The 72,089-nt window shown below is 48.1% G+C and overlaps 1 long non-coding RNA gene across 1 annotated transcript; it reads right to left on the minus strand.

Annotated features, from left to right (window-relative positions):
• Positions 1-22,162: 22,162 nt before the first annotated feature.
• LOC147107426 (uncharacterized) lies at positions 22,163-24,035 on the minus strand. The gene is made up of 3 exons (XR_015080919.1): positions 23,961-24,035; positions 23,679-23,787; positions 22,163-22,374 (listed from the first exon to the last, which is right to left on the minus strand). It is a non-coding gene; the product is annotated as an uncharacterized LOC147107426 (long non-coding RNA).
• Positions 24,036-72,089: the final 48,054 nt, after the last annotated feature.

Raw genomic sequence — 72,089 nt, forward strand, 5'->3', positions numbered from 1 at the left:
TTGGTTGGAATAATCCTAGCAGCAAAAATAGTCAGTTGCCATTGTAGGCAGATACTTTTTGAGTGCTGGATACACAAGAGCTGGTTTTCCACACTTGAGCTTCAGAACCTGTCAGATCTGCAAGCATTAATGATGCTGTTATTTTACAAGAACTCTCAAACACTGGGAACTTAATAACCAGTTAAAAAAGATCACAGCACGGTAATCAGCAGTTTCACTTCCCAACTTGGGCAACATGATCTCACAAAGCTACAATGAATATCTTCAGCATTCCCAGTAATTACACCTACATGACTTGCAGTAGCATCTGTGCACTGGTATCTATTTGATGAGTATGTGCTGATGGCAGGGAACCTCACCGATTGCAAGGACACCTCGGACAATCTCATTGGTGCATTGATCCATTGTGTTCTGGAGTTTATGGCCCCGAAATTCCTGGGGATCTGCTCCACTGGTGCAAATGCAGTGGAGTCGAGTCCCCCAACCACCCTAGCCCTGGGCCTGAGACTGGAGGTGACAAAGGCACACATAAGACTTCAGTAGCAGATAGACTGAGGGCAGGGTCAGAGGCAGGCGATGTTATAGAGGTGGAAGTTGGCAGTCTTTGTGATAGAGAGGATATGGGGTCAAAAATTCAGAACAGTGAGGTTGCAAACGATCTGTTTCAGCCCGATACAGTAGTCGTGACGGGGGATGGAATCGGTAGCAAGGATATGGAGTTTATGGTGGTGGCGGCATACAATAGCTTTGGTCTTCCCAATGTTTAACTGAAGAAAATTATTGCTCCTCCAAGATGGGATGTTGGACAATCAGTCTGACAACACAGAGGCAGTGGAGGTTTCAAGGTAGGTGGCGGAGAGGAAGAGCTGGGTGTCGTCAACATACATGTGGGACCTGACCCCATGTCAGTGGATGATGTTGCCAAGGAGCAGTATGTAGACGAGGAAGGGGAGGGGGCCAAGAGTAGGCCCTAGGGGGGACTCCAGATGCAATGGTGCAGAGGTGGGAAGGGAAGCCACTGTTGGAGATTGTAATGTATGTACCTTTAAGGGGGGGAACTACTTTCTACAGCTCATGTATACTGTAGTACCGGCAGTGACCACACCTGTATATAATGCTGAGTAGTAATCTGTTGTTTCAGTTGCAGTTTGAACCACGTTGAGTAAACACCTGTTGAATCGTTCCCTGCAGTCTGTTGTCTGATTATTGAAGGACACAACATTAAGATACACGGACCTAACATTGGCGACGAGGCAGATTCGAACCTACCTGCAACTCTGCATCACCTCCCAGGGATTCGCTCCTGGAGAACAGTGGAAGAAGGTCGAGTCCAGAAGCACGGGCGTCGACCACGGGCAACCGCCCGGTCATCCAGCGGAGATCTGAGCATCGCAGGGGAGGCTGTCGAGAGCCAGGCTTGGCTTTCCAGTCACGGTGGTCCAGCGAAACGGGCTGGCAACAAGTACTGCGCAGACCCTTCCCGGACAGCGGCGGGCTAGAGCCCGACCGAACGGCACAGAAAAAGGCCGAGCAGCGTCGACGGGGGAGAGAGGGCAGAGCACACAGGGCGCAGCCGGTGTTCAGGACCAAACGGCATCAATGGGGGAGAGAGACAAGAGAAGAGCGCAGCCGGTGTTCAAGGGCCGAGCAGCGTCAACGGGGGAGAGAGGCGCGCAGGAAAACGCGAGGCGCAGCCATTGCCACGAGGACCGCAGAGAGCGGCGTTGGCAGCAGCGCAGGGGCAGCGCACGAAACCCACGGGGTGTCGCCATTTGCCACGAGGACCGCCGAGAGCGGCGTTGGCAGCAGCGCAGGAGACGCCATTTTAAGCCGCAGCGGGGAAGAAAGGAAGGCGCGGGAGACGCCATTTTAAGCCAGTCTAACCACACCCAAAAATGCCGAAGAGTGGCAGTATCACAGCATTCGACAATGAAGTCGAAGATTGGACGACATATGTCGAACGCATAGAAGTATACTGCAAGGCGAATGAAGTGCCAGATGACAAGAAAGCGCTGGTATTGTTGAATTCAATGGGTGCAAAAATGTATGGCTTACTACGAAACCTAGTAACCCCAGAGAAGCCAGTAGGAAACGATTTTGAAAACATAGTGTCAATCCTACAGGACCACTTAAACCCCACACCGCTGCTGATAGCAGAAAGATTTAAGTTTCACAAAAGGAACCAGCATAAAGATGAAAGTAATGCTGAGTATTTAACGGAACTGCGCAAGCTATCGAAACACTGCCAGTTTGGAACGGGACTAGCAGATACCTTAAGGGACAAGTTTGTGTGTGGGCTTCAAAGTGATGGAACCCAGAACCGGCTTTTATCTGAAAAGGGCCTTACGCTGGAAAAGGCTTTCAGCATTGCAGTATCATATGAAGCAGCAGCACGGGGCGCTGCAGAGATACAACAGAGACTGCAAGAATATGGCACAAACGAAATGTCATATGGAACAGAGAAGTGCTATCGCTGCGGCAGAACAACACATGACCAGAATGATTGCTGGTTCAAAGACAAAGTGTGCAGACAGTGTGGAAAAGTAGGACACATAGCACGAGCCTGCAGGTCGGGAAAGAAAACCAGCAATAAGAAACCGACCAAAGGGAAGTACAAGAAGGTACATAAGATAACGGAGAATAGTTCAGACGAACAAAAGAGTGATAATGACTCCGAAAGCAGGGAACTGAGTTGTCTGAAACTACATAATGTGATCACAACGGAGGATCACCGAACCATTTGGGTCACTCTCAAGATAGCAGGAGTCCAGGTAAAGATGGAATTGGGCACAGGATCAGCTCTAACAGTCATAAACCGACGGGACTACGAGCGGCTATTCTCACACATACCCTTGAGAGACACAAAAATTATTTTGAAGACGTACACGGGGGGCAAAAAGTCTACCCCAAAGGAAAAATAAGGGTGACCATTATATATAATGGTAAGGAAACACCAAAACTAGACCTGTATGTATTGCAAGATGGAGGACCACCATTACTGGGACGTGAATGGATCCGGAAAATACAACTGGATTGGCATTCCATACAGGCACTGACTGTGGCTGACAAAAAGGATGACGATGTCACACCTGGGCGACTGTCAAAGATCCTAACTGACGTGAAAGAAGTGTTCCAGCAAGGACTCGGAACACTAAAAGGCATGACAGCGACGATTAAAATTGAAGAAAACGCAAGCCCAAAATTTTTTAAGGCCAGACCGGTACCTTATGTGATCCGCCCAGCCGTCGAAGCAGAGCTGGAGGGTCTGGAACATTCAGGTGTACTGTCCAAGGTAGACTGGAGCGAGTGGGCTACACCCATCATCCCTGTGATGAAAAAGTCGTTGAGCAGCACGCCTGGGGAACCAAGGAAGGTTCGCATCTGTGGGGACTTTAAGGTAACAGTGAACCCGGTCCTTCACACCGTACAATATCCACTTCCGCGGATTGAAGATATTTTCACCTTGCTATCTGGAGGGAAACGCTTCACTAAGATTGATCTGGCCCAGGCGTATCTGCAAATGGAGGTAGAAGAAGCATCAAAAAAATACCTCACAATCAACACCCATAAAGGTCTCTACCAATACAACTGGCTGGTATTCGGGGTAGCATCAGCTCCGGCTATTTGGCAGAGGGCAATGGAACAAGTCCTGCAAGGGATCCCAGGGACCCAGTGTTATTTGGACAACATCCTGGTCACGGGCGAAAATGACAGTGATCACCTTGCCAACCTGGAGCAGGTGCTCACTAGATTGCAGGAATATGGGCTCCGAGCTAACCGCCCCAAATGCGAGTTTTTTAGAAAACAGATCTCGTATTGTGGCCACGTTATTGATAAAGAGGGGTTACATAAGTCCCCAGAGAAGATTGAGGCAGTAGTCAAGGCTCCAGCACCGGAAAATGTGTCACAACTGAGGTCGTTCCTCAGGCTGGTAAACTACTACCATAAGTTCTTGCCAAATTTGTCTACAATACTACACCCACTGAACACCCTACTGCAAACTGGGGTGCCATGGAAGTGGAGTGACGAATGTATACGAGCTTTCCAGAAGAGCAAAACACTAATTACATCGAAAGAGGTACTGGCCCATTACAACCCAGCATTACCAATTCAGTTGGCATGTGATGCGTCGCCTTACGGCATTGGAGCGGTGCTGTCGCACAAATTCTCGGACAGCTCAGAGAGGCCAATAGCCTTTGCGTCACGATCACTAACCTCAGCCGAGCGTAACTACGCCCAGATTGACAGGGAGGCCCTCAGCCTAGTGTGGGGAGTGAAAAAGTTCAATCACTATCTGCACGGGCAGAAATTCACCTTGCTGACTGATCACCAGCCTCTTGTCTCCATTTTTAATCCAAAGAAGGGCGTTCCGGTGAGGACTGCGCAACGACTACAAAGATGGTCACTTTTTCTAGGGGCACATCACTATGAGATTGAATATAAGGGCACGAAACAGCATGGAAATGCTGATGGGCTATCTCGCCTGCCACTGCCTACTGCGGAGGAAGCACCAGCAGTGGATCCTGTCGAAATATTCCATTCGACTATAGTTGAATACCTACCGGTAACTAACGCTTGTATCGAAAAGGAAACCCGAAATGACCCGACACTGTCTCGGGTATATGATTTGACGGTGAAGGGATGGCCAGCACATGGTGACTCACTATTGCCAGCATTCTCGACAAGGAGAGAACAGCTGTCAGTGTGCCTGGGGACCTTGATGTGTGGATCCTGAGTGGTAATTCCACCCAAGTTAAGGGATAGAGTGCTCGATGAGCTTCATGAGGGTCATCTGGGAGGGGTAAAAATGAAAAGCCTAGCCAGGGCTTATGTGTGGTGGCCGGGAATCGATAAACAAATCGAGGACTTGACCAAGAGCTGCTCAGGATGCCAGAAAGTCCAAAATGCACCACCACAGGCCCCTCTACACCCATGGGAGTGGCCCTCATCTCCATGGCAACGGGTGCATATTGATTTTGCTGGTCCATTCATGGATTCAATGTTTTTAATAGCCGTGGATGCACACTCGAAATGGCCTGAGGTCATCAAAATGTCCTCCACCACCATGGAAAAAACTATTGCAGTCCTACAGACCATTTTTGCCAGGAATGGCTTGCCAGATCAGATTTGCTCCGACAACGGACCACAGTTTGTGTCCGAAGAGTTCCTGAAAAAGAATGGGGTAAGGCATTACACATCCGCCCCGTATCATCCAGCCACAAATGGATCGGCTGAGAGGTTCGTACAAACCTTTAAGAAGGCAATAAAGGCTATGTACAATGACAACATTCCGCTGCAGCACAAGGTGGACAATTTCCTGTTCGCCTACCGGAATGCGACACATGCAGTCACCAACCAGGCCCCAGCCATGATGTTCTTTAACCGAAGGTTCAGATCTCGCCTGGATTTGCTCAGACCAAACGTACGAAGAGATGTTGAGAGTAAGCAATTCCAGCACATCCATGAGAAGCCAACAAGGAGCTTCAATGTAGGGCAACCAGTCTTGGCCCGCGACTACCGAACAGAAAAATGGCAGCCAGGAACGATACGCACACGGCAGGGCCCAATAATGTACACAGTGGACGTTGGGGAGAGCATCGTGAGACGCCATGCTGACCAGATCCTAGAGTCACAGGAACAAGTCAACCCCATGCCTCGCCCATATGTACCTGGTGATGAACCCGACGTACAGGTCGCATCTACCCCAGAAACAGTGGCATCGGAAGCTGATGAACCAACCGACGACAGGGGGCCAGAATCGCCTCCACACCAAGAGCAAGACACTCGGGAAAGGCGTTATCCAGAAAGGATCAGGAAGCCTCCCCAAAGACTGAATTTATAAATAGATTATTTTCAGCTAATGTTGCATGTTAAAAGTGTTAATTGTAATTAGTTTGATATTTAATTGTTAAATGAGTGTTATGGTACTGTTAATCTAAAAGGGGAGGAATTGTAATGAATGTATGTACCTTTAAGGTGGGGAACTACTTTCTACAGCTCATGTATACTGTAGTACCGGCAGTGACCACACCTGTATATAACGCTGAGTAGTAATCTGTTGTTTCAGTTGCAGTTTGAACCACGTTGAGTAAACACCTGTTGAATCGTTCCCTGCAGTCTGTTGTCTGATTATTGAAGGACACAACATTAAGATACACGGACCTAACAGAGATGCTCTGTCTGTGATAGGTAAGAGTGGAACCGAGTGAGGTCCCACTGAGATGAACAATGGAGGAAAGGCACAGGAGAAGGATGTTAGAGTCAACTAGGTGAAAGGTTGCAAAGTGGTCGAGGAGGATGAGGATGGGTAGTGCACTATGGTCACTCATGGAGGATGCTATTTGTGACTTTGGTTAGAGTCATTCGATTCTGTGGCAGGGGCAGAAACTATTTCTAATGGAAATTAGTCAAATGCCTGCTGTTCACCTTTGGAGGTTTTAAGAGTGTTTTGAAGTTCACTCTCAAATGTCTTGGAAAGGTCAGTTTGTAAGAGCCCAGTATTTTGGTGTGCAAGGCAGGCATCCATCTGGTTCAAGAATAGTCCCATTGTAAAGTAATGAGATCTTCAGGGATGGTAATTGAAGTAATAGTTACGAGATGCTGTAAATCTCCACAGAGCATAATAACACATTATGAGGGAGGATTCTTCCAGCTGTTAGCTTTATTCATTTATCACCTAGTGGGAAACTGGAAATTGGGCAGTATGTGGGATTTCAGTTAAATTTCCATCTGGTTGAACCATTTCCCTTGCATTTGTGCCGAAAAATAATTTTGCAGTGTTCAAATCTTCCAATTGATGAGAATCTGTCTAATCAGGATTTGGATTGATCATTCACCATAATTAAACCTCCTGTAGCGAGCGGAATTTAGATATACCCACACCATGTTAAAAAGAAAGGCAGGAGTGCTGATTGTATTAGTAGAAGAACACTTTATGTTTCTGTATAACTTTCCTCTGATTGCTTTTGTGAAGGAGGCAGTAACCCATTTACGGCGAATGGATTAGCACCTGTGCAATTATAACAATATCTTCCACGGATAGTGAGCCTTATAGAATTGAAAAAGACATTTTTCTCTGAAATATAAGAATATATTCCAGCAGATTACCTGGCCATTCATTTCGCTGCTGTCTGTGCATCCTTGCTGTGCACAAATTGGCACATTGGGATGTCCTACATAGAAACATAGAAGATAGGAACAGGAGTAGGCCATTCGGCCCTTCGAGCCTGCTCCGCCATTCAATGAGATCATGGCTGATCATTCAAATTCAGTACCCTGTCCCTGCCTTCTCCCCATATCCCTTGATCCCTTTAGCCTTAAGAAATATATCCAACTCTTTCTTGAATATATTTAATGAACTGGCCTCCACCGCCCTCTGTGGCAGAGAATTCCACAGGTTCACCACTCTCTGGGTGAAGAAATTCCTCCTCATTTCAGTCCTAAATGTCCTACCCCTTATCCTTAGACTATGACCCCTGGTTCTGGACTCCCCGACCATCGGGAACATCCTTCCAGCATCTAGTCTGTCCAGGCCTGACAGAATTTTATAGGTTTCGATGAGATCCCCTCTCAATCTTCTAAACTCCAGTGAGTATAAGCCCAATCGACACAATCTCTCCTCATACGTCATTCCTGCCATCCCAGGTATCAGCCTGGTGAATCTTCGCTGCACTCCTTCCATGGCAAGAACATCCTTCCTCAGATAAGGCGGCCAAAACTGCACACAATACTCAAGGGCCTAGAAATTCACTAGCCTTAGCGCCGCTTTTGAGGCGCTAGAGGGACTAGCGCCAGAGTTATGGCCAGTTGAAAAATTCCCTGGGGCCCTAAAGCGGCGTTGCACCGGTAGCGCTGTGCCGGCACCGATGACGTCATCGGTGTGCGCAGCGTCCCGGTTGCCATGCCGACGGGCCCCAGCGCCGACATTCAGTTGCGGCCGCCTCGCCCGTGGCAGCCGCAACTAAGACTCTGGCAACAGAGTCCAACATGTGTTTGCGCCGGCGCATTAAAGGCCCCGCGGCAGCCGGCCGCTTTCCCGCCGGCCGCCTGCCCGCAGCTCCCTCCCCGGACTTCTCCCCCCCCCCCACCGGAACAGATGCAAGCCCGGCACTTGTCCGAGGTGCCGGGCTCATTTTTAAACAGATTTGCGCGGGCCGCGGCCGGGTGCAGGCAGCTCCTCCTTAACGGAAGGAGGAGGCCTGCACTTCCCCAGCCTGCCGCACCGCATCGGGTGCCGCAGCGCCGGAATTGCGGCGCTAAACGGCAGTTAGCGCCCTTTTCCAGGCGCTAAGACCCTTCAGTAGCGCCGGCAGCCGTTTGGGCGCGGCGCTACTGAATTTTTGGCGCGCGCAGGGGGACTTAGCGCCGGCACTAACTTCCGGCGCTAAAGCCCTGGCTAAGCCAAAACCCAATTTCTAGGCCAAGATGTGGTCTCACCAAGGCCCTGTACAACTGTAGCAAGACATCCTTGTTCCTGTACTCGAACCCTCTTGCTACGAAGGCCAACATACCATTTGCCTTCTTAACCGCCTGCTGCACCTGCATGCTTACCTTCAGCGACTGGTGCACAAGAACACCCAGGTCTCTTTGCACTTCCCCTTCTCCCAATCTATTGCCATTCAAATAATAATGTGCCTTCCTGTTTTTTCCACCAAAGTGGATAACCTCACATTTATCCACATTATAGTGCATTTGCCATGTTTCTGCCCAATCACCTAACCTGTCCAAATCATACTGGAGTTTCATGACATCCTCCTCACAGCATACCCTCCCACCCAGCTTTGTGTCGTCTGCAAATCTGGAGATATTACATCCAATTCCCTCGTCCAGATCATTAATATATATTGTGAACAGCTGGGGTCCTAGGACCGATCCTTGTGGTACCCCACTTGTCACTGCCTGCCACTTGGAAAACAACCCGTTTATTCCAACTCTTTGCTTTCTGTCCGCCAACCAGTTCTCTATCCAAGTCAATAACTTGCCCCCAATCCCATGTGCCTTAATTTTGCACGCTAATCTCTTATGCGGGACCTTATCGAAAGCCTTCTGAAAGTCCAAATATACCACATCCACTGGTTCTCCCTTATCTATTTTACCAGTTACATCCTCAAAAAATTCCAGTAGATTAGTCAAGCATGGTTTACCTTTTGTAAATCCATGTTGACTTTGTCCGATCCTGTCACTGCTTTCCAAGTGGTCTGCTATTACATCTTTTATAATGGACTCTAGCATTTTCCCCACTACCGATGTCAGGCTTACCGGTCTATAATTCCCCGCTTTTTCTCTGCCACCTCTTTTGAATAGTGGGGTAACATTAGCTACCCTCCAATCCATGGGTGCTGTTCCAGAGTCTATTGAGTTCTGGAAGATGACCAGCAATGCATCTACTATTTCTAGGGCCACTTCCTTAAGTACCCTGGAATGTAGATTATCAGGCCCTGGGGATTTATCGGCCTTCAGTCCCATCAATTTTCCTAACACCATTTCCCTACAAATACTGATTTCTTTCAGTTCCACCCTTTCATCAGACCCTATGTTCCCCGGTATTTCTGGGAGGTTATTTGTGTCCTCCTTTGTGAAGACAGAACCAAAATATGTATTTAGTTGGTCTGCCATTTCTTTGTTCCCCACTATAAATTCCCCCGATTCTGACTGCAAGGGACCTTCGCTTGACTTCACCAATCTTTTTCTCTTCACATATCTATAAAAGCTTTTACAGTCAGTTTTTATGTTCCCTGCAAGCTTACTCTCATATTCTATTTTCCCTTTCTTAATTAATCCCTTTGTCCTCCTTTGTTGAATCCTGAACTGCTCCCAATCCTCAGGATTATTGCTTTTTCTGGCCAATTTGTATGTCCTCTCCTTGGATCTTATGCTATCCCTAATTTCCCTTGTTACCCACGGTTGAGTCACCTTTTTATTTTTATTTTTGTGCCAAACTGGGATGAACAACTTCTGTCGTTCATCCATTCGGTCTTTGAATGTTTGCCATTGCCCATCCACCATCACCCCTTTGAGTGCCATTCCCCAATCAATCCTACCCAACTCGCTCCTCAGACCATCGTAGTTTCCTTTATTTAAATTGAGGATCCTTGTTTCTGAGTCAACCACTTCATTCTCCATCTTAATGAAGAATTCGATCACATTATGATCGCTCCGACCCAAGGGGCCTCGTACAACAAGATTGCTAATTAATCCTTTCTCGTTACAGAATACCCAGTCTAAGATGGCCTGATCTCTGGTTGGTTGCTCGACATATTGGTCCAGGAAACCATCACATAAACACTCCAGGAATTCCTCCACAGTATTGTTACCAATTTGGTTCGCCCAATCTATATGTAGATTAAAGTCACCCATGATGACTGCTGTGCCCTTATTGCACGCTTCTTTAATTTCCCTTTTAATACCATCCCCAACCTCCGCCTTACTGTTTGGAGGGCTATATACCACTCCCACTAATGTTTTTTTCCCCTTAGTATTTCTCAATTCTACCCATACAGATTCCACATCATCAAAGCTAATATCCTTCATTACAATTGTGTTAATCCCTTCTTTAACCAGTAATGCTACCCCACCTCCCTTTCCTTTTTGCCTATCTTTCCTGAATATCGAATAACCCTGGATGTTGAGTTCCCAGTCTTGGCCATCCTTGAGCCACGTTTCCGTAATCCCAACCAAATCATATTCGTTTACCTCTATTTGTGCAGCCAATTCATCCACCTTATTCCGAATGCTCCTCGCATTAAGACACAAAGTCTTCAGGCTTGTTTTTTTAACGCTCTTAGACCTATTAGAATTATTATTTACTGTGGCCATGTTTGATTTAAACCATTGATTTCTCTGACTGCCACATTTATTTTTCTCCTTCCTATCTTTTGCTTTTATCCTTGTTTCCCTTTCCTCTGTCCCCCTGTTCAGGTTCCCAACCCCCTGCCATTTTCGTTTAAACCCTCCCCCACAGCACGAGCAAACACTCCCCCTAGGACATCGGTTCCAGCCCTGCCCAGGTGCAGACCGTCCGGTTTGAACTGGTCCCACCTCCCCCAGGACCGGTTCCAATGTCCCAGGAACTTGAATCCCTCCCCCTGGCACCATTCCTCTAGCCACGTATTCATCTAAAGTATCCTTCTATTTCTACTCTGACTAGCACGTGGCACTGGTAGCAATCCTGAGATTACTACCTTTGAGGTCCTGTTTTTTAATTTACCTCCTAACTCCCTATATTCTGCTTTTAGGACCTCATCCCGCTTTTTACCTATATCGTTGGTGCATATATGCACCATGACAACTGGCTGTTCACCCTCCCCTTCCAAGATGTTCTGCAGCCGCTCGGAGACATCCTGAAGATATGATCAGCAATTATATGAATGGAAGTTTGTTCTTTCCTACGTTAAATCATTTTTCATTACTTTGATAACGGTAAATAAATGAATCTTGCATACGTGGGCGGGTGCTAACATTTGAAAATATATAGGTCAAGAGTGAGCAGCCTTTCAAAGCTCAAGGAGCTGGAAAAATAGATTGGGGTGGTATCTGCTTTGGGCGCAGTCGGGAAACTGGGCGCAAATTGCACTTGAAATTGCGCTGGTTTTCAGAAGTGAAACATGAATCTCTTGGCCAGGAGTTTACTGGTGTACACTGTGCAGAAGAGAGTTCAATTAAATTTTGAACAATAGTCTTTTGAAGAACTCTTGGTGATACTTTGGTATCAAGCCTTTTAAAAACAGACTTCCAAACTATGCATAGTATTTTCAGTTCCTAAACTAGAAAACCCCAATGTATAAAATTTAAGGAAACGCAGCTTTGATTTTTTTCCTGAGATTATTACAACTGTAATATAGTATAGTTTAATTTATAAGTATTTACCTCCTGTAATGTTTGACTGACTAGGGGGCAGATTTGATGTATCTCATTGGAAGCAGTTTTCATTCCAATTACATAGTCTGAGCTCTCTATAGTTAACAATTATCTCAGCAGCTGCTTACTATACAGTTTATAATTCAAATCGCTTTATTGGCATGATAAGTTACATCTTATGTTGCCAAAGCATCAAAATACATTTATGGTTGAGCACATAAACGCAGTTCTATTCATACAGTGTATAAACAGGTATATCCCTGAGTGTATAGATATACATTCGCATTGTTTATATATATTCTTTTCTTAGTTTACTGGTTGTCCCTCTGTTCATGGCAAGCTGTAACATAGTGTGCCGCCAGTGTTACACAGCTTCTCTCCTCTCCCAGTAGGAATGGGAGTTTTTGGTTGTCATTCAGATTTCTGAATTCAGGGCATATTTGTGAGAATTTTTGGTAGAAATTCTCCCTGATGTCCTGATATTTTCCACAGGCTGTGAGGAAGTGCATCTCTGTCTCCACTACTCCCTGCCTGCAGTGAGAGCATATCCTGTCTTCTCTTGGCAGCCTGGTCTGCCTGTGTCTGCCTTTTTCGATCGCTAGGCTATGTTCGCTAAGTCTGTACCTTGTCAAGGTTCTTCTCAGTTTGTTATCCTTTACCATGGTCAGGTAGTCAGCTATGTTGTATTGTCTGTTTAGGGCCAAGTAGCAATTGAATTTGCTTTGGGTTTTTGTTGTTTCTGCCCAATATGTCAGATATTTTTCCTTTTGCTTAGCGACGATTGTGTTGGGTCGAATTCTTTGTGTTACCCTGTCACTGTCCTGGGGCTGTTTATTGTTAGTATTGTTAGTAGTTACTTCACTGAGTCCCAGGACTAGTTGACTGAGGGTATTCTTCTTTATGGTCAGCTCTTGGCATTTCAGGGCGTCGTAGTGATAGCATTGGGGGTTGCTCATTTGTAGGTGATTCCAAAATTTGGTGGCTCTTTTTTGGATAGTGATTATTAATGGATATTGGCCTAGTTCCGCCCTGCATGCATTGTTTACTGTTTTCCTTTGAGTCCGGAGGATACTTTTACAGAATTCTGCATGTAGGATCTCAATTGGGTGTTTGTCCCATTTTGCGAATTCTTGTTGAGTTAGCGGTCCCCATACCTCACTGCCATAGAGTGCAATTGGTTCAATTACTGATTTGAAAATTTTGAGCCAAATGCTAATTGGGATTTCTATTTGGATTGATTTTTTGATGGCATAGAAAGCCCTTCTTGCTTTCTCTTTCAGTTCATTCACAGCCAGTTTGAAGTTTCCCGTAGAACTGATTTTTAAGCCCAAGTATGTGTAGTTAGTGGTTTGTTCAATTTTGGTTGTTCCTACTGTGAAATTTATTTTGGGTCCCTGATGTTTGGATCTTTGCTGGAACACAAGGACTTTGGTTTTTTGGGGATTTATTGTCAGGGCCCAAGTCTGGCAGTATGACTCCAGCAGGTCCAGGTTCTGCTGTAGACCCTCTTTAGTTGGTGACAGCAGAACCAGGTCGTCTGCATAGAGGAGGAATTTAACCTTGGATTCATATAGGGTGAGGCCGGGTGCTGTAGATTGTTCAAGTAGTTTTGCCAATCCATTTATGTAAATATTAAAGAGTGTCGGTGAGATTGGCGAGCCCTGCGTCACCCCCCGCCCCTGTGGGAAGTATTTTGTTTGTTTGTCTCCAATTTTAACAGCACATTTGTTGTTTGTATACATTGATTTAATTACATCATATGTTTTCCCTCCTACCCCGCTTTCGATAAGTTTCAGGAATAAACCGTCATGCCAGATGGAGTCGAAAGCCTTCTGGAAATCTACAAAGCATGCGTAGATTTTGCTTTTGTTATGGTGAACGTGTTTGTCAATTAGGGTCTGTAGGGTGAAGATATGATCGGATGTTCTATAGTTTGGCAGGAATCCAATTTGGCTTTTACTCAAGACATTGTGCTCCTCAAGGAAGTTTATAAGTCTTTTGTTTATGATGCTACAGAATACCTTCCCCAGGTTACTGTTTACACAGATGCCTCGATAGTTGTTTGGGTCGATTTTGTCCCCACTTTTGTATATGGGCGTTATGAGTCCTTTGTTCCAGATATCAGGGAAATAACCGACACTCAGAACCAAGTTGAAGAGTTTTAGGATAGCCAGTTTCATTTTGTTGTCTGTGTGTTTAATCATTTCGTTTAGTATGCCGTCTGTCCCGCAGGCTTTTCCTGGTCGCAGGTCCTTGAGTTTTTCAAGAAGTTCTTTTTCTGTTATTATGGCGTCTAGCGGGTTTTGGTTATCTTTTATGGCCATTTCTAGCTTTTCCAGTTTTTTGCATATTTGGTGTTGCTCTGGTCTTAGTGTGTTTTTCTGGTATAATTTTTCAAAGTGGTTTACCCATGTGTCCCCATTTTGAATGGCCAAATCGTCGTGTTGTTTTTTGTGTAGTGTTTTCAAGTTTTCCCAGAAACAATTGGAATCAATGGATTCCTCCATGGAGCTGAGTGTATTCTTAATATATTGCTCTTTTTTGGTTCTGAGTGTGTTTCTGTATTGTGTTAGTGTCTGACAATAAGTAAGGCGTAATTCCTCATTTTCTGGATGTCTGTGTTTTTGGTTTGGTATTTTTCTAAGTTCTTTCCTCATGTTATGGCAATCTCGGTCAAACCATTTTTCATAGTTTTTTGTTTTGGGTTTGTTCTTGCGAGTTTTCAAGTTTGCATTTGTTGCCAAATTATCAAAAATATTGTTTAGTTTAATAACTGCCCGGTTTACGCCTTCTTTATTGTGAGTGTATATGTTATCCAGAAAGGTGTCTAAGAGAGCTTGAGTTGATGCATTGCTAATTGTTTTCTGGTATTTTTCCGTGTCGTTTTTGGCCCATCTGTACGATTTTTTGGTGTTGTACAGTTTACTGTGTTGTGTTTCTATGTTGTTTGTTTCTGTCTTTTTGAGGAACATAGTAATTTGACTGTGATCTGACAGTGTTGTTTGTGGTTTGACTGTGAATGCTCTGAAAGAGGATGGGTCTAAGTCTGTAATCATATAGTCTACTGTGCTGCAGCCAAGAGGTGAGCAATAGGTCGATCTTCCTAGGAGGTCTCCTATGAACCTACCATTGACAATGTACAGACCCAGGTTTCGACAGAGCTGTAGTAGCTGTTTTCCGTTGGTATTTGACTGCTTGTCGCAGTTATGCCTGTATGGAAGGGAAGGGATGTCAAAGTGGTTATTCCCGAAAACGTAATTGTTTCCCTGATTATTGGTGAAGTCTGGTTCTTCGCCCGTTCTTGAATTGAGGTCCCCACAGATCAACACGTTCCCCTGGGCCTGGTATTGGATAATTTCCCCCTCCATGTTGGAGAAGGTGTCCTCTTTAAAGTACGGGGAATCGATTGGGGGGATATAAAGTGCGCAAATGTAAACATTCACCGCTTTCTCCCGGCTCTCCGTGCTGTCAAAAGCTGCACGCTTTGGAGAGGGCGGTAAGAGGAGCGGCGAGTTCCAAAATGGATGAGCCTGCGTCAATTCAGCGTTGCACAGTGAATAATGTCACGCTCCTGTTAATTAAAATACTTGTGGTGAGCACAAGCAATGGCAGCGCTGCCGACCTGCCCAATATGGCAGTCGCTGCGTTCCGTGCCAGAAGTGGGCAGAAGTGAGGTGGCTGTCATTTTTTTCTACAAGACTGGCCTTAATGGCTGACGTTAAAGCATCGAATTTCTAGGCCACTGTATCTGAATGTAGTGACATTACATTAAAATGTTAAAGTACTATTTGACAAATCAGTGCAGTATGAAAGTTAACATTATAAATGATATAGGGCTAATTTACCTGGACCCCTCTGCCCAGACACTGGACAGGTGTAGTATGCACAAAGTGTGCTGTGACTGTCTAGGCTAAGCTTTGTATAAATCTGGTGGATCAGGCTATTAACATATTACATTAACATTAACATGGCTTGTCTTCTGGCAGAGCTTTTCACAGGGAATCAGGGCCAGAAAGAGGAAAGAGGAATGCAGCTGCCGGCCTGAGAGGGGAGGCCTATTGCTGTGGTCCTGGCTTCTGGCCTTGGGGTCTCTAGCTGCCGCTGAACTGGTGGGTCACTGTTTGATTAAAATTTAACCTCTCTCTTGGCTCCACTTAACTTTGATGCTGGGTCCCTCAGACTCTGCAATTCTGAGAGGGGTCATTTGCCAGACACGGGTGCCCCATAATTTCTCCTGACCTTTGCACCCAGAAAAATTACGTTCCCTTGGGGGGCGCGGGGGTGAAGGTCAGGAGAATTGGTACCAATATTAACACATTAATTTTGAGGCAAATTAACAATAACATTTTGAACTTCAAATTCCAACAATTATTTCTGAGGAGGCGAGGGTTGGATGTACTCTGCAGAAACTGACCCTTACAATGGACTGACACATCTGCCAATGGCCGATGCATTGGCATTTTAACCAAGGTGGCTTTCAGTTTACATTGTGGCTGTAGTGTATGTGCCTTTAAGAGCCCCCTGTGTACTGTAATGCCGGTAATGGCCACTCGGGCTATATAAGCCTGTATATTGTGTTGTATCAGTTAGTTCACCTCCAGACTTTGTTCAGTAAACACCTGTGAAACTAACTCCTGCCTTCAGTGTCTCTATTAACACACGGATACAACAGTGGTGACGAATTGGAAACGGACTTACCTGCAATTCGGCAGCACCTCAAGGACATCGATTCCTCAGACGTCCAAAGTCGAAGAAAAGCAAGAAAAAAAACCTAAAAAAAAAACTGTGGTTTCACCAGCTAGCCGAGCTGGTGGCAGGTACTGCAATAATCCTTCCTGGGCGGCGGGCTGGGGCTCCATCAGCTGGCTCTGCAGCGAGGCCAAGCAGCGAAGGCGGAGGCAAGCAGAAACAGACGGGGGGGGGAGCACTCGGGAGACAGCCGGCGCTGCAAAGCAGGTCGGCGTTCGGACCTAGCAGAGGGGGGGAAAAGTCCCAGAGAGTCCGGCGGGAACGAGTCTCCACCTGTAAATAATTTTTTTTTTAAAAAACGCGGAAAACAGCGTTGTCAGCAGCAGCAGCAGCGGGAAAGTGCGGGGAGCGCCATATTTTTTCCGCAGGAAAGAAAGGAAAGCGCGGGAAGCGTCATTTTTTTTCCAGGATGCCTAAGGCTGGCAATATTGATGCTTTTGATAACGATATAGAGGATTGGACCACATATGTGGAAAGAGTGGAGGTATATTGCACAGCAAATGGAATAGAAAATGATAAAAAGGCGTCAGTACTTCTAAATCTAATGGGCGCAAAGACATACGGGCTGTTATGAAACTTAATCACTCCAGCCAAACCAAAGGACAAGAATTTTAAGGAAATTGTTGATACCCTACAGGAGCACTTAAACCCAACACCGCTGCTGATAGCGGAACGATTCAAATTCTTCAAGAGGAATCAGCACAAGAATGAAAGTAACGCTGATTACCTCACCGAATTAAGAAAGCTATCAAAGCACTGCCAATTCGGGGCAGGACTGGCAGATTCTCTTCGAGACAAATTCGTCTGCGGTCTCCTAAGTGATACTGGACAAGGCTTTCAGTATGGCTGTATCATACGAAGCAGCCGCAAGAGGAGCTGCAGAGATGCAGCAAAAGACACAGGACTTCGGCACCCATGAAATGACACAGGGTTTCGAGAGATGTTATCGCTGCGGCAGATCCACCCATGACCAGAGGGACTGCTGGTTCAAGGACAAAGCATGCAGGCAATGCGGAAAAATTGGACACATTGCACGGGTATGCCGATCTGGACAAAAAAAATCCACGGACAGGAAAAACAAAATCAATAAAGAAAAGTACAGAAAGGTACAAATGATGACGGACAGTAGCTCCGAAGACCAGAAGAGCGATAGCGACTCCAGAAACAAGAGACTAAGCTGTCTCAAATTACATAATGTAATTGCCAAAGAAAATTACCAGACCATTTGGGTTACCCTCACGATAGCAGGGTCCCCAGTTAAAATGGAGCTAGATACAGGATCAGCTCTGACCGTCATAAATCGACGGGATTACGAGCGGCTATATCCGCATATACCTTTAAAAGACACATCCATTATCTTGAAAACATATACGGGGCAGAAAGTATACCCCAAAGGAAAAATAAGGGTGCCTGTTGTAAACAACGGCAAGAAAATACAGAAGTTGTACTTATACGTTCTACAAGATGGTGGTCCACTGCTGTTGGGACGTGAATGGATCAGGAAGATACGTTTAGACTGGCACTCCATTCAGGCACTGACGGTGACCAGTAAGAAAAAAAATGAGGATGACGTCAGACCTGAACGATTAAAAGACATCTTGGCCAACGCCAAGGAAGTGTTTCAAGAGAAACTAGGAACCTTGAAAGGCATCACCGCCTCAATAAAAGTGGAAGATGCGGCAATTCCCAAGTTTTTTAAGGCAAGGCCGGTGCCATATGCAATTCGTCCAGCAGTCGAGGCAGAGCTGGAGAATTTGGAAAAGGCAGGCGTATTATCCAAGATAGATTGGAGCGAGTGGGCAACACCCATCGTCCCGGTCATGAAGAAAACGTTGAATAATGATAAATCTGAAGAACAAAGAAAAATTCGCATCTGTGGAGACTTCAAGGTGACTGTAAACCCAGTCCTTCACACAGTACAGTATCCTCTTCCGAGGATAGAAGATATTTTCGCCTCACTATCCGGAGGGAAACGTTTCACCAAAATTGACTTGGCACAGGCATATCTACAGATGGAGGTTGAAGAGGCCTCTAAAAAGTATCTCACAATAAATACACACAAAGGCCTGTACCAGTACAATCGACTGGTTTTCGGAGTAGCATCAGCTCCAGCTATCTGGCAAAGAGATATGGAGCAAGTCCTCCAAGGGATTCCGGGGACTCAATGCTACCTCGACGACATCCTTGTAACAGGAGAAAACGACAACGAGCACCTTGCCAATTTGGAGCAGGTGCTCACTAGGCTGAGAGAACGGGGCCTACGAGCAAATCGCCCCAAGTGCAAATTTTTCCAGAAACAAATATCATATTGTGGCCACATAATTAATAAGGGTTGCATAAGTCACCTGAAAAAATTGAAGCGGTCATAAAAGCCCCAGCACCTGAAAATGTTTCACAATTAAGGTCATTCCTGGGATTGATAAATTACTATCATAAATTTTTACCGAACTTATCAACTCTTCTGCACCCTCTTAATGAACTGCTACAAACAGGAGTAATTTGGAAATGGAGCGAAGACTGTAAGCGTGCCTTCCATAAATGCAAAGACTTAATCACGTCCAAGGAAGTTTTGGCTCATTACAACCCATCACTGCCAATCAGACTGGCGTGCGATGCATCCCCTTATGGCGTAGGAGCGGTATTATCGCATAGATTCCCTGATGGCTCAGAACGGCCGATAGCTTTTGTGTCACGCTCATTGAACTCAGCTGAGCGTAACTATGCCCAAATCGACATGGAAGCACTCAGCCTGGTATGGGGAGTGAAGAAATTCAACCATTACCTACACGGACAAAAATTTACCTTGTTGACTGACCATCAACCCCTCATCTCCATATTCAACCCTAAAAAGGGTGTTCCCATTATGACAGCGCAAAGGCTACAGAGGTGGTCCCTTTTTCTAGGGGCACACCAATATGACATAGAATACAAAGGATCAAAACAGCATGGGAATGCTGACGGTTTATCGCGCCTACCGTTGCCAACAGTAGAAGAGGCACCTACAGTAGACCCAGTGGAGATGTTCCACTCTACCATAGTGGAATGTCTACCAGTAACAAATTCTGCCATTGAAAGAGAAACAAGAAATGACCCGACTCTCTCACGGGTCTACGATTTAACAGTGAAGGGATGGCCAGCACATGGCGAACCACTGTTGCCAGCAATCTCGCAAAGAAGAGAACAGCTGTCAGTATGCCGAGGAACCTTGATGTGTGGATCCAGAGTGGTGATTCCACCCAAACTCCAGGATAAAGTGCTAAAGGAGCTTCACGAGGGGCATCTGGGTGGAGTGAAAATGAAGAACCTAGCCAGGGCATTTGTATGGTGGCCAGGTATCGATGGAGACATCGAAGAAATGACCAAGGGCTGCCTAGGATGCCAGAAGGTCCAAAACGCCCCACCACAAGCCCCTCTACATCCATGGGAGTGGCCCTCATCTCCATGGCAAAGGGTACACATCGGCTTTGCTGGTCCATTTATGGACTCAATGTTCTTAATCGCAGTTGATGCACACTCCAAGTGGCCGGAGGTAATAAAGATGTCCTCCACCACCACGGAAAAAACCATCACAGTATTAAGGACCATATTTGCCAGGAATGGGCTGCCTGAACAGATCTGTTCTGATAATGGACCGCAATTTGTGTCCGAAGAATTCAGGAAGTTCTTAAAAAACAATGGGGTTAAGCACTACACGTCCGCCCCATACCATCCCGCCACCAATGGATTGGCTGAAAGGTTTGTCCAGACCTTCAAGAAGGCCATAAAGGCCATGGGTAATGAAGACATAAAACTTCAGCATAAGGTAGATAACTTCTTGTTTGCATACAGGAATGCAACACATATGGTTACAAACCAAACTCCCGCCATGATGTTCTTCAATAGAAGCCTAAGATGCTGGCTGGATTTGATCAAGCCAAACATCAGAAGGGACGTGGAGAACTGGCAATTTCAAGGCATGAATGAAAGGCCAACTAGAACCTTCCAGATAGGTCAACAAGTTTTGGCCCGGGACTACCGTACCGAGAAATGGCAGCCTGGAACTATTTGCACACGACTAGGACCGCTGATGTATACCGTGGACATTGGAGAAAGCATAATAAGGCGTCATGCTGAGCAGATCATAGAGTCATCCGACAAGGGACAACCTACACCACAACTCTATAAGCCTAATGATGAAGTAGAGATACCCATAATATCTACCTCCGATCCGGTGATACTGGAACCAGATGAACCCGACACTGGCATTCAAGCCGAATCAGCCTTGCCAAAAGAACCTACTACACCACCAGAAACTACTACACCACCGAGGCGTTATCCGGACCGAGTCAGGAAGCCTCCAGAGAGACTGACTTATAATTGATTAACTGCAGCAATGTGTAGATTATTGTTCTTGTAACATGTAATTAATGATTACTTAAAATATTATGTACTGGTTGGCTAAAAGGGGAGGAATTGTCGTGTATGTGCCTTTAAGAGCCCCCTGTGTACTGTAATGCAGGTAATGGCCACTCGGGCTATATAAGCCTGTATATTGTGTTGTATCAGTTAGTTCACCTCCAGACTTTGTTCAGTAAACACCTGTGAAACTAACTCCTGCCTTCAGTGTCTCTATTAACACACGGATACAACAGTGGCAGTTTGAATGGTGACACCATGGTGCAACAAGGAGGACTCAGAAATATGTGTATTGCACTTACTGGAGGAAGTGGACAGAACCATGACAGGTGCAATTTAACGTGTGCAGTATTTACTTTGGAAGATAAAATGGGTGACAATTGGAGGGAGGGAGGAATTTTGACTTTGGGCGACTGGGTGATGTTGGATCAGCTGTCCATTGTACATTTCTCCTGAAAATTTGAGATGTATAATGGGCGACTGATCCGATATTGCCCATTTTACACTATCGGCCAAAGTCAAAATTACCCCCATGTACTCCATGAATGGTTCTGAAATAGTTAAGAATGAAGATGAAAGACACCTAGGAGTTTTAGTAGACTCAATTCATCCTGTCCAACCAATGCAGAGTAGCCATCAACAAAGCCAACAGAATGCTGAGATATATAGGCAAAACAGTAGAGTACGTCAGAGGAAATCATGCTCAAACTGTATTTGGTCAGGCCCACCTTGAGTACTGTGTCCAGTCCTGGTCGCCGAAACGGAAGGGAAAACATGCAAGTACTGGAGCCAGTTCAGAGAACAGCAAGAAAGCTGATCCCGAGTTCGAGAGATTAAGCTATGAGGAAACTTGGGCTTTTCAGCCCGGAAAGAAGGCAACTGAGAAGTGATCTTATTGCGATATAGGAAACAGTTGGCACCATGGAAAAGGTACATCCATGGGATTATTCAAAGAATAGCTGGAAGTTTCCCTTACACTCTAGGTGAAATTCTTCCCCCCACCAATACCAAGACGACAATGGATTAACTGGACATTCATCTCACTGCTTTTTTGTGGGATATTGCTGGTGCAGAATGGCTGCTGGGTTAATTGATTTACAGCCGTCAATATACTCCGAAAGCAAATCATTGTATGAAGTGTTCTGAGATGTTTCGATTTAATGAGGAGCCATGCAAATATTATTTTATTTCAGTACTCAATACATCATCCCTTGCTAATAGATCTTTTGGCAGTATCACAGATGACGATGGAGATCCGTGGGTAGGCAATCTTCTTCAAAGATTTTGTACAAAAGTACACTTAAGAGGGGGGGGAGATCTTTTTGGGAACATTTTACCATTTGCCATCTGTTCATGAATTTTGTCTGCCGGAATCTGCAGACAATGGAAATAGAAATGGGGAGAGATGTAAATTGGGCTGCCGACTCGCTAACGCCCATTTTACACTATTGCACAAAGTCAAGACCTACCCCACTGACACCACAACTAGCACTTTTCCACTACCGGCTGAGTCTAGCTGACACTTGAAAGGCAAGTTGACATTTATTATAGAGCACAGGCAACAAGCATACTGAAAGAAAGGCTCCGCCGTCTGGTTAGGTCCAGGGCATCCTGCCCCAAAACATCTCCACCATGATTGTGCGCTGTACACTGTACAATTATACTCTCAGGAGAGCAGTCACCGTGCAGCAGGCTCAAGAGGAGGGCCACGAAGTCCCAGAAATTAGAGATAACCAGGCCAAGGCTGAGGTAGTTACTAGCTCCATAGGAGCTATAGCAGGGTCAACAAACCCAACAATGTTTACCGGTTTCCAAGACTGTTTTATACAAGCAGAGAGAGTGATGTGGGTTTAATGAGTCTCAGGTACTGCCCAATAGCGATCGGGAAATACTGGCCCATGCGGTCCCAGAACACTTCTGGTGCTCTGAGTCAACGCCCAGTTTTCCACCCGCTCCTTCCCTTCATGGCCAGTTCCGTCACGAGTGTACTGAGTGCAGATTCTCCCCTGTAAATTAGAGCATGATAACTATAGGCACATGTCTTTCTGCCATCTTGAACAAGAGATTTTGAATCCAATCCAAATGAGAAGCTAATGCAACATACTCTGCTGCCTGATTCCCAGTGTGGCTTCAGAACAAGCTTGTCAACTTACAATGCTGTGAATTTCACTGTCAACACTATCAAGAAATTAAATCATTTTGTTGATGGCAGCTGTCAGAGCGCGCATAGAAATAAATAACTTGCATTTATATAGCGCCTTTCACAACCGCAGGGCGTCCCAAAGCACGTTACAGTCAATTAAGTAATTTTGAAGTGTAGTCACTGTTGTGATGTAGGAAATGCGGCAGTCAATCCATGCACAGCAAGCTCCCACAAACAGCGATGAAATAAATGACCAGATAATCTATTTTAGTGATGTTAGTTGAGGGATAAATATTGGCCAGGACACTGGGGATAACTTCCCTGCTCTTCTTCAAAATAGTGTCGGGATCTTTTACATCCACCTGAGAGGGCTGACATCTGAAAGACAGCACCTCTGACTGAGCAGCACTCCCTCAGTAATGCACTCAAGTGTCAGCCTAGATTTTATGCTCAATCCCTGGAATGGGACTTAAACCCACAACCTTCTGACTCAGAGGCAAGGGTGCTACCAACTGAGCCAAGACTTCTTACTCACCCTCATAGGATTCGCTGTAGGGTAAATTGTCTGTTCCTGTGATCCCAGTGCACAGGGGAGCCATGTGACCTGTAAACAGGCATCATTCATGGCACTGTGTAACTTGCCACTAGAAAGACAGAAGAATTGTTTATTACTGATAATTTGTATATCTGCTAGGTACATGTTAACTTTACATTGAATTTAGACAAGAGTATACAAATCCTCTTCTTCCAAATATGCCAGATTGGGTTTTCCAATGGGAATTCCCCTTTGTGTTTGGGGCAAAAATAAATAACTTACAATAATTGGTACAAAGACTCAAAGCTATCAGCAGCAAATGAAACATGAAGTTAAAGGTTCAGAAATGGCTGAAATACACTTACTTTTAAAATGACTGTGTCCTATCTAGGGCCTTTATATACTCACCATCACCTAGCAACCACGTAGGCTCTTGTCAAATGGACATTTGACGTCCTGCAAGCCAGATTGGTGGGAGTCCAGCACCCGAGCGACGGCCGCAGTCCAGCACCCGAGCGACGACCGCAGTCCAGCACCCGAACGGCGAACGAGGCACAGCCCGAGCGGCGGCTGGGCTAGAAAGCCCGGGAAAGGCCCGAGGAGCCAGGCCCAGAGACCTCTGAGGAGAAGGGGATCAACCAGAAGGCTTCCAGAAGCAAACCAAGACTGTGAGTACAGGGCCCAGGGAGGGAGACTGAAGCCAGGGAAAGGCCCGAGGAGCCAGGCCGAGACAGAGGCACAGAGACCTCTGAGGGGGAGGGGAACAGCCCGAAGGCACCGGGAAACAGCGGCTCACAGACCCAGACCTGAGAAGGGTGAACCCAGAAGCCGAGGCCCAGGGACCACGGGGTCGGAGAGGGGGACCGGGAAAGTTCGCGAACAGGGAGAGGGAAACACCAAACCCGGGGCCCCAGAAAAGCTTATTCTAAGATCAACAATACTTTACCAAAAATGAGCGAATCAGAAGATCCACAACAGCCCCGCTTCCAGATTCCCCCCAACACCGCAAAAAAAGCTATAAAAGCGATCAAGCATGAGCAGATGAGAGAAAAACCAGAAACACTTTTTGCTGACTGTTACAACAATGGGACAAAAAGTAACCTCATTTTCTACTCAGATCAGCCAGTGGCTTGGATCACAGCAATAAAATCACACTATACCAATGTTAAGCTAGAAAATACCGCAAATGGGTCCATAATGAAAATTAACACACCAGGAGACAGTTCAACTACGACGGTCAACGCGTACAATACCGGAACAATATTAGTGCAAGGCAACCTCGACAAATTTGCAACGGCCTTCAGGACACTGAAAAAATTAACTAAGGGGGGAAGGAACAGCCCCAGAGTGGCCCGCACTCCCCCCAACATTGACAACTTACCAGGAGAAAATCTGCCTGGTCAGGAGGTGAACGAGCCACACAGTTCAAACCAGACACTAACCCCGGGGAACCACAGCCACACGATACAACTGACAAACCCCAGCATAACTACCAGGGAGGAAGCCACACATAGTCCCCCTACCATTCCCAGCTCACCAAGAGAAGAGCAGCATAGCCAGGAAGTGAGTGAGCCCTCCAGGGCCGACCAGCCTAGCCAGGAAGTGAGTGAGCCTTCCAGGGCCGACCAGACACATACCCCGGGATCACACAGCCAGATACGACCAAAAGATAAATTTAATCAATTAGAGATAGAGGTGGTTAAACTTAGAGAGGACTTCCTCAAAATGAATGACTATCAAAATCAGGAGAGGGAGAGACACAAGAGAGAGCTGAAGCTACTTGAGAACCAGGTGAATCTACTTAGGAATCAGGTGAAAGAGCTGCAGGAAAAAGAAGAGAGCCATAGAGGAGAGATAACACCATTAGACCAGCAACCAGAGGCTAGAGATAAGACAAGACAGAGCCGGACGGAACGACTGCACTCCCACACGGAACAAAAGCAACAGACACACAATACAAGGGGTGCCACACAGACCGACCAGCATACTGATTCGCAATCTTCCCCCACCACCGTGGAACCACAAGCGGGCCGCTCACAAGAGGTACGCACACACCAGACACCCCAGCCCAGCACACACACTATGAGTCCAAGCGAAAGCCACCAGACAGTAAACACAAACAAGGCTGACGTCGTAATACTCATAGACTCAAATGGGAAATTTCTATGGGAGAAAAAGCTATTCCCTAGAAGTAAAGTAGAAAAGATCTGGTGCCCAACAACAAACAGAGCCATGGGATGGCTGACCAAAGCCAGATTAGGCTCCCCCCAACACATAATAATACACACGGGCACAAATGACCTAAAGACCCAACAGAAAGAAGTAGCAACATCGCTCAGAGCAATGATTAGGAAAGCAAGCAGTACATTTCCAAACACTAGAATCACTGTTTCCACAATATTGCCGAGAACAGACTTCAACAACAACACAATTCATGAGATAAATGCCAGCATAGCAAGAGACTGCGAATCAAACCACAACGTACACCTGGCCCAACACCCCACCCTCGATGAGGAATGTCTTTACGACCACGTCCACATCCAAAGGCAAAGAATATCGATCTTTGCTAAAGCCCTGAAGGACGTCGCTTTTAACCGGGTCCATACCCAGACTCCAAGAGGACCCCCCCCCGACCACCAGAGATCAGCGGGGTACATATCAGGAACACTACAAGGACCACCAACACACCAACCGAGACCAGAGAGGATCCCCATGCAAAACAACAATATCAGACCTGCACCACTCCTGTCCCACAGGGGAATAGGACTGCTCCCAGCCAGACAGAGGGAGAGATGCACAGGACGTACGCAATACCTCAGACAGAAACAATCCATTAAGAGACAATAAGCAGATGTGCAGCAGCATCTACTTCCGCCTTATGGATCAAGGACTAATTAATAGAAAGAACTGTAACCAAATTGTATTAACTTTTGTAGACAACTGATGTGATCTTTTTTTTCCCACACTTAGACACGACAAACACGTACCACTCTTTAACCTATCATAGTAAAAGATCAAACTTAACATGAAATCCTTATATATTTCGACCTGGAATATCCAAGGTCTACGCTCTTCACTGCGAGAAGTGAAAAGTAGGACCCCAGAGTTCATAGATGAAACTAAAGACCTAGATATTATCATTTTACAGGAAACTTGGTATAAAGGAAAAGGACACACTGGCTGTCCCCAAGGGTACACTGAGCTGGTGGTCCCCTCCAATAAATTACCAAGTGTAACCCAAGGCAGAGACTCCGGAGGCATACTGATCTGGTTTAAAACAGAACTTAAGAATTACATCAAATTTATAAAAAAGGGCGAAAACCATATGTGGCTCAAACTTGAGAGGGAGATTATCTCAAACACCCAAGATGTTTACATTTGCGCACTTTATATCCCTCCAATCGATTCCCCGTACTTTAAAGAGGACACCTTCTCCAACATGGAGGGGGAAATTATCCAATACCAGGCCCAGGGGAACGTGTTGATCTGTGGGGACCTCAATTCAAGAACGGGCGAAGAACCAGACTTCACCAATAATCAGGGAAACAATTACGTTTTCGGGAATAACCACTTTGACATCCCTTCCCTTCCATACAGGCATAACTGCGACAAGCAGTCAAATACCAACGGAAAACAGCTACTACAGCTCTGTCGAAACCTGGGTCTGTACATTGTCAATGGTAGGTTCATAGGAGACCTCCTAGGAAGATCGACCTATTGCTCACCTCTTGGCTGCAGCGCAGTAGACTATATGATTACAGACTTAGACCCATCCTCTTTCAGAGCATTCACAGTCAAACCACAAACAACACTGTCAGATCACAATCAAATTACTATGTTCCTCAAAAAGACAGAAACAAACAACATAGAAACACAACCCAGTAAACTGTACAACACCAAAAAATCGTACAGATGGGCCAAAAACGACACGGAAAAATACCAGAAAACAATTAGCAATGCATCAACTCAAGCTCTCTTAGACACCTTTCTGGATAACATATACACTCACAATAAAGAAGGCGTAAACTGGGCAGTTAGTAAACTAAACAATATTTTTGATAATTTGGCAACAAATGCAAACTTGAAAGCTCGCAAGAACAAACCCAAAACAAAAAACTATGAAAAATGGTTTGACCGAGATTGCCATAACATGAGGAAAAAACTTAGAAAAATATCAAACCAAAAACACAGACATCCAGAAAACGAGGAACTACGCCTTACTTATTGTCAGACACTAACACAATACAGAAACACACTCAGAACCAAAAAAGAGCAATATATTAAGAATACACTCAGCTCCATGGAGGAATCCATTGATTCCAATTGTTTCTGGGAAAACTTGAAAACACTACACAAAAAACAACACGACGATTTGGCCATTCAAAATGGGGACACATGGGTAAACCACTTCGAAAAATTATACCAGAAAAACACACTAAGACCAGAGCAACACCAAATATGCAAAAAACTGGAAAAGCTAGAAATGGCCATAAAAGATAACCAAAACCCGCTGGACGCCATAATAACAGAAAAAGAACTTCTTGAAAAACTCAAGGTCCTGCGACCAGGAAAAGCCTGCGGGACAGACGGCATACTAAACGAGATGATTAAACACACAGACAACAAAATGAAACTGGCTATCCTAAAACTCTTCAACTTGGTTCTGAGTGTCGGTTATTTCCCTGATATCTGGAACAAAGGACTCATAACGCCCATATACAAAAGTGGGGACAAAATTGACCCAAACAACTATCGAGGCATCTGTGTAAACAGTAACCTGGGGAAGGTATTCTGTAGCATCATAAACAAAAGACTTATAAACTTCCTTGAGGAGCACAATGTCTTGAGTAAAAGCCAAATTGGATTCCTGCCAAACTATAGAACATCCGATCATATCTTCACCCTACAGACCCTAATTGACAAACACGTTCACCATAACAAAAGCAAAATCTACGCATGCTTTGTAGATTTCCAGAAGGCTTTCGACTCCATCTGGCATGACGGTTTATTCCTGAAACTTATCGAAAGTGGGGTAGGAGGGAAAACATATGATGTAATTAAATCAATGTATACAAACAACAAATGTGCAGTTAAAATTGGAGACAAACAAACAAAATACTTCCCACAGGGGCGGGGGGTGACGCAGGGCTCGCCAATCTCACCGACACTCTTTAATATTTACATAAATGGATTGGCAAAACTACTTGAACAATCTACAGCACCCGGCCTCACCCTATATGAATCCAAGGTTAAATTCCTCCTCTATGCAGACGACCTGGTTCTGCTGTCACCTACTAAAGAGGGGCTACAGCAAAACCTGGACCTGCTGGAGTCGTACTGCCAGACTTGGGCCCTGACAATAAATCCCCAAAAAACCAAAGTCCTTGTGTTCCAGCAAAGATCCAAACATCAGGGACCCAAAATAAATTTCACAGTAGGAACAACCAAAATTGAACAAACCACTAACTACACATACTTGGGCTTAAAAATCAGTTCTACGGGAAACTTCAAACTGGCTGTGAATGAACTGAAAGAGAAAGCAAGAAGGGCTTTCTATGCCATCAAAAAATCAATCCAAATAGAAATCCCAATTAGCATTTGGCTCAAAATTTTCAAATCAGTAATTGAACCAATTGCACTCTATGGCAGTGAAGTATGGGGACCGCTAACTCAACAAGAATTTGCAAAATGGGACAAACACCCAATTGAGATCCTACATGCAGAATTCTGTAAAAGTATCCTCCGGACTCAAAGGAAAACAGTAAACAATGCATGCAGGGCGGAACTAGGCCAATATCCATTAATAATCACTATCCAAAAAAGAGCCACCAAATTTTGGAATCACCTACAAATGAGCAATCCCCAATGCTATCACTACGACGCCCTGAAATGCCAAGAGCTGACCATAAAGAAGAATACCCTCAGTCAACTAGTCCTGGGACTCAGTGAAGTAACTACTAACAATACTAACAATAACCAGCCCCAGGACAGTGACAGGGTAACACAAAGAATTCGACCCAACACAATCGTCGCTAAGCAAAAGGAAAAATATCTGACATATTGGGCAGAAACAACAAAAACCCAAAGCAAACTCAATTGCTACTTGGCCCTAAACAGACAATACAACATAGCTGATTACCTGACCATGGTAAAGGATAACAAACTGAGAAGAACCTTGACAAGGTACAGACTTAGCGAACATAGCCTAGCGATCGAAAAAGGCAGACACAGGCAGACCAGGCTGCCAAGAGAGGACAGGATATGCTCTCACTGCAGTCAGGGAGTGGTGGAGACAGAGATGCACTTCCTCACAGCTTGTGGAAAATATCAGGGCATCAGGGAGAATTTCTACCAAAAATTCTCACAAATATGCCCTGATTTCAGAAATCTGAGTGACAACCAAAAACTCCCATTCCTACTGGGAGAGGAGAGAAACTGTATAACACTGGCGGCACACTATGTTACAGCTTGCCATGAACAGAGGGACAACCAGTAAACTAAGAAAAGAATATATATAAACAATGCGAATGTATATTTATACACTCAGGGATATACCTGTTTATACACTGTATGAATAGAACTGCGTTTATGTGCTAAACCATAAATGTATTTTGATGCTTTGGCAACATAAGATGTAACTTATCATGCCAATAAAGCGATTTTGAATTGAATTGAATTGAAGGTGCCTTGTAGGACAGACACGCCCACTCCCTATTTAAATGGCAGGCTCGCCCGACTCTTTGTTAAGGGTGCAAGGACTTTGAATTGAGACCTTGGCCCATTTTTCCACTTCCAGCTGCCCGAATACTTCCCCAAAGTGAAAGAAATCTGAGCTGCTTTGCTTTCGATGAAAACTTCCATTTAATACATGATTAAGTAATCCCAGTGCAAACATGAGCAGAAGGATGTCAAACTCTATTATCATTTTTTTTTACTACGTTTCCCACCTAGCAACCGGAAAAGTTCAGGGGTTGGTGCGGGGCTCGGAGCGGCAATCGGGAGGGAGAGGGGACTGGGAGAGATCGCGGGGCAGAGGGCTCAGGATTGTGGATGTCGGCCGATCGCGGCGGGAGGTTTGCTTGAGGGGCCGGCGGGGAGCACTCCCGCCCCTCCTGGCTCACAAGCAGTGCTATAAAAGGCTGCATCCGCCGGCTCCCGGCTCAACTTAGCTGCCGGGTTTCTGCACGGTCGGAGCCTGATTTAAATATTCTAATGAAGTATCCCGCCTCTGGAGAGCGGGACACAGACACAGACACAGCCCGCCATCCTGAACGTGGCAGCAGGTGCGTATACGTTGGGCTGGGGTCTCCATACGCTATTTTTAATTCCCCCCATGTAACTATTCCATGCACTTGAGCCAAAATTATTCAATAAATCCCAGGAAGAAAAAAACATTGTGATAACTTACTTTAAATTAAGAACAAAACACAATTTACATTTAAGGAAGAGCCACTTAGAAACATAATTATAATTTATACTGAAGGTAATGATAAGTGTGTTCATGTAAATAGGGCAGGTGGATTAAGTTAACTGAAGAAATTAAGGTGTGAGAGAATTTGAATTTCAAATTCTTTCCTCGGGGACTGGAGATAGCACAGGACTAATGCAACAATAAATGGGATTACAATTATGTCTCCTGATCTTTCCTGGGTCCTGGGAGGAAAAATTTTGTGAATTGATTGTAAAATATTCCCACCAGAGTTCTCATTTTAAGTGTTTGCCGCACACGCCTCTCGTTTTGGTGTCAGTTTTGGACTCTTGGGGGACTGTCACTGCTGCTCCCTCCCACTTGCGTGAACAGTTATTCAAGTAAAAGATTTTAACTAAATGTGGGCGCTTCCTTTATTTCATGCTGTTTCATATAATTGGTAATTAATGAAAAACCTTTCTGCCTTTAAGGCAACAGGGGAGAGTGGATTACAGTCGGGAACTACAGCAACCAACTGCACGCATAGATATTCACTGGCAAATTCGTAGAAGAACATGAATTACAGTTAATTCTGACGAAAGGTCATCGACCTCAAACGTTAACTCTGTTTCTCTCTCCACAGGTGCTGCCTGACCTGAGTATTTCCAGCATTTTCTGTTTTTCTTTCAGATTTCCATCATCCGCAGTATTGTGCTTTTGTTCCCTTGATACTCTTACTCAACAAACATCCATCGATCTCAGTCTTGAAAGTTTCAGTTGACCCAGCATCCACAGATTGAGTCAGGCACGTGGCTGCGTGCTCCCTCAAGCACTTGTTCAATCCCATTCGCCCCAGATCTACTGGGCAGTCAGCGTCAGAGCCAAACCAAAAAAAAACTAGCCTAATGCATTGAAAGTTGAGAAACCAATGATGTCATTCAGGAGAGCAAGACAGCAAAGCTATACGGTAATGAGATACCTGCTGCCTGCACATGAGGAGCGGGAAGTCATTCTTGGGATGTGGGCATCACTGGTAAGGCTGGCATTTATTGCCCACCTCAGTTGCCCTGAACTGAGTGGCTTGCTAGACCACGCCAGAGGGCAGTCAAAAGTCAACCACGTTGGTGTGGGACTGGAGTCACATATAGGCCAGACCGGGTAAGGATGGGAGGTTTCCTTCAATAAAGGACAACAATGAACCTGTTGGGTTTTTATGACAATCATGGTTCATGGTTACTTTTACTAATACCAGCTTTTTAATTTCCAGGTTTTTAAAAAACTAAATTCTCAAACTGGCATGGTAAGATTTGAACTCTCTGGATTATTAGTCTAGTGCCTCAAAAGTTTATTAGTCTAGTGCCTCAAAAGTTCTGTCTTTCAGATGCGATGTTAAACCTCTCTCCTATTCTCAGGTGGGTGTAAATTATCCCCTGGCACTATTTGACGAAGAGCAGGGAGCTCTTCCAGTGTCACAGGAACATAGGGATATCAGCAGGATATTCAGCCCCTCGAGCCTGTTCTGCCATTCAATGAGATCATGATGGATCTGTATCATAAATCCATCCATCCACCCACCTTGGCTCCATATCCTTTTAGAACCTTGTCTCGTAAAAATCTAGCGATCTCCGATTTAAAATTATTAGTTCAGCTCGCATCTACTGCTTTTTGTGGGAGAGAGTGAAAGAGATAATTACTAGTCCTAACCCCTTTAGGGCTACCCCGGATCAGGTGTATTTCTCAGACATTCACTTTCAACTAAAGTTTATGGTATCCGAATCCTAAAGACACTTAATTGGGTCTAAAGGTCTGGGTTATCTCTCCCTAAAGGAAAGAAACAACCCGAGAATGTTACCATCCTCTAGATAGTGCTTTTAATATGTTTAGTTAGACTGTAATGTCCCAGATATTATGAGGGTCCGGAAAACCCCCTCAGAATTCTGCAACTCTTCACCAAAGAGTGTGCAGAGATTGAGTTCACGAGTTTTTGATACAGAAGACTTATGTGAGGCAATTCTAAAGATATATAGAGATTTATTAAAAGAACCGACGTGCAATTTACAGTTGGTGAATCAGTCAATCGCAACATTAACAGTTCTAAAAAGAGAAAAAAATACTATCTTATTAACAGAGAATCTTACTTTTAAATCTTAACTTCGCTATAGTATTACAGTTCTTAAAGTTTTTCTATACAAGATATCCATCAATATCAAATACCTTTGATCCCCGATGTACAAAGAGTGGTAGACTACAGAGCCGCCTCTGTAGCCGAGAATCGCTTTGCCCGTTTGAAACTTCAATATTTATACCCTTTTCCAGTGGTATTTCCTTTAAAGTCTCTGCTGATGCAAGTCAATTATCCCTATTCAGGAAGGCAGATTATTATCTGAATGGCAATAGATTGGGAGAAGGGGAAGTGCAACGAGACCTGGGCGTCCTTGTGCACCAGTCGCTGAAGGTAAGCATGCAGGTGCAGCAGGCGGTTAAGAAGGCAAATGGTATGTTGGCCTTCGTAGCGAGAGGGTTTGAGTACAGGAACAAGGATGTCTTGCTGCAGTTGTACAGGGCCTTGGTGAGACCACATCTTGAGTATTGTGTGCAGTTTTGGTCGCCTTATCTGAGGAAGGATGTTCTTGACATGGAAGGAGTGCAGCGAAGATTCACCAGGCTGATACCTGGGATGGCAGGAATGACATATGAGGAGAGATTGGGTCGATTGGGCTTATACTCGCTGGAGTTTAGAAGAATGAGAGGGGATCTCATTGAAACTTATAAAATTCTAACAGGACTAGATGCAGGAAGGATGTTCCCGATGGTCGGGGAGTCCAGACCCAGGGGTCACAGTCTAAGGATAAGGGGTAAGCCATTTAGGACAGAGATGAGGAGGAATTTCTTCACCCAGAGAATGGTGAACCTGTGGAATTCTCTACCACAGAAGGCAGTAGAGGCCAATTCATTATATATATATTCAAGAAGGAGTTAGATATATTTCTTAAGGCTAAAGGGATCAAGGGATATGGGGAGAAGGCAGGAACAGGGTACTGAATTTGGATGATCAGCCATGATCTCATTGAATGGCGGAGCAGGCTCGAAGGGCCGAATGGCCTACTCCTGCTCCTATCTTCTATGTTTCTATTCATCCTTTTGCTGACCTCTGCAATTCTTACTGCTACATCAGCCAGAATCTTGTCTCATCCCCAGGTGTTCTAGGGTCAGCATATAGAAACGGTGTGAAAGGCAGGTGTTCCTTATTTTATGTCATCTTTACGAGGGCAGATGTTCCTTATCTTATGTGCCATCTTTACGAAGTTTAAATTGGAACACCTTATCCAGGGTGAACCATTGTTTTGTTCCCAAAAGGTCAGCCTGTCGGAGCCATGCACCTTCTGTTTCAATAAGGTTATTTATTCAGGGTCAATAACTGCCTTATCTCAATGGCCAGAATTCTTTCACAGCTGTTTCATCGTTCGGTTTCTAAATTTCCAAACCCAGCTTGTCCTGTTTTAATAAGACCAGAATTCTTTCATAAGATGGTGTCTTTTTCTGAATCGGTTATCGGGCTTATTCCTTCACAAGAGTTCCACACTTCTACCACCCTTTGTTTCCTAACTTCTCTCCTGAATGGCCTGGTTCTGATTTTAAGGTTATGTCCCCTTGTCCTAGACTCCCCCACCAGTGGAAAAGGTTTCTCTCTATCTATCCTATCTATTCCTTTCAAAATCCTAAATACCTCAACCAAACCACCCCCTAATCTTTTATATTCCAGGAAATACAAGCCTAGTTTATGTAATCTCTCCTCATAATCTAACCCTTGCAGCCCTGGTAACATTCTGGTGAATCTACGCTGCGCTCCTTCCAAGGCCAACATATCCTTTCTAAGGTGCGGTGCCCAGAACTGTAAACAGTACTCCAGATGTGGTCTAACTAGAGCTTTGTATAGCTGTAGCAAAACTTCCTGCCCTTTATATTCTAGTCCTCCGGCTATAAAGGCTAACATTCCATTAGCCTTTTTAAAAATTCATTCCTGGGATGAGGGCATCGCTGGCAAGGCCAGCATTTATTGTCCATCCCTAGTTGCCCTTGAGAAGGTGGTGGTGAGCCGCTTTCTTGAACCACTGCAGTCCGTGTGGTGTAGGTACTCCCACAGTGCTGTTAGGGAGGGAGTTCCAGGATTTTGACCCAGCGATGATGAAGGAACGGCGATATACTTCCAAATCAGGATGATGTGTGACTTGGAGGAAATCTTGGAGGTGGTGGTGCCTGCTGCCCTTTTCCTTCTAGGTGGAAGAGGTCGTGGGTTTGGGAGGTGCTGCCGAAGAAGCCTTGGCGAGTTGCTGCAGTGCATCTTGTAGATGGTACACACTGCAGCCATGGTATGCCGGTGGTGGAGGGAGTGAATGTTTAAGGTGGTGGATGGGGTGCCAGTGAAGTAGGCCGCTTTGTCTTGGATGGTGTCGAGCTTCTTGAGTGTTGTTGGAGCTGCACTCATGCAAGCAAGTGGAGAGTATTCCATCACACTCCTGACTTGTGCCTTGTAGATGGTGGAAAGGTTGTGGGGAGTCAGGAGATGAGACACTCGCTGCAGAATACCTAGCCTCTGACCTGCTCTTGTTGCCACGATATGTGGCTGGTCTAGTTAAGTTTCTGGTCAATGGTGACACCCAGGATATTGACGGTGGAGGATTCAGCGATGGTAATGCCATTGAATGTCAAGGGGCGGTTTTTAGACTCGCTTCTTGGAGATAGTCATTGCCTGACACTTCTGTGGCATGAATGTTACCTGCAACTTATTAGCCCAAGCCTGAATGTCGTCCAGGCCTTGCTGCATGTGGGTACGGACTGCTTCATTATCTGAGGAGTTGCGAATGGCACTGGACACTGTCATCATCAGCGAACATCCCCACTTCTGATCTTATGATGGAGGGAAGGTCATTGATAAAGCAGTTGAAGATGGTTGGGCCTAGGACACTGCCCTGAGAAACTCCTGCAGCGATGTCCTAGAGCTGTGATAATTGACCTGCAACCACCACAACCATCTTCCTTTGTGCTAGGTATGACTCCAGCCAGTGGACAGTTTCCCCCCTCCCCCCATTCCCCTTGACTTCAGTTTTACTAGGGCTCCTTGATGCCACACTCGGTCAAATGCTGCCTTGATGTTAAGGGCAGTCACTCTCACCTCACCTCTGGAATTCAGCTCTTTTGTCCACATTTGGACCAAGGCTGTAATGAGGTCTGGAGCCGAGTGGTGCTGGCGGAACCCAAACTGGGCATCAGTGAGCAGGTTTTTGGTGAGTAAGTGCTGCTTGATAGCACCGTCGGCGACACCTTCCATCACTTTGCTAATGATTGAGAGTAGACTGATAATTGGCTGGATTGGATTTGTCCTTTTTGTGGACAGCAGATACCTGGGCAGTTTTCCACATTGTTGGATAGATGCCACTGTTGTAGTTGTACTGGAACAGCTTGGCTAGAGGCGCGGCTAATTCTGGAGCACAAGTCTTCAGCACGACAGCTGGGATGTTGTCGAGTCCCATAGCCTTTGCTGTATCCAGTGTGCTCAGCCGTTTCTTGATATCACGTGGAGTGAATCGAATTGGCTGAAGACTGGCTTCTGTGGTGGTGGGGACCTCAGGATGAGGCCGATATGGTGCATCCACTTGGCACTTCTGGCTGAAGATGGTTGCAAACGCTTCAGCCTTGTCTTTTGCACTCACAAAAGACAAAGCTTTTGATTATTTTTTGTACCTGACAACTACATTTTAGTGATATGTGTACATGGACCCTTAAATCTCTTTGGAACCACCACTGTTCCTAGCTTTTCACCATTTAGGCAAACATTTGTCTCATAGCCAACACCACCAGACTATCTAGATATTCATTTATTTGCTGTTTGTGAGATCTCAGTGTGCACAAATGGCTGCTACAATTGCCTACATGACAACAGTGACTGAACTTCAAAAGTATTTCATTAAAAGAAAGAAAAGCTTCATTAGCTGTGAAGTGCTTTGGGACAGCCTGAGGACATAAAAGATGTTAGTAAATGTACTATAGAAACAAGCTTGGATCTGTTGTCTCTGTGCTAGACACAGAGGGGGCTAAATGGGTAAGTCCCAAAAACGGGCACAGATGTGCGATCTGCCCGCTCCTGTTGAAATTAATGCAGACCACAAGTGAAATTCATGCTGCCTGCTCATTAACATGATTGAAGTGCTGAGCCCAGTGCTAAATGTGCTGCTGGTTGGCTCAGCGCTCATCAGAGGGCCCAATATCGTGGGAAGTCTGCCCTGTATTTAAAGGTTGCCTGCACTTCTTAAAGGGGAGGTGCTTTGTGAAAGAAGTAGCTCATTGTGACTGGAGCTTATCAAAGGGAAAGTTAGCAATGTCACAACAGGGCAGAGAAAGGGCAACTTGGTTCTCGGACACAGCACTGGGGACCTTGGTGCAGGCGATTATAGGAGGAGACAGGTCCTCTACCTGCAGGGGACCAGGAGACCTTCCAGACACACTACGGAGGCAGTGGCAGGAGATCGCTGAAACAGTCAGTGCCACCAATCTTTTCCCCAGGACCTGGATCCAGTGTCGGAAGAAGTTTAATGACCTCACACAAGTGGTCAAGGTGAGTGAATGCATTTACAAATGCCATATCCCACCAACTGCAACACTAGCCTCACACACTGCTCAATGCACCACACCCCCATCACTCACCTACCAACAATTTCTATCAATCACGACTCAATTCTCACAATCATAGCTTCACCTCACCCTCACACACTTACCACTGTTGCAAGCCTCACACCCACATCTCACACCTTGCACACAATGCCAGATATTCAACCACGACAGGCACATCGCCCAAACAAATTGCACCACACTCACTGACACACTTCCCTCTCTCTTGCAGGCCAACATGGCGCATAACCGGCGTGAGCAGGAGCTAACAGGCAGGAGCAAGCACAGCTGCAGAACCTGACCAAGCTGGAGGAGACGGTTCTAGATATAATTGGAGGGGCCATCACTGAGGCCGTGGCGATGGGCGAGGCTGAAAGCATTGATGATAATGGTATGCTCATACCAAATCCTTCTCACATCCCAATTCCCCCTCATCCCACAATTTCATCTCACTTACAAGCTGCTGATGGTGTAAGCATGCACATCTTGCTTTGCCCCCTCACCTCACCACAACCCGACCCTTGTGCCTTTCTCCTTTCAGATACCCAAGAACTGCCACCAGCCCAGCCTGTACAGGAAGAAGTAGAGGAGGAAAATGACAGAGAAGAGACACCGTCACTCGATCTGACACTCGCAGGCCCCAGCTCAGAAAATGGCACTGCACAAACTTTAAAGGGTAGTATAGAGGCAGGATCTGCACATGGTGCGTCACCGGGCATGAGTGGGCTGCAGCCAGCACAGCAGTAAAGGGTAGGGCAGGTGCCAGCTCCCCCGAGATGAGTTCTGCTGCAGAGAACTCGGATGAGAACTTCGATGGGATGGCCTTCAGAAGAAGGATGATGGGCATGCACACAGAAATGCTTGGTGCAGTGCCAGGGAGCATGGATGAGTACTGCTCCAACATTGCACAGGGCTTTGTGTGGTGCTTGGAGCCCATGATTTCCAGGATGGAAGTGATGGGCAACGCCATTAGCTCACTTGTGGACCCAACCATGATGCTGGGTGTGTTGGGCGATATTGCAGTTTCCATTTCAGCACAAGTGGAAGCTGCCCAACATCTGAGTGCTGCAGTGGTAGCTCAGACTTCTGTCATGCAGGCTCAGCTTGCTGCCACGCAAGCTCGTGGCTGCCATAGGGGCTGGGTTTACGAGTATGGAAAGGGGCTTGCAGGGTGCCACAGCAGCCTAGCAATCTGTCCTCCAACAGATGGCTAGGAATGCTGAGGAGCCACCCCAGGGGTGTGGCAATGCTCCGTGGAGCTCCAACCTGCTGTCCTCTTTCAAGAGGATAGCATTCGTACTTCCACCACTGCTACTCCGCCAGTGCCATTGCAGTTGCCTGTCAGCCAGCCAGCCCAGACTGCTGCCGCCCATGCCAAGATGGTGCAGTCTACAGTCAGGCCTTCTAGGCCCAGAGCTGCTCGACATCATCCTACAGTGTCCCCCACAGAAAGTCAGCAGCCTTCCCCCAGCTGTGCTGCAGCCATTGGGGTAGCATTTCGTAGGATCACTAGAATAGACAAAGGCACACGAAAGACATACACTAAGGGAATACACAAGGGTAATTAGTTGACTTAGTAATGTAATATTGGAATTGACCCTTTAGTGTTAGGGGGGATTAAATACGTGGGGTTATGGGGTTACAGGGATAGGGCTTGGGTGGGATGGCTGTCGGTGTAGGGACCGGGTGCTAGGGTTTGGATGATCAGCCATGATCTCGTTGAATGGCGGGGCAGGCTTGAAGGGCCGAATGGCCTACTCCTGCTCCTATCTTCTATGTTTCTAATCATTTATAAATTATGTTTGTAATGTTTGCTTTGTGGTAGCTTTCATTTCAACATTGTGGCCAAGAGGATGCTGTGATGTTCCATGAGAGAGGGATGGTAAGGTGAAAGAAAGAAAGGTGGGGAAATGTTCAGCAACGGGGATCTGGGGTTTCATTCAGGGGAAGTGGAGTCTGATGATGTGCTATCGGACAGCCCATCCGGAATGGAGATTTGCAGGCTGCCTCCTCCCTTCCTCCTCCTCTTCCTCCTCCTTCTCCTCTTCCTCCTCCTCTTCCTCCTCCTGAGGTGATCGCAGAACCCGTGGTGGCAAGGGCTGTGCCTTCATGATGGCCAAGTTGAGGAAGATGCAGCAAACCACAACGAATTTGAATATCCACTCCGGTGAGTACTGGAAAGTTCCTCCCGAGCGATCAAGGCAGCGGAACCGCTGGTCTGCTCAATGACATTCCTCGTGGCAGCATGGCTGTCATTATATGATTGCTGGTCACGAGTGGTGGGGTTGCGGAGGGAAGTCATCAGCCATGTGTAAAGCAGATAGCTCTTGTCGCCGAGCAGCCACCCTCGAGTTTGACGTGATGGCTGGAGGATTGCAGGCACACCGGACTGGCGCAGGGTGAATGCATCATGATTGCTGCCAGGATACCGGGCATTCACCATCATGATGTGCTGGGTGCGGTCGCACATCAACTGTACATTAAGTGAGTGGTAGCCTTTGCTGTTACATCTCAGTATTGTTATGCGGGGCCTGCAAAGCCATGTGTGTGCAGTCGATGGCGCCCTGCACCATCGGAAAGCCCAATATCCTTTATAGAGAGAAGACAATGAAGTCCCTTCTCCTACTGTAGAGAGCCTCTGTGACCTCCCGGACGCAGTGATGGACGGCGAACTGCGAGATGTTTGCTATGTCACCTGTTCCCGCCTGGAAGGATCTGCTGGTGAAAAAATGCAGGGCCACGGTCACCTTGATGGCCACTGGCAGAGCCATCGTCGCCCTGCTCTGAGGCTGCAGGTCTGGTTCCAAGAGGTGGCAGAGTTCTGTGACCACCTTCTTGGTGAAGCGGAGCTGCTGAACACACTGCTCCTGGTTTAGGTGCAAGTAGGAGAAGTGCTCCTAGGTGGGTAGGCCTCCTGCTGAGACCCCTCCTCCTCCCTTCTCCTCCCTCTGTGAGCAACTTGCCTTCTTTGCTGCCTCTGCTCCATCCCCCTGTCGCGCTGCAGCACTAGGGGGACTGCAAGTAGAGGCCCCATGACTGGAAGCAAGGGATGTATTCGGAGGCCTTCCAGCAGCAGCCATGCCTTCCCAATGTCCAGCAGCACTCCCTGCACATTTTAACCACTTTTGAAATCTCTTCCAGCAACATAGTACTCTTACAAACTCTGCAAGAGCCAGTACAAAAGCAATATTCAACTTACCTGCAAGTTGGATGTATCCCTTTAAATTGCGCAGGTGGGGGGTCCCTCGTGTAGCTGAATGCACCTTCAGCTGTGCGTGTTTAGGCGAGGGCGTTGTTTGGAGCGGTGACATCCAAAATGGCAGGTCATGCGTCAAATCAGCGTAACATGCTGACTGACATCACAATCTGCCTACTCTGTATACTGCTGGCGCACACACGTCCCGCCCGAACTATCGCTCTCACCAAGATGGCGACCAGTGTGGGCTGCACAGAAGTGGGCGGAAGTGAGGCGGCCGCCATTTTGTTTCCAAACCTGCCTTAACTATCGGCGCTAAGGTGCCGAATTTCTTGACCAGAGCCTTTGCTTATAGATTTATTTGAGGACATTTTACTCACAGACAATGCACACAACGCTGTGAAGGCTGCGGGAGGCCTCGCGTTTCAGTTGCTGAGCTCATCAGCAGGGTGGCCAACCCTCGATCTTCCTAACTTCAAGTTACAATAGTCTCACTTTATCCCTCATCTGGAAGGCCATTCACATCATACCTCTTCCATGACCTTTACCCTTGGCTTACATTAGGTACTATTGGCTCAACATTTCAAGGACTTGCAGCCTCGAGGTACCAGGAGCGAAAGGCCCACATTGGGCCTCAGGACATGACACAAGCTATCTCATCTCCTTACATTTACAGGAAAGGTAAACATATAATTGTCAAACAGATAACTATCTATTCAGAAAGTCAGAACTACATAAGGAATCAGAATCTCTCTTATCTGGTGACTGTTGATGCCAGACTTGCAAGGGCCCTTGGAGATTTGGACTGACTTGTTGACATTCCCCACATGTTTCAGAAAATTCTGCAAAAACTGTCTTTAATGGAGTCCTCAACAAGAACTGGAATCCAGAAACATCTTCACACAGCAAAGGTTCTCTAACAAAAGGCACCACATAAATACAAGGGGCTCAATTTTAACTTGGCCGTCAGGCGGGCTTTGAGGCGTGTGGGGTGTTAAAATCGCAAAACCTGGGGGTTGGGACCCCCCCACCGCCTGGTTCCCAACACCTAGCCATTTTAACCCAGGTGTGTCTGATGGTCCCGAATCAGTCCCGCCTGCAAGGGCCCTTAAACAGCACTCATTGGCCTTTATAATCCCATTTTAACAGGCCCTTGTCTGTTTAACCCTTTTCCCACATAAAACACGCCTGGTGGGGATCACGCCTGTGAAACCTGGCATGAGCACTATTGGCTTGCTGACTATCAGCTGCAGGTCAACCATTAAAGAGGATATTTGGTCAGTCATCATTTGCAGGTGGCAGGACTTTTTGTCTCAGGCCTGGGGCAACTTTTACCAGGCTTAACCACACCTGTGGAAGGTTGGAGCCTCACACACTTCTCCAGTGTGACCTCCTGCGAAACTCCTCTTGCCACCCTCACTCAGCACTTCCTCAACTGAGGCATCTACCAGAAGCATGGGAGGCCTTCTTTTCCTTCCCTTCTAGGCATTAGAGGACCTCCAGCTCCATTCGCGAAATGACACACGCCACAACTGCAGAAGTTGCCATCAGAATTTTTATGCAAAACAAACAACTGATGGCATTTTTACAAAATACACAACATTTCACCCAAGTGACTACCCTTGTAACTGTGCTTTATTTTCCTCTTACGCGTGCTCCTACATAGTGGCTCCCCTGTGGCTTCAGCAGATGTGGAGGCCCCTTGCTTACTTTCCTACTGCTCCTGTCTCAACACCTTTGGCGGGCGTCCTCTGGGCTGGCAAGCCTGTGAGGGCTTGTCAGCAGTCTGCTGCTCCTGCGGCTGTGCAGGAGTTGAGACGTCTATCTCAGTTGGGTGTGGACTCCGGTGGGGCTCTGACCGAGGGCTCTGCAGTGGCATGGAAGTGTGAGCGCTTGGAGAGGAGCCTCCACTTCCTTGAGGTCTGCCACCAGCCTCCCTCTCATGGGTCAGGTCCCCCTCAGCGCCTGCAAGTGGCTTGAGAGCACCTTGCTGCACATCGGGGGGGCCATGGGGACCCGTATCTGCAATGGCAGTCCTACTCAGAAGGACTTCCATGACGGTCTGGTTTCTCTGTTCAATAGGTGCCCATCGCTCCTCAAGAGATGTCATTCTATTCTGAACACTCACCATGTTTTCCATACCCTGGCGACTAACCTCCTCCATGGCCATAGCCCTCCGCTCTACCGTAGCCCTCCTCTCCTCTACTGTAGCCATCCTCTCCTCTACGGTGGCTAGCCTTACCATGGAGGCAGCAATCATTTCCACGTAGGTAGCCATCCTTTCCGTGTTGATGCGTTCATGCGCCACTGACTCCACTGCTCATGTTCGCTATGGACTCCTCCATTCACTCCACACTCACAGCAACCCTAGACACAAAACCTGCTAGAGACTCCTGCATGGAGTTCCATCACCTCTGATCTTACGGATGGACCCAGAGGCAGAGGGTCGACATGCAGCTGAGCCGAGCTGGCAGAGTCCTGCGCCCTCCGACGAGGACTCTCCACTGCTGTCCCTGTCTCCACAATCTGCTGATGCTCACTTGTGAGCCGTGATACACCAGGTGACAACTCTATGTCCCGAAGATCTCACTGAGGTGTGAGTGACTGCGCTCGTGCTGGGTGCACTTATTTCTGCTGACGCTGCGCCCTCAGAGGTTGCAGATTCCTCTGAGGAGTCTGGCATCTCAGGCTCTTCCTCCTGCACACTGGGGATGGGGGCTCTCGATGGTCCTGTGGGGGAGTCAAGGAAAAAGTTAGAGATCTAATGCCAAGGTTACATGCACATTGCATTTTGCAGATGATCATAAGTTCATATGATGTAGCTTCAGAATCATTATCAGCGACTCATGCAATGCCAATGAGAGAGATGGAAAACTATTCTGTCACCAGCTTGCGGGGATGCACCTGTCTGTCCTTCCCCCAACTTCCGCATCTCTGTCAGCCCCGACAATCTCCTGGACGGCTTCCTCCCAGGGGGTGAGCTGGGCTAATGAGGGCGGCCCTCCTCCTGTCCTGGCATGCTCTCTCCTGTTGTGAGCTCTCTCTTCCTGCAATGAGGGAGACAAGTGGAGGTTGAGTGAGAATGAAGGGGTGAGTGCAGAGATTGCATAGCATAGATACTTGGAGACAAAGATGGAGTGAGGTTGCAAGACCAAGGGCCCCCTGTGTGTTGTCAGTTGTGTTCAAAGCATCAGAGTGAGAGGGGATGTGAGGGCTGCATGGTGGAATAGTTATGTGAATGTGAGCATAGAGAGAGAGGGAATGGGTAAGGGTGCATGGATGTGAGTGTCAAGTGGGATGTGGAGGAAGAGATTGCTAAAGCTGAGTGCTGGTGTGGAAAGGTGATGGGGATCAGATTGAGGATGATGGAAACTTCATACAGTGCTTACTTTTCCAGTGCGATGAAGGTCATGGAATCTTTTCCTGCACTGCATCCAGGTGCGCCGTGTGAGCCCCAAGGAGTTGACTTCACCAGCCACCTGTAGCCACACGGCCTTGGTCTGACTGGGAGGCCTCTTTCTCCCTGAAGAAGGGAACAGGACCTCCCTGTGGGCCCTAGCACCATCCAGCAATGCCTGGAGTGAAGCCTCATCAAATTTGGGGGCAGCTCTTGCCCTCCCGCTGGCCGTTGCTCCTGCAGGCTCCTGTGCCATCCTAATGGTGAAGTTTGGAAGCCTGCAGAAGAAGCAAGGCTTGCTGTGGACCTTAAAAGCAGCAGCAATGATGATGTCATATTCTGCGACTTTCTGACTGGAAATACTCAATTGCCAAGGCTTCCCACACGTTGGAAATCAATTGGCCAATTGAGTTAAAATTGCATCAATCTCACAGACCCATTTAGATTCGTGTGGGAAACACTAAATTCGGGGAACCCGCCAATTCCCTGCACCTCAGTTAAAATCGACCCCAAGTTCTTTCTTTCTTTCAACATGGTGATGCATCAGGAATGCAGCATGAAAAACACCAGCCTCATCCCCTTACATCTTGTACTCCCAACCACCATGTCTAGAAAACTTTAGTTGCAAGTTGGTGGCTGCCAAAGGAAAGGCTAATTGTGTGGAATGAGGCAGCACAGTAAAGGGCTGGTATTGATGAAAGTGGAGGAAATGCAGAGGACAAAATCACAGAAGTGCATGGGGCCACTTACCGGGACAATATGGGTTCCTTAAAGGGACAGTTCAGACATCAGACCAAATGCCTTTTGGATTAATGCCGGTGTACCCCAAGTCTTCCTGGGTGCACATGTATTTCTGCAACGATATACCCTTGGTAGGTGTCTGTGATCTCGATTGAAGGTTGATCCCCTCCTCCTCCTCCTCTTTGTGTCAAGCAGCATGCAGTAGATCTTGGAGACCCTGGCAGGGCTGGTGCTGTCCCTAGTCTGTCAAGGCATTTGAAACATTGCTTCAAGGTGCAGTGTTCCAGATAGATGCATGAGCCTAGTTCTATTTGCAATCTGGGAGGTGGAATATAGTCACACTCTTTGGCCTCGATTTTAACTCAGCTGCGGGCTATTGGCGTGTTCCCCGAATTTCGTGTTTCCTACACGAATCTAAATGGATGTGGGCGATTGATGCAATTTTAACTCAATTGGCCAATTGATTTCCAACGTGTGGGAAGCCTTTGCAAATGGGATTCTCATGACTGAAAGTCCCCTCCGATGACATCATTGCTGCTGCATTTAAGGTCCACAGCAAGCCTTGCTTCTTCTAGTGACTGCCAAGCTTTCTCCATTTGATGGCACAGGAACCTGCAGGAACAATGGCCAGCGGGAGGCCAAGAGCAGCTCCTAAGTTTGACGAGGCAGCACTACAGGCATTGGTGGATGGGGCTAGGGCCCACAGGGAGGTCCTGTTCCCTTCCTCAGGGAGGAAGAGGCCTCCCAGTCAGACCAAGGCTGTGTGGATACAGGTGGCTGGGGAGGTCAACTCCTTGGGGGTCACACGGCGCACCTGGATGCAGTGCAGGAAAAGATTCCATGACCTTCAATGCACTGGAAAAGTAAGTATGAAGTTCCCATCACCCTCAATCTGATCCCCATCGCCTTTCCTCACCAGCACTCAGCTTTAGCAATCTCTTCCTCCACATCCCACTTGACACTCGCATCCATGCACCCTTACCCATTCCCTCTCTCTCTATGCTCACAATCACATAACTATTCCACCATGCAGCCCTCACACTCCCCACCACTCTGATGCATTGAACACAACTGTCAACACACAGGGAGGGCCCTTGGTCTTGCAACCTCACTTCATCTTTGTCTCCTTCTAAGTATCTATGCTATGCAATCTCTACACTCACTCCTTCATTCTCACTCAACCTCCAATTGTCTCCCTCATTGCAGGAAAAGAGAGCTCACAACAAAAGGGAAAGAACCAGGACAGGAGGAGGCCCACCATCATTAGCCCAGGTCACCCCCTGGGAGGAAGCCGTCCTGGAAATTGTCGGGGATGAAAAAGATGCGCACGTTGGGGACGGACAGAAGGGTGCATCACAGCAAGCTGGTGAGAGAATAGTTTTCCATCTCATTGACATTGCATGAGTCGCTTCTAATGATTTTGAAGCTATAACAGATGGACTTATGATCAACTGCAATATGCAATGTGCGTGTCACCTTGACCTCACATCTCTAACTCTTTCCTTTACTCCTGCACAGGACCATCGAGAGCCCCTGTCCCCACTGTCCAGGAGGAAGAGCCTGAGCTTCCAGACTCCTCAGAGGAAGCTGCAACCTCTGAGGGCGCAGCATCAGCAGAAATAAGCGCACCCAGCACCAGCGCAGACACTCACACCTCAGTGGGACCTTCGGGACATAGAGTAGTGTTGTCACCTGGTGTATCGCAGCTCACAAGTGAGCATCAGCAGATTGTGGAGAGTCCTCGTTGGAGGGCGCAGGCCTCTGTCAGCTCGGCTCAGCTGCATGTCGACCCTCTGCCTTTGGGTCCAGCCATAAGATCAGAGGTGATGGAACTCCATGCACAGATGCAGGAGCCTCTGGCAGGTTTTGTCTCTAGGGTCGCTGCAAGTGTGGAGCGAATGGAGGAGTCCATAGCGAACATGAGCAGAGCCTTTGTAGAGTCATTGGCGCATGAACACATCAACACGGAAAGGATGGCTACCTACATGGAAATAATTGCTGCCTCTGTGGTAAGGCTGGCTACGGTAGAGGAGAGGAGGGCTACGGCCGTGGAGTAGGTTAGTCGCCGGGGTATGGAAAACATGGTGAGTGTTCAGAATAGAATGACATCTCTTGAGGAGCGATGAGCATCTATTGAACATAGAAACCAGATCTTCATGGAAGTCCTTCTGAGTAGGACTGCCATTGCAGATACAGGTCCCCATGGCCCCCCTGATGTGCCGCAAGGCACTGTCCAGCCACTTGCAGGCGCGGAGGGGGAGCTGACCCATGGGAGGGAGGTTGGTGGCAGACCTCAAGGAAGTGGGGGTTCCTCTCCAGGCGCTCACACTTCCATGCCACTGCAGAGCCCCACTGGAGTCCACACCCAAGTGAGATAGTCGTCTCAACCCCTGCACAGCCGCAGGAGCAGCAGACTGTTGACGAGTCCTCACAGGCTCGCCACCCCAGAGGTGTCGAAACAGGAGCAGCAGGAAAGTGAGCAAGGGGCCTTCACATCTACTGAAGCCACAGGGGAACCACGACGTAGGAGCACGCGTAAGAGGAAAATAAAGCACAAGTAGTCACAAGGGTAGTCACTTGGGTGAAATTTTATGTATTGTTAAAAAAAGCCATCATTAATTCTGTCAATAAAACGTCTGATGGCTACTGGTGTATTTGTGGCGTGTGTCATTTTGCGAATGGGACTTTCACATTGAGGGCTTAGGATTACCTGTAATTGTCAGTATGCTGGACAAATAGCTAGGAATCCGCAGGGTCTAGGCCATTGTCGATGCTCAGGTAAGAAGCTGTGAGGCAAAAGTGCTTGATTGGCTAGGCTAAGCAAATCTGGCCAGGATGAGTGCATTCCTTGCATCCCGGGCAGCAATGTTCTGGCGTAATGCTGACGCTGGTTGTTGGTCCTCTGCAGGATGGTCGTTTTCCTCCTCCTCCCCCTCCTCCATCATCATCATCACCATCATCATCATCATCATCAGGAGGGTATGTGAGGAGCCACTTGGTCCTCAGGAATCTGCAAGCCATGACACTGTGCCATGTTGTGAAGTGCACAGCAAACCACGATGATTCTGGAGACCCTGGCTACTGAGTACTGTAGGGCTCCACCTGATCTATCCAGGCATCTGAAGCACATCTTCAGCAAACCGATGGTTTGCTCGATAATGGATCTGGTGGAAATGTGACTGGAGTTGTAGCGCTCCTCAGCTTCGTTGGCTGGCCTCCTCAATGGCGTCATTAGCCAAGTCCTCAGGGAATAGCCCTTGTCTCCATGTAGCCATCCGTGAAGTTGGTCTGACGGCCTGAATAGTGGAGGCACACTAGACTGGCGCAGTATGAAGGAGTCATGGCAACTGCCAGGGTACATGGCACAAACATGCAAAATCTCCTCCTTGTGGTCACACACCAGCTGAACGTTAAGGGAGTGGCACCCCTTGCGGTTGACAAAAATACCTGGATTGCGATGGGGTGCCCTAAGGGCCACATGTGTGCAGTCAACGACGCCCTGCACCCTTGGAAAGTCTGCCAGATGAGCTAATCCAACTGCTCGCGCCGTCACACTTGTGCGATTCTTGGTGAAATGGATGTGATTGTGCGCGAGGGCAAAGAGGGCATTGGTTACCTGTGTGATGCAAGTGTGTGCAGCCACCTGGGAAATGCCGCTGATGTCTGCTGATGATCCCTGGAATGAGCCTGAGGCAAAAAAGTTGATTGTGGTGGTGACTTTGACGGCCACTGGTAAGGAGTGTCCACCTGGTCCTCTGGGCAGCAGGTCTTGCTGTATCATTCGCAGATGTCAGTCACTACCTCTTGCGAAAGTCAGAGCTGCCTTTGGCACTGCTGCTCAGTCATGTTGAGGTAGCTGACCCTGTGTCTGTAGACCCTGTTTGGGGGGTATCTCCTGTGCCGACGGGCTTCCAGGCACTGGCCCCTTCTGGCCTGTGCTGCCTCAGGTGGGTGAGCAGCAGCCTGTCGCTCCTGCTGCTGCTGCTGTTGCCGGTGCTGCTGTTGTTCCTGGTTCTGCTGCTGCCGCGCCTGGTGCTCGAGTTCCTCTAATGCCCAGAAGGGAAGGAAAAAAATGGCTCCCATGCTTCTGGCATATGCCTCCATTGAGGAAGCACTGAGTGAAGGTGGCGAAAGGGGTTTCCCAGGATTTTACACTGGAGATGTGTGTGAGGCTCCACCCTTCCACAGGTGTGGTTAAGCCTGGTAAAAGTTGCCCCAGGCCTGAGACAAAAAATCCTGCTACCTGCAAATGATGGCTGATCAAATCTCCTCTTTAATGGTTGACCTGCAGCTGATAGTCAGCAAGCCAATAGTGCTTCCACCAGGTTTCACAGGCGTGATTCCCACCAGGCGTGTTTTACGTGGGAAAAGGGTTAAAAGTGCAAGGTACTGTTTAAATGGCATTATAGAGGCCATTTAGTGGTGATTAAGGGCCTTAAAGACCAGTTCCGCCTGTTGGATGCGGGATGGATTCGGGACCATCAGACACGCCTGAGTAAAAATGGCTCGGAGTCGGGAGCCAGGCAGGGGGGGGGGGCCCGCCCGCCCGCCCGCCAGTTTTTGCAATTTTAACCCCCCGCATGCCTCCAAGCCCGCCTCCACGATTCAGTTAAAATCGAGGCCTTTATGTCTGTAATTTGTAGGGGGTTTTGGTTTGGGGTTTGTGTCTGGTCAGTCAGTTGTATGTCTGAGCTGCTCCAGCCCCGTGCGGTTCGAATCGCTTCCCCTTTGGTTCTGACCACCGGACTTATTTACAAGTAGCGATATAGACAAACGAGACCAGTGGTTCGGTGCAAAGAAAACCAATGTTTATTAAAATAGAGAACAATTACTCTACAGAGAAAATCACTATGGATGCAGCACAATTACACTTAACGAGGGAGGAGAAACGGACACATCGAGGGAAAATGACTAAAATGACACTCCAGCAATTCCCCTTAACTTCCACCCTTTACAACTATCTAGATTATCTTGTGATGGGCCAGAAAATTGATGCTCACCAGTCTAGGATGTTGAAAATGCCTGCTCCATGCCCTGTTGCCTGCCGATGTCTTAGGTTTTCACCGCCCAAAACAGCGATACCCCAGTAATTTAAATGTAACTGGGTATTCTACTTCCCTGGACGGGCTCTTCGTCGACGATCCTCTTGCTGGGTTGATGGTAAGGCAGGGCACCGGAGGCGAGGCGAGAGAGAGAGAAATGGCCTCCCGAGGGACTAGTTATACCCTTCCCAGTAGCCCTTATCTCCCGCCAGATCAGCTCATTTCTTTTGTCTAATCTGGACGTATTGAAACTCATACAAAAGGTACCGATCTGGGCCCATCGACCTGGATGGCCGGTAATCAGTTTTACTGATCTCATCAGTGTTCCCCTTTGTCCAACTGGTTTCGTGATGGGGCCATTCCAGTCTGAATGCCCCATTGATCGTTTTGAAGTACTTGGGTAAACAATGTTAACGTTCTCTAAATGAAGGCCTGAATGCAGCTGAGCTTGTCCCACTACATATTCAGTAGGCCCTGTCTGCTCTTGATTGTGCAAACAACCTTGATGGCTTTTAATCAGAGGCCCGAATGCCACTGGGTTTGCTTCTAATGCATAAATGCAGGTCTGTCTGCATTCAAGTTCTGGAAAGTTCCTTCTCACAGTCATCAGAGTACAAGCTGTCAGTCCAAACTGAAACTTACAGGCTTTGGCCATGAGGCTGACCGCAGCCATCTTGTTGTGCCCTGGATTTTAAACTCAGTCCAACCAGGGTTTCTTTAATAAACCAAAAGTAAATCCTCTGGGGAGACATGAAATTTGCGAATCCTTTCAGTCCCCCCTAGGATACTGAAACTTGCTTGAAGTGTCCAATCAAGGTGAGCAAAATTTCTGACTCCCCACAAACAACCTTCCCCTATATTTATCTATCCATGATCCCCTGACACATACATTCCCCTTGCTTAGAGAAAACCGCAGTGCACGGCAGGCATCTATCGATAGAAAATATGATCTGTTACAATAATCCAAGCACGGAGGGGGGTCCAATACCTTTGCACTACTTGGGACATCATAAAACTTTATTACAACACACAATCTTTAATAAAATTAACATCAGGCCAAAACCATATTTATTAAAAATAATGAACGGAAGGAATGAGCTTTATTAAAAATAACAAACGAATCTGCCATCACTCGGTAGTGATATGACACAAAGCTTACACAGGTGTTTCTTCTTCCACCTGGGCATACCGGTCCTTCTACAACCTTTTTGCTTTAAATTCTACCCCAGGACTCTTTCTCCTACACTGGACACAAACCAGGTAGAGGACGATCCCTAGCTGACAGACTACTAAGATGTGGGATGCCATACGAATCCAGGAGGGGACCTCTATACTTTCAAAAACGTCCCACCAGGGCGGGGTCATAATATCTAAAATGTCGGCCCCTATCTGTACAGTCTTCTGTTCCAAAGTGTAGAAGTGCTTTTGTGATACTAGAACAGCTTTTAATAATTTGGTAAGGTGCTCTGGGAGAGGGGGAATCGGGTAACCGAAGTGGGCGACATATTTCTGGAGGTGGGTAAAACCCTCCTCCACAGTGAGGTGAACAGTGGATGGTTCAGGAATGGGGACAATTCGTATCTGTGCCACTTGAACTTCTGCCTCGTGTTTGAAGCAGAAACTGCTGTCACTCACTGCGCACCAGCTGTGCTGTCCGTGCTGGTAGTGAGACGCTCCTGTGGTGATGCAATATGTCCCACCTCCTATATATGCTACCTGTGGGGGAACATGGCCTTGTGCCATGGCTTCCATGGTACAATTTATAGGTTTCGCGTCAGCAGCTCTGAACCCGCACTGTGGTTTGGAATAGGCATTCAAGTGCTGGGGACACAGGATGATGTGTGCTCCCCGGCTACGGCACCCCGAGAGGTCCGTACCCATCATAGCGTGCTCCCATTTTATGACATAGGGCAGGACCGCTGTAAAACGAATGTGTGCACCCCCTTGAATGACTCCAATGTTCTCCACCCTGTATACTGGTGCGGGTCGGGCAGTCCCGCCCATGACCGGCATTCTTACAACTATCCCCATGACGGTGTGGTTGGACTGCCCACAGTCCACTGGGACTGGGCAGGCCTCAGAAGGTAGCCGGAGCTGGCACGAGCTTAATGCATTCTCAAAAGGGTGGAGGGCTGCGAGGTGTTTGTTGCTGATCCAGGAGGGGACTAAACCTTGTTTTAAATCCTCCAGATTACTGCGGCCCTCACCCAGCAACCATGCCCCGTACAGCACGCACACCTCGTTCTGCGCAGCCTGGTCAGAAGCGTTTCTGTCCTCCCTGATGAGAGCATTTACTGGCTTTGCATATTTTTCCAGCTCTGCGATAATCTCTTTCAAATGGAGAGTCATGGCCTGGTCTTCATGCAACTCAGAACTTACCACCTTATTCTCATCAGTTAAAATACCCTTTAATTGTGTTTTAAGACCATTAATCTGGGTCTGCAGCTCGATGTGACTAAACTGTTGATGACCGAGGACCCCATGTTAAAACCAGTTAAAACATCATTAAAAACACCCCTTCTTTGCCTCCCAACCCCGTCCCAAATCTCGTGGTGAGTATACAATTCGGTCTTATCGACCTCCGAAAAGTCAAATTCACGGAATTTTTGAAACATCTCTGTTAATAGGGCTTGATACAATTTGGCAGTCTCTGCGGGGCACCACGTGGGTAAGTGTACCTCAGTGAGGTTTAAAATCACCGAAGCCACCGCATAATGCACCCCTTGATACAGCACCTGGTCTGTGGGTACTAGCACCAGGCCATTCCCTGGTCCCTTGGTGGTGGCGGGGCATCCCTCTGCTACTGTTCGTGATGTCGGTGTCATGGGCAGGGGCCGTCGGGGGCGGGTCACTAGTTCAGTGGCATTAACTGAGATTGGGGAGTACGGGATCGCGCATGCATCCAGGTGGGACTCCCAGTCCATCCCCCTCCCGTTATTTTGCCACTGGCTGCAGAAAATGATGGAAATGCCTGTGGGGCAGACCTTTTCTGACCCCCACATACAGACGTAGATCCCCTGATCTGGTTCCCACCATTTATCCCAGCACACACTTAACCCTCCCTGGGTCCCTGTAATGGTCCTGTGAGTGTCATTCCCTAACCTTTCCCACTCTACCCTAGGGTTTCCCATGTCTTTGCTTAACTCTCTAAGTCACCACCACCTATCCAGGGGAACGTTCCCTTTACACGTCAAACATATTCTTTTGCCCACGGTGACACCAATCCTTGGGGTGACGATTCGTATCCTCGGGCACTGGAGGGAGGCCTCCCTATACGTGAAGCCGGTCTCACTAGAATACTGGGTTGAATTGGATCCCAGCCATCCTGGCCAGCTCCCCTCGTGGACATACGAGGTGATTTCATCCGCCTCCCGTAGACCACTGCCGTCGTGTGCTAGGGGCGCTCTCTTCCCCGAGCATCCGAAGATATGATGGTCCTCGACATCGCCCCTTCTCACGAGGCTCAGCCCGAACAGGGCGAGCAGGATTATGCCTCCGCACATTTCGAAATTCTGAAAAAGACATAAAACCATCTAGCCAGGTTCCCTGGAGGCTCCCTGGCTCGGGGGAAGTGTGATTGGGTCCCATGACCTTGGCTCACGTAGACAGCACTCTGGAACGGTTCCATACTTAAAACTTATAGACTACGGTTCCTTACATAGAATTAAATTAAAACATCCTAACTTAACCTTATACATATTACTAAACTTAAACAAAGCTATGTACACCTGCTGCCCGTCTCCGAGCGGCCAGCCTAATCTCTGTTAAGACAGTTGCAGGCTACTACCTGTGGCGAAGCTGGACTGATCTCCACTTCTGGTCCCTTGCAGCTTATGGCTGCTGGCTGGGGACCTCTGTCTTTCGGCTTCTCCCTGACTCGGAAGGCCGCCCTTTTGAACTGAAGAGCCGGTGACCATACTTTTCTGGGCTGGGGTGGCCGAGGAGACCTCCTAGGGAGTGCTACTGGTGGGGCTACCCTGGCGAGCGGACCCTTGGCTAGGGTCACAGTCCTGGCTGGCTGGGGGCCTTCTCCCTCGGGTCCCTCCCCTCCCAAACCTGAACTGGGGATGGGCAATCCCTCGCTACTGGCTGCCGGTGGCTGAGGGTCTTCCCCTCCAGGTTCAAAACCTGGATCGGGGGCGGGGCCATCTGGTTCGGGCTCCTCCTCCTCGGAATCCCATAAGAGAGGGGGAGTGGTCTGGACAGAGTGCTGGGGAACTTCTCCCTTGACGCACACGACTGCGCCTGCGTGTGCAGCCTGCGTGCGCGTTCCCGCTGCGGGCTGAGGATTTCTAACCTCGGGTTGAATCCCAGCTGCCTGTTTCCCTGCCTTCAGCTTAAACAACTTACATTGATTCACATGGAACCATTTTGTGCGCCGGGGCATTTTTACTGCGTAAACCATGGGGCTGGCTTTATCGACTATGCTATAGGGTCTCATGTACAGTGGCTCTAAACTCCCCACTCGGGCGTAATTCCTAACCATCACTTGGTCCCCTATCTCCCACTGGTGACTCTTGCTAGGCTCGAGCAGCAACCGGTTATTCCGATGCTGCTTCCCCATGCTACCTGCTGCCTGTTCGTAAATCTGTTTCAGGCACTCGAGGAGTGTTCGGGCGAATTTATCCCGATTTACCTCCCGAAGCTGCCCTTCAGTAAGAACTGGGGCTAGGAAATGGATGGGGGTCCTCATAACCCTACCGGTCATGAGTTCGTGCGGGGAATACCCTGTATTCTTGGACTAGCTGGCCCGGATCCCCATGAGGACTAGAGGCAGGACCTCCGCCCATTTTTGGGGCGAGCCCACTGTCTCCTTCCTCAACTTTTCTTTAACGGTGCGGCTCATGGGCTCCACAATCCCTGAGGACTGTGGATTGTGGGCTACGTGCCACTTCCCCTGAATACCGAGCAGCGTAAGGGTGTTCTGCATGACCTGGCTGGTGAAGTGGCTTCCCTGGTCGGACTCCACAAACTGGGGTAGTCCCCACTGCAAGAACACCTCTCGCACCAAGATCCTTGCAGTCCCCAGTGCTGTGACCGTTTTGCAGGGGAAGGCTTCCACCCACTTGGAAAACATGTCTACCAGGACGAGGCAGTATTTGTAGCCTCCCTGGGCGGTGGGCAGGGGCCCAATGTAGTCGATCTGGATTGACTGCCATGGTCCCTCTACCCTCCTAACGTGTCCCATGGGCACCTTCCTTCTGTGGGGGTCGGGGTTGTTTGCAGCGCACACAAGACAGCTAGCACAGAACTCGCGGACGTCTTCCCGGAGTCCTGGCCACCATCCCGCCTGTTCCACCCGTTGCCAGGTGGTCTCAGGCCCGGGGTGTCCTGCTCCCGGACCCTCATGGGCCAGTTGAAGGAACTCCCTCTGGTGCTGCTGGGGTACTACCCACTGTTCTTCTTTGAACAGCATGCCTTCCCTTATGGAGAGGGCCGCTGCGCTGTAAGGGCCTTCTACCTTCCTGCCCTCCACTACTGTGCTAATGATGGTTTTCAGGACAGGGTCCTGGGCTTGGACCGTTTTAAGGTCCGGGGCTAACACTACTCCTAAGCTCCCTTGGGTTCCATCCCTGCCTCTAACTGCCGCCACGGGCCCGGACTCACATGGGTCCCAGAAAGTGCCTGCGCTTGCACCCTCCTTGGCCAGCATGTCGGCTTGCTGGTTACCCTGGCTGTGGGGTTCTGTGGAGGAATGGGCCTTCACTTTGTGGATGAAGACCTCGCCTTCCTCCCCCATGGCTGCCAGGATTTTTTCCAGCAGGGGCTTTACGGTTAAGGGCCTCCCGTCGGCGGAGGTATACCCGCGACGGGACCAGATGGCCAGGTATTCCGTACACGAGTTGCAAGTGAACATGCTGTCCGAGCAAATCGTGTATGGGGTGGGGAAGATTTCGGGGTGGGTAACCACGTACACCACCGCGGACAGTTCAGCCTGTTGGGCGCTCATGGTGCTGGGGAGCTTGATCGCCAGGGCAATGTTTGCCGTTGTGTCATAAACTCCACAACCCGTGAGTCATTCACCAGCAGATACCATGCTGGAACCGTCTACATAGATTTTGCGGCCTGAGGGATGTATCCCGGACCATAAACCTACGTTCACCTCCCAGCGCCAGAGCGGAAGATTGGGAACAGTTTAAGATAGAGCAAAGGAGGGCAAAGGGCATGATCAAGAGGGGCAAAATAGCTTACGAAAACAAGCTGGCGGAAAATATAAAAACTAACTCCAAAAGCTTTTATAAATATATCAAAAGGAAAAGACTGGTGAAAACCAAAGTTGGTCCATTGCAGTCAGATACGGGGGAATATATAATGGGAAATAAGGAAATGGCAGATCAACTAAATGCATACTTTGGGTCAGTCTTTACGAAGGAAGACACAAAAAACCTCCCTGGGATATCGGGAAAAATAGGGACATTGGCAAAGGAGGAACTGACGCAAATCAATATCTCTAAGGATATGGTGTTAAGGAAGCTAAAGGGATTGAAGGTGGACAAATCCCCAGGGCCTGATAACATGCATCCTAGGGTACTGAAGGAGGTGGCCCTAGAGATAGCGGATGCACTAAGGATGATTTTTCAGAATTCATTAGACTCGGGAACAGTGCCGATGGATTGGAGGGTAGCTAACGTTACCCCACTATTCAAAAAGGGGGGTAGGGAAAAAGCAGGTAATTACAGACCTGTAAGCCTTACATCAGTTGTGGGCAAAATGCTGGAGTCCATCATTAAGGATGAAATAGCGGAGCACTTAGCAAATGGGGACAGGATAGGACAGAGTCAACATGGATTTACAAAGGGTAAATCGTGCTTGACTAATCTATTGGAATTTTTTGAGGGAGTAACTGGTAGAATAGATGGGGGAGAGCCAGTAGATGTGGTGTACCTGGACTTCCAAAAGGCCTTCGATAAGGTCCCACATAAAAGATTAGCATGGAAAATTGAGGCTCATGGGATAAAGGGGAAAGTTTTGGCGTGGATAGGGAACTGGCTGTCAGATAGAAAACAGAGAGTTGGAATAAACGGCTCATTTTCTGAATGGCAGGCAGTAACAAGTGGGGTACCACAGGGATCTGTCCTGGGCCCCCAGCTGTTCACAATTTACATTAATGACCTGGATCAGGGAGTCGGATGCAGCATTTCCAAATTTGCAGACGACACTAAACTAGGAGGGGGGGTGGGCTCAGAGGAAGAGACCAGGAAGCTCCAGAGCGATTTGGACAGACTGGGCGATTGGGCGGATAAATGGCAGATGCACTATAATGTGGACAAGTGCGAAGTTATCCACCTTGGGTGCAGGAACGGGAGGGCAAATTATTATTTAAATGGCAATAGATTGGGAGAGGGGGAAGTACAGAGAGACCTGGGTGTTCTTGTACACCAGTCACTGAAGGCGAGCATGCAGGTGCAACAGGCGGTCAAGAAGGCAAACGGTATGCTGGCCTTCATAGCAAAAGGGTTAGAATACAGGAACAGGGATACCTTGCTGCAGCTGTACAGGGCACTGGTGAGACCACACCTCGAGTACTGTGTACAGTTTTGGTCGCCTCATCTGAGGAAGGATGTTCTTGCCATGGAGGGGGTACAGCGGCGATTCACCAGGCTGATACCAGGAATGGCGGGAATGACCTATGAGGAGAGACTATGTAGTTTAGGGATGTACACACTGGAGTTTAGAAGATTGAGAGGGGACCTCATAGAAGTGTATAAAATTCTGACAGGTCTAGACAGACTGGATGCAGAAGGAATGTTTCCCTTGGCGGGTGAGAACAGAACTAGAGGACATAATTTAAGGATAAGGGCTAAACCATTTAGGACAGAGATGAGGGGGAATTTCTTCACTCAGAGAGTGGTGAACCTGTGGAACTCATTGCCACAGAGGGCAGTGTACGCCAGCTCATTAAATATATTTAAGAGGGAATTAGATATATTTCTACGGGCAAAAGGGGTTAAGGGTTACGGAGAGAAGGCGGGGACGGGATACTGAATTAAAGGATCAGCCATGATCTCATCGAATGGCGGAGCAGGCACGAAGGGCCGAATGGCCTACTCCTGCTCCTATCTTCTATGTATCTATGTATGTATACCCCTTCTATGGAACACCGATGGGCTGTTCCAGGATATACCATATTGGCCGCGAGCTTTGGCTCGCAAAGGCCCCTCACCTTCAGATCCATCTGCGAGAGGAGGAGGGTCCAGCATGCAATGCGTACACTGCTGACTGTCCCACCTTTAATCCTCCCATCCAGAAGCATCTGGGTGGGTGTGTGGTGTGTGAGGAGGGTGATGGGAGAGGCGCTTGTGAAGATCAAGGATCTTTTCACAGCCCAATTCGTGGCCAAAAGGTGCCGTTCGCAAATTAAGTAGCTCCTCTCCACATCAGTGAGTACTCTGGAGGAGTAGACCACGGGCCTTAGCCTACCATGCCGCTCTTGGAGCAGCACAGCACTCAGGCTATCCCCGCTAGCCGCTGCCTCCAGAAAGAACTCTTCCCCCGATCTATAGCTCCTAGGGCGGGTGTGGTCTGCAAGTCTCCCTTGAGCTTGACAAATGCTGCCTGGCAACCTTCGTCCCAAGACCACTCCACTCCTCTGTGTAGGAGTCGGAGCAAAGGGGCTGCTGTGGCTGCATAGTCTTCAATGAAGTCCCTCAGTACCCCGTTAACCCTAGGAACGACCTCACACCTCTCACTGTGTTGGGGACCGGCAACTCTTGGACCGCTTCCCTCCTAGCCTTGTCTATGGCTCTCTCCCCTGCGCGGACGGTTAGGCCCAGGAATTTAACTTCCCACTGTCTGATCTGCGCCTTTTTCAGGTTGACTTTGAACCCCTTACTCTGTAGCAGCTCCAGCAGTTCGGCCAGTAGCGGGCCATGCTCCCCGACTGAGTCGGTAAACAAGAGCAGGTCATCCACATACTGCAGCAACTGGGTGGGCTGACTAAATTCCTTTAAGCTATCCGCCATACACTGGTGGAAGATGCTGGGGCTGTTAGGAAAGCCCTGTGGCAAGCAGTTCCAAGTATACTGTTGTCCTTTAAAAGTAAAAGTGAACTTATACTGGTCCTCCCTCCTCAAGGGGATGGACCAAAACCCATTTGAAATATCTAGCACCGTGAACGTAGTAGCGGATGCTGGAATACTCCCGATGAGGTCGGCCACTGTTGCCACTGGGGGCGCACGCGGGGATATTGCTGTTGAGCACCCGATAGTCCACCGTGGCTCTCCATGAATTGTCTGTGTAGTGTATGTACCTTTAAGGGGAGAACTACTTTTTACAGCTCCTGTATACTGTAGTACCGGCAGTGACCACATCTGTATATAAACCCTGAGTAGGGATCTGTACATAATTTTAGAGTAACCCTCATCCAGTAAACACCTGTTGATTGTTCCCTGCAGTCTCTTGTCTAGTTATTGAAGGACACATAACATCAAGATACACGGATCTAACATTGGCGACGAGGATGGGATTCAAACCTACCTGCAACTCTGCATCACCTCCCAGGGATTCGCTCCTGGAGAAAAGTGAAAGAAGAAGGCCGAGTCTAGAAGCACGGGTGTCGACCATCCAGCGGAGACTTGAGCATCGCAGGGGAGGCTGTTGAGAGCTGGGCTTGGTTCTCCAGTCACGGTGGTCCAGCGAAACGGGCTGGCAACAGGTATGGCGCAGACCCTTCCCGGACAGCGGCAGCTACAGCCGACCGACGGCTCAGAAAAAGGCCGAGCAGCGTCGACGGGAGAAGAGAGAGGGTAGAGCGCACAGGGCGCAGCTGATGTTCAGGACCGAGCGGCGTCGACGGGAGAAGAGAGAGGGTAGAGCGCACAGGGCGCAGCCGATGTTCAGGACCGAGCAGCGTCAACGAGAGAGAGCAGAGCGTAGCCGGTGTTCAAGGGCCGAGCAGCGTCAACGAGAGAGAGAGGCGTGCAGGAAAACGCGCAGAGCGCAGCCGGTGTTCAAGGGCTGAGCAGCGTCAGCGGGGAAGAAAGGAAAACGCGCAGAGTGCAGCCAGTGTTCAAGGGCTGAGCAGCGTCAGCGGGGAAGAAAGGAAAGCGTGGGAGACGCCATTTTGAGCCACAGCGGAGAAGAAGGGAGAGCGCGGGAGACGCCATTTTGAGCCGCAGCGGAGAAGAAGGGAGAGCACGGGAAAACGCCATTTTGAGCCAGTCTAACCACACCCAGGGATGCCGAAGAGTGGCAGTGTCACAGCGTTCGACAATGAAGTCGAAGATTGGACGACATATGTCGAACGCATAGAAGTGTACTGCAAGGCAAATGAAGTGCCAGATGAGAGGAAAGTGCTGGTATTGTTGAATTCAATGGGTGCAAAAACATATGGCTTACTGTGAAACCTAGTAACCCCAGAGAAGCCAGTGAAAAAGGATTTTGAAAACATAGTGTCAATCCTACAGGACCAATTAAACCCCACACCGCTGCTGATAGCAGAAAGATTTAAGTTTCACAAAAGGAACCAGCATAAAGATGAAAGTAAAGCTGAGTATTTAACAGAACTGCGCAAGCTATCGAAACACTGCCAGTTTGGAACGGGACTAGCAGATACTTTAAGGGACAAGTTTGTGTGTGGGCTTCAAAGTGAAGGAACCCAGAAACGGCTTCTATCAGAAAAGGATCTTACGCTGGACAAGGCTTTCAGCATGGCAGTATCACATGAAGCAGCCGCAAGGGGCGCTGCAGAGATACAATGGAGACTGCAAGAATATGGCACAAATGAAATGTCATACGGAACAGTGAAGTGCTATCGCTGCAGCAGAACAACACACGACCATAATGATTGCTGGTTCAAGGACAAAGTGTGCAGACAGTGTGGAAAAGTAGGACACATAGCAAGAGTCTGCAGGTCGGGAAAGAAAACCAGCAGCAAGAAATCTCCACAGGAGAAGTACAAGAAGGTACATAAGGTGATGGAGAGTAGTTCAGACGAACAGAAAAGTGATACAGACTCCGGAAGCAAGGAGCTGGGTTGTCTGAAACTACATAAGGTGATCAAAATGGAGGATCACCGAACTATCTGGGTCACGCTCAAGATAGCCGGAGTCCAAGTGAAAATGGAATTGGACACAGGATCAGCCCTAACAGTCATAAACCGAAGGGACTACAAGCGGCTATTCTCACATATACCCTTGAGAGATACAGAGATTGTCTTGAAGACGTACACGGGGCAAAAAGTCTGCCCCAAAGGAAAAATAAGGGTGAACGTTATATATAACGGCAAGGAAACACCAAAAATGGACCTATATATATTGCCAGATGGAGGACCACCACGACTAGGACGTGAATGGATCCGGAAGATACAGCTAGATTGGCATTCCATACAAGCACTAACTGTAGATGCCAAAAAGGATGACGACGTCACACCTGGACGACTGTCAAAAATGCTAACTGACGCACAAGAAGTGTTCCAGGAGGGACTCGGAACACTAAAAGGCATAACAACGATGATCAAAATAGAGGAAAATGCAAGCCCAAAGTTTCTTAAGCCCAGATCAGTGCCTTATGCGATCTGCCCAGCCGTCGAAGCAGAGCTGGAAGGTTTGGAACGTTCAGGAGTACTGTCCAAAGTGGACTGGAGCGAGTGGGCTACACCCGTCGTTCCTGTAATGAAGAGGTCGTTGAGTAATATGCCTGGGGAACCAAAGAAGGTTCGCATCTGTGGGGACTTCAAGGTGACAGTGAACCCAGTCCTTCACACGGTACAATATCTGCTTCCGCGGATTGAAGATATTTTCGCCTCGCTATCTGGAGGGAAACGCTTCACTAAGATTGATCTGGCCCAGGCGTACCTGCAAATGGAGGTAGAAGAAGCCTCGAAACAGTACTTTACGATCAGCACTCATAAAGGTCTCTAACAATACAACCGGCTGGTGTTCGGGGTAGCATCAGCTCCGGCTATTTGGCAAAGGGCAATGGATCAAGTCCTGCAAGGGATTCCAGGGACCCAGTGTTATTTGGACGACATCCTGGTCACGGGCGAAAATGACAGTGATTACCTTGCCAACCTGGAGCAGGTGCTCACTAGATTGAAGGAATATGGGCTCCGAGCTAATCGCCACAAATGCGAGTTTTTCCAGAAGCAGATCTCGTATTGTGGCCACGTTATTGATGAAGTCCCCTGAAAAGATTGAGGCAGTAGTCAAGGCTCCAGCACCAGAAAATGTGTCACAACTGAGGTCGTTCCTCGGGCTGGTGAACCACTACCATAAGTTCTTGCTGAATTTGTCTACAGAACTACACCCACTGAACACCCTGCTGCAAGTGGGGGTACCATGGAAGTGGAATGATGAACGTAAACGAGCTTTCCACAAGTGCAAAGAATTTATCACATCAAAAGAGGTGTTGGCTCATTTCAACCCAGCACTACCAATTCGGTTGGCGTGTGATGCATCACCCTATGGCATTGGAGCGGTGCTGTCGCACAAATTCCCAGACAGCTCGGAGAGGCCAGTAGCCTTTGCGTCTCGGTCACTAACCTCAGCCGAGTGTAACTACGCCCAGATTGACAGGGAGGCCCTCAGCCTAGTGTGGGGAGTGAAAAAGTTCAACCACTATCTGCACGGGCAGAAGTTCACCTTGCTGACTGACCACCAACCACTTGTCTCCATCTTTAATCCAAAGAAGGGCGTTCCGGTGATGGCTGCGCAACGGCTACAAAGATGGTCCCTTTTTCTATGGGCGAACCAATATGAAATTGAGTATAAGGGCACGAAACAGCATGGAAACGCTCATGGGCTATCACGCCTGCCACTGCCTACTGCGGAGGAAGCACCAGCAGTGGACCCTGTCGAAATATTTTATTCGACTATAATTGAACGCTTGCCAGTAACTAACGCTGATATAGAGAACGAGACCTGAAATGACCTGACACTGTCTCGGGTATATGACTTGACGGTGAAGGGATGGCCAACACATGGCGACTCACTGTTGCCAGCATTCTCATCCAGAAGAGAACAGCTGTCAGTGTGCCAGGGGACCTTGATGTGTGGATCCCGAGTGGTAATTCCACCCAAGTTAAGGGAGAGAGTGCTCAATGAGCTTCACGAAGGCCATCTGGGAGGGGTGAAAATGAAAAGCCTTGCTAGGGCTTATGTGTGGTGGCCGGGGATCGATCAGCAAATCGAGGACCTGACAAAGAGCTGCTCAGGATGCCAGAAGGTCCAAAATGCACCACCACATGCCCCTCTACACCCATGGGAGTGGCCCTCATCTCCATGGCAACGGGTGCAAATTGATTTTGCTGGTCCATTCATGGACTCAATGTTTTTAATAGCCGTGGATGCGCACTCGAAATGGCCTGAGGTGATCAAAATGTCGTCCACCACCACGGAGAAAACGATTGCAGTCCTACGGACCATATTTGCCAGGAACGGCTTGCCAGAGCAGATTTGCTCTGATAACGGACCACAGTTTGTGTCCGAAGAGTTTCGAAGATTCATGAAAAGGAATGGGGTAAGGCATTACACATCCGCCCCGTATCATCCAGCCACAAATGGATTGGCTGAGAGGTTCGTACAAACCTTTAAAAAAGCAGTACGGGCCATGTGCGATGATGACATTCCACTGCAGCATAAGGTGGACAATTTCCTGTTAGCCTACAGAAATGCGACACATGCAGTCACCAACCAGACCCCGGCCATGATGTTCTTTAACCGAAGGTTGAGATCTCATCTGGATTTGCTCAGACCAAATGTACGAAGAGATGTTGAGAATAAGCAATTCCAGCACATCAATGAGAAGCCGACAAGGAGCTTCAATGTAGGGCAACCAGTCTTGGCCCGCGACTACCGAACAGAGAAATGGCAACCAGGAATGATATGCACACGGCAGGGGCCACTAATGTACACAGTGGATGTTGGGGAGAACATTGTGAGACGCCATGTCGACCAGATCCTAGAGTCACAGGAACGAGTCAACTCCATGTCTCGCGTACCTGGTGATGAACCCGACATACAGGTAGCATCTACCCCAGAAACAGTAGCATCGGAAGCTGATGAACTAACCGACGACAGGGGGCCAGAATCGCCTCCGCACCAAGAGCAAGACACTCAGGAAAGGCACTATCCAGAAAGGATCAGGAAGCTGCCCCAAAGACTGAATTTATCAATGGACTATTTTCAGTTAATGTTGCATGTTAAAAGTGTTAATTGTTAAATGAATGTTATGGTACTGTTAATCTAAAAGGGGAGGAATTGTAGTGTATGTACCTTTAAGGGGAGAACTACTTTTTACAGCTCCTGTATACTGTAGTACCGGCAGTGACCACACCTGTATATAAACCCTGAGTAGGGATCTGTACAATTAGTTTTAGAGTAACCCTCATCCAGTAAACACCTGTTGATTGTTCCCTGCAGTCTCTTGTCTAGTTATTGAAGGACACACAACATCAAGATACACGGATCTAACAGTCTGGTTTTCTGACTGGCCAAAGCGGAGAGTTAACGTGAGTGGCTATGGGCCTCAACACTCCCTGCTGTACTAAAGACGACATGGCTGCCTCCATGTCGGGCTCTGCTTCTCTGGGGAAGTTATACTGCTTCTGGGGCCGGGCCATGGGTTCCCCGTCCACTCTGACCTCAAACCTGGTAACCCTCCTGCAGTCGTGTTTGTGCGTGGCAAACGCAGATAGGTTAGCCTGCACGAATGCCTGAAATTCCCCCGGGACACCGTCGACCACGAGCCCGAGGTTGTAACCTTCTTTCGGCTTCACAGTACACAGGGTCCCCTTCCTTTCCTTGCTCGGGATGACTACTACACTTCCCTCTTTACCCGTGTTGGCTCCCCAAAGGCAATGATTGCGGAGATCCACGAGGATCCTGTGGCCCACGATGAAGTCGGCCCCTAGGATCCCCTTTCCTCCCTTCGCTTCCCACCTCGCCAGAATGCACGTCCACTTGGTCCGGAACGTGCCCAGGTGGATTGAGAGTGGCTTGGAGAATGCTCCCACCTGTTCCTTACCGGTGAACCCCGATAGAACATATGGAACCCCGCTAGACAGAGGTGAGGTGGTGAGGTTAGCTGCATGGATCACGGTGCATGATGCTCCCGTATCCAGCAGATAAGTCCCTTTAACCTTCTCTACCTCCATCTGCACGAGCGGTCTCTTCCATCCGTCATAATGGAGAGCACACAGGTAGACAGGCTGCGCGGGCTCCAGTCATTCTGGGGCATCAGAGGTGGCCGAGGGAACCACCACACCGGTGGTGGCTGCTATTCTCCCCTGGCTGGTCATAAGAGATTGCATGGTCTCTAAAAATGACTCGATCGCAGCGGGAGCAATTTCCGTCTCTGCCTTCTGGGCTGGGGCTGTGGCGTTCTTTACATTATTGTCTTTCCATGGATTTTTACAATCCTTGCGCCAGTGGCCGTCCTTCCCGCACCCGTAACAGTTTAACTTAGTCTGGGAGGGACGGTTCCCCTCCTGGTGCCACTCTTTCTTATTCTGGCCACCAGGTTTAACCTCATGGACTTTTCCCTTGGGTTGGGGCATCTCGATACCCCTCATATTCCTAAACGCTACTGTGAGCTGGCGGATCACCGTTTCTTCGGTGGTCTGGGGGCTTCGGGGGTCAAACCAGGCCGCAGCCTGGGCTCGGATTTGGGGCAGGCAGTTTGTCATTAGACAACGGAGCCAGTGGGTCAATTGGACTTGGTTCAGTAATGTCCACGCTGGCATTCCCGGGCATGCGCTCCGGTAGACTGGCCACAGCCTGTCTGCGAACCCCTGCGGGGACTCCCCTGGGAGCTGTACCGTTTTTTCCGCCTGGGCGAACGTACTACCGTCATTGAGTTGCATGGCCTCCAATATCTCGTTCCTCAAATCCTCATAATCTTTCTGCCCCTTTTTACATTCATCAGATAGGGTCTGGAGGAGATCATTCCCCAGAGATAACAGCAGCATCTTAGCTTGCTCTGCGTCATTGCAGTCATTAACGCACGCTGCCTGTTCTATCTCCCTGAAGTGCAGAGAGGGGTCTCCCTTTTCGGTGAGCTTGGGGATGTGATTAACCATGGCCCTGAGCTGTTGGGTGCCATGTGGCACCACAAACTGATTTTGGATGGCCCCTGGGTCCTCGTCATCAACGGGCGGGCCGTACCTCCGTTGTCGGAGGGGGTACACCGGTCCTGGTCCCGGCCTATCTAGCGGGGCCCGCTGTGCTTCCCCTACCACTTCATCCTCCATCCCCCCTTGCTGCCAGAACTCCTGAAAGCTTGGAGCTATGGGTGGCGGCCGTGGGACCTCTGATTCCCTAGCCAACTTTGTTCTGGGTGCTGCCTATGGGACGGTTCTGTTTGGGTTGCCGGTAAAGTCCGACTCGCCCGCCTTCGGGCTGATGAGGCATACCATGCCCTTCACCCTCGATAAGGCCATGCCCAAGCTTTCTATCTCCTCCCTACAGGACCCGTGATCTGCCTCCTCGAACCCCCGGTCGCAGGCTAGCTTGTATGCTGCCTTTACATAGAGTCATAGAGTTTTACAGCACAGAAAGAGGCCCTTCGGCCCATCGTGTCTGCGCCGCCCATCCATCCCTGTCCAGTCTAATCCCATTTTCCAGCATTTGGTCCATAGCCTTGTATGCAATGGCATTTCAAGTGCTCATCCAAATGCTTCTTGAATGTTGTGAGGGTTCCTGCCTCTACCACCCTTTCAGGCATTGAGTTCCACATTCCAACCACCCTCTGGGTAAAAAAGTTCCTCCTCAAATCCCCTCTAAATCTCCTGCCCCTTACCCTGAATCTATGCCCCCTTGTTATTGACCCCCCTACTAAGGGGAAAAGTTCCTCTTTGTCTACCCTATCTATGCCCCTCATCATTTTGTACACCTCAATCAGGTCCCCCCTCAGCCTTCTTTGCTCCAAGGAAAACAACCCCAGCCTGTCCAGCCTCTCTTCATAGCTGAGGCGCTCCATCCCAGGTAACATCCTGGTGAATCTTCTCTGCACCCTCTCCAAAGCAATCACATCCTTCCTATAGTGAGGCGACCAGAACTGCACACAGTACTCCAGCTGTGGCCTCACCAGCGTTTTGTACAGCTCCATCATAACCTCCCTGCTCTTATATTCTATGCCTCGGCTACTTTCTCCTCCTGCTCTTTTAATTCTTGGGTGAGGTCGCAAATCATGTCCTGCAGCCTTATCTTGCTGCCCCTTGCCTCTCTGACCTGGTATTCCAAGTGCTCCATCTTGCACCTAGTGCTGGCTTTAATTTTAGCGGTCTGGTATTCCAGGCGCTCTACCCTTGCCTGATGTTCCCGTTGCACTTCGACGGCCCGGGCCTCCAGGTGCTCTACCTTTGCCTGGTGTTCCTTTGCCATCTGCGCTCTTTCTTGGCTTAACGCCTGAAGCGCCACTAGCACTTTCTCTTCCGCTAAAACCTTATCCTGCATTTCTAGGGCCAATTTCTTGAGCTTGGCAGCCTGTGCTGTTACAACACTGTCCAGCACTAGGACTTGTTTCTTGTAACACATTAACCAGACTGCCTTTTCAATTGCCCTCTTATGCTGTTTACTCGCCGCCCACTGGGTGGCGGCGTCTATGGGACGCTCGGCCTTTAACATAGCGCCCACCCATTTCTTGGCGATATTGACCTTTCTGCACACATAAGTGGACAACCTCTCTTCCATTGCGGTTTCTCCCTCCGCACCACTGTCTGTCATATCGCATACTGTCGCTGATGGTCCTGCCACGGTCGCCATTTCTGTAGGGGGTTTTGGTTTGGGGTTTGTGTCTGGTCAGTCAGTCGTGTGTCTGAGCTGCTCCAGTCCCGTGTGGTTCGAATCGCTTCCCCTTTGGTTCTGACCACCGGACTTATTTACAAGTAGTGATATAGACAAATGAGACCAGTGGTTCGGTGCAAAGAAAACCAATGTTTATTAAAATAGAGAACAATTACTATACAGAGAAAATCACTATGGGTGCAGCACAATTACACTTAATGGGGGAGGAGAAGCGGACACATCGAGGGAAAATGACTAAAATGACACTTTAGCAATTCCCCTTAACTTCCACCCTTTACACCTATCTAGATTATCTTGTGATGGGCCAGAAAATTGATGTTCACCAGTCTAGGATGTTGAAAATGCCTGCTCCGTGCCCTGTTGCCTGCTGATGTCTTAGGTTATCACCGCCCAAAACAGAGATACCCCAGTAATTTAAACGTAACTGCGGGTATTCTACTTCCCTGGATGGGCTCTTCGTCGATGATCCTCTTGCTGGGTTGATGGTAAGGCAGGGCAAGGTGTGAGAGAGAGAGAGAGAAATGGCCTTCCGAGGGACTAGTTATACCCTTCCCGGTAGCCCTTATCTCCCGCCAGATCAGCTAATTTCTTTTGTCTAATCTGGACGTATTGAAACTCATACAAAAGGTACCGATCTGGGCCCATCGACCTGGATGGTCGGTAATCGGTTTTACTGATCTCATCAGTGTTCCCCTTTGTCCAACTGGTTTCGTGATGGGGCCATTCCAGTCTGAATGCCCCATTGATCGTTTTGAAGTACTTAGGTAAACAATGTTGACGTTCTCTAAACGAAGGCCTGAATGCAGCTGAGCTTGTCCCATTACACATTCAATAGGCCCTGTCTGCGCTTGATTGTTTGTGCAAACAACCTTGATGGCTTTTAATCAGAGGACCGAATGCCACTGGGTTTGCTTCTAATGCATAAATGCAGAAGGTCTGTCTGCATTCAAGTTCTGGAAAGTTCCTTCTCACAGTCATCAGAATACAAGCTGTCAGTCCAAACTGAAACTTACAGGCTTTGGCCATGAGGCTGACCGCAGCCATCTTGTTGTGCCCTGGATTTTTAACTCAGTCCAACCAGGGTTTCTTTAATAAACCAAAAGTAAATCCTCGGGGGAGACATGAAATTTGCGAATCCTTTCAAATTTTACCAATGAGTTACGTGATCCAGAATTTGTGGGCAGCAGTGAAGCAAAGCCATTTGCCACTGGCCCGAAATAAGCTTCCCACAAAGATCTCGCAATCTCTGTGGCGAGATGTTTGGCTTTTCTGACGTTCAGTTGAGATCAGGGTAAGTTAATGGGGAATCCCTAACACGAGCCGCTTTAACGTCAACCAGCTGTCTAAGCAGCCAATCACAATGCAGAATTCTCACAGACTGGGAACCAGGAAGTGAACAAGCTCTTTTATTCTAACTTTTTAAAAATGTTATAGAGAGCAAAACAAAAATTGGGGCTCTCACATGGGGAAAAGGTAAAAGTGAAATAAAGATGAACAAACTTTAAATTTTTTTTTAAATATGCTTAAATTTTTTTTAAATTGTAATTTTTATTAAAATGGAGACATTTCACACTCCACAAAATTAAAATGAGTTTTTCAGGGCCATAACGTTTGTTTAGCAATCAATACGCTGTTAGAACCTCAGTTACACCGAATCCAACAAGGCCTAACTTTTAATGGGATATTTAACAGCAATATAGGCATTGAAATAATAGCGGGTAGTAAGAGGAGGGGTGGGGCCGATTAGGGACCAAAAAGGAGACCTACACATGGAGGCAGAGGGTGTGGCTGAGGTACTAAATGAATACTTTGCATCTGTCTTCAAGGAAAATGATGCTGCCAAAGTCATAGTGAAAGAGGAGATAGTAGAGTTACTAGATGAGATAAGAATTGATAAAGAGGATGTACTAGAAAGGCTGGCTGTACTTAAAGTAGATAAGTCACCAGGACCGGATGGGATGCAACCTGGGATGCTGAGTGAGGTTAAGGAGGAAATCGCGGAAGTACTGGCCATAATCTTCCAATCCTCCTTAGATACAGGGGCGGTGCCAGAGGACTGGAGAATTGCAAATGTTACACCCTTGTTCAAAAAAGGGTGTAAGGATAAACACAGCAACTCAGTTTAACAGCCAGTCAGTTTAACCTCAGTAGCGGGGAAGCTTTTGGAAATGATAATCAGGGACAAAGTTAACAGTCACTTGGACAAGTGTGGATTAATTAAGGAAAGCCAACATGGATTTGTTAAAGGCAAATCGTGTTTAACTAACTTGATCGAGTTTTTTGATGAAGTAACAGAGAAGGTTGATGAGGGCAATGTGGTTGACGTGGTGTACAGGTATATGGACTTCCAAAAGGCGTTTGATAAAATACCACATAATAGGCTTACCAGAAAAGTTGAAGCCCATGGAATAAAAGGGACAGTGGTAGCATGGATATGAAATTGGCTAAGTGACAGGAAACAGAGAGTAGTGGTGAACGGTTGTTTTTCGGACTGGAGGAAGGTATGCAGTGGTGCTCCCCAGGGGTCGGTACAAGGACCACTGCTTTTCTTGATATATATTAAAGACTTGGGGGGGGAGAAATTTGGTATCGCCCCGTTTGGGGCGCAATTATCGGCCGGGCACAAAGTTTAGCGCCTGGCACAAATTATTGCCTCCAACTGCAAACTTGGCTTCTATTGCCCCTGGAGGTGATTGGAGCGCTAAATCAGGCGCTACACACCTCTCTTAAGGCACTACTGCCGAGGAGCAAGGCACTAACTCAGAGCGCTGGCGAAGCTCAGGTGATGTCAGTTAGCAATGGAACACAGACACACTGGCACTGTCCAGTTCTTAAAGGGGAGGGTCAATCTCGCTCTCCAGCCACACCCTGCTCATTGTAGCGTTCAACCTCGGCCTGGACAGACCTCAACTTCAAATCTGCTGCAAAGAACAATGGAGAGACCCAGGGAACGAACTCAGCGCTTCAGCGACCAGGCCTTGGTGGCTCTGGTTGGCGCAGTGGAAAGCTGGAGATCAATACTGTATCCTGAGAGTGGCAGGATTCCATTCTCCCGCGACTATAGAAGAGTGTGGAGGGAGGTGGCTCAGCACGTCTCCTCCAGGAGCATGGTGCCCAGGAGCCACGAAAAATGTCGGAAGAAGTTCGACGACCTCACTTGGGTGGTCAGGGTGAGTGGCTGCTTTTCAATGCCTCTATATCCCTCCATCTCAACCTCACTCTATGGCCAGAGGGTCTTAAAACCCCAATGCCCAACACTCATCCAAGACCTATGGCCATCTCATAAAACACACACGCACATTCCACACCTTGCATACATTAAAGGCTATTCAACTATGGGAGGCACATCAGGCAAGCACATAGCTGCATACATTAAGGGCCATTCAACTATGGGAGGCACATCAGGTAAGCACATGGCTGCACATACACTCAGACGCCGTCCTTTTTCTTGCAGGCCAAGCTATCTCACAACAGGCGCCAGCAGCAAGGGACGGGTGGAGGGCCGGCTGAGCTGCACAGCCTCAGTGATTGGGAGGCGCACGTCCACAGGATCGTCGCCAGCCAGGTGATAGGTCCCGTGCCTGCTGGAGAGGTCGACCATCTTGGGGACAGCAATGGTAAGTTCATCAGCTTTCTCTCCTCTCTCATTCCACTTGTCCCTCACAACACCAGCCTTTTACACTTTCAATCCAACTTACTAAATCGCTCCAGTCCTTGCTCCCTTACTGTCCCCCTGTCCTGACGCTAAAGCCACTCTTGTACCTCCCTGCTTTCAGAAAGTGAACCACCAGCTGACTAGCCTGTCCCTCAACCAACCAGTGGGAGCGACGCCGCAGGCGAGGAGGAAGAGAAAGCTGGAGCCTCAGCGCCAGTGTCTCCCGAGGGAGCCCATGCCCACACTGGAACCACGTCTTCCCTGGAGGGGAGCAGGGGGGAAGGGTCTGATGAGGGTGAAGCTCCGGGACCCAGCAACGCGATGGGGGTAGGGAAGCTCGGGGGCCTTCTTCCCGGAGGGAGAGTAGGCCAACGAGTGCTGCTGCACTGGACGCAGAGGAGGAGCGGCTCATCACTGAAATGAACACCCAGGCGGTGAGCATGCACACTCAGCTCATGGGTGCAGTGGGAAGGGTGCCCGAAAGCATTGATGGACTGGTAATGAGTGTGGAGCACTCCGCTGCAGCACAGGCGGACGCAGTGCAACGGTTTAGTGCTGCAAT

The sequence above is a fragment of the Somniosus microcephalus genome, chromosome 14 (genome assembly GCF_052327205.1).
Source record: "Somniosus microcephalus isolate GS21.2 chromosome 14, FLI_Smic_1.0, whole genome shotgun sequence".
NCBI lineage: Eukaryota > Metazoa > Chordata > Chondrichthyes > Squaliformes > Somniosidae > Somniosus > Somniosus microcephalus.